Source organism: Musa acuminata, chromosome BXJ1-7 (assembly GCF_036884655.1).
Source record: "Musa acuminata AAA Group cultivar baxijiao chromosome BXJ1-7, Cavendish_Baxijiao_AAA, whole genome shotgun sequence".
Classification (NCBI taxonomy): Eukaryota; Viridiplantae; Streptophyta; class Magnoliopsida; order Zingiberales; family Musaceae; genus Musa; species Musa acuminata.
Window position 1 is genome coordinate 6,857,801 of NC_088333.1, and position 51,954 is coordinate 6,909,754.

The window sequence follows — 51,954 nt, forward strand, 5'->3', positions numbered from 1 at the left end:
TCATGCAAAAAGGTTCTTTTTACAATGGATCAAATAACTCGATTTTGCATGGAAGATTGTGGTGCATTAGTACACAAATGTCAATATGTAGAAAATGTTACATCCTACAACCACCGATGGGTTCTATTCATCTGTTGTGTTAAATAGGTTCTATTATGTCTAATGTAGTTTAAGATGGATTTGATAGAAAAATAGGTTTCAAGTATCAGATTCATATATGACAAAGTTAATAGATATCTTATATGTTGTTAAATGATAATGGTAGCGAATAAGAATATTTTTTTGTATATTTGGGTTTAATATCTGACCACTTCAATCATATTACAATATCTTTCGATTGAGTTGGGTTTCTTTCCTAATCTAAATAGTTATTCAATCAGGTTTGAGTTCGAGTTCGAGTTTGAGTTTAGGTTTCGATGAATCTACTAGACGCTTTCTCTTAAATATAAGTGTTGCGTTCCCTAATATGTATCCAAACACATTATAGATAAAGTGGATCTTACAAAACAACATGCTAAGGCTTTGTTGAGCTTTCACCTTCTTAGAGGTATATATCATGACTCTAGATCATGCAAAAATCTTACAAAATGGTCATATCCATGTATGTATCAACACCACCACCATGAGCTCATTTGCCTAGGAGGAGGTTGAAAATGAACAAGGCAATTCCATAGGATCAGTGGTACTGGCTGATATTTAAGTTATGTAGCACACTTTATAGACATGGATAGCTAAGTAGCACCAATAATTGCGCCTCCAAGTACACAAAGGATGTGTTAAATGTGCTTTTATCCATTTGGTGCAATCTTATGGTAGGAAGTTGATGAACAGTGGTAGGTGTCCAAGGTTTGCCTCTTTGTGGATCACCAGTGAAGCATGACAAAGTGGTGCAACAGTAGCTTCAAAGCATGAATTGTGCATGGTTTGCACATAGGAAGGAAATTGGCAAGGACACACTTCATTGATGATTTCCTCCATGTCTCCTTCCCAAGAGACATCCCTAGCTAAAGAAAGAAATGAATAGGATTCCCACTCTTGCTTCTCAATTCATATATTCATGCACACTTAGATCACACAACATATATATTATACATGTGATATTTATCGATACTACAGTTCTCGGTGGCGTGGTAAATGTCCTGTATCATTCTGGTATAAGATGGTACTATATATTTTTTCAATCTGTTTTTATGATTTTTCTAAAACTCGATACTTACTAATATGACGATGTTTTGTAGATCGATATGTGCCGATATTGATATTGGTTCAAGTCTTGATCCATATTAAATTATGAACTTTGATATATATATTGAATTGGATCACTAGACCTGTATAACGAGTTCAAACGATCATAGACATCAAGTTTATTTTTCTGTGCATGGTTAATTTTGTATTGGAGAATCTAACAAATATTCACTTGTTGCAAATATTTTTTTCTAATCTTTGGCAACTTGATCGATTATTCCCGAATGACCAACTTGTGACTACGTTTCCAGGCATTAGGTACTGATTAGATGTCACCTCGCAAGCTACGCATAGACTTGAAGAGGGAGAAACAAATCAGACAAGCTTTTACCTATCAATCTATCAAATCACAGGTCACAAGTCGGCATCCGACAAGGTTACAAGCATGCCTGTATCTTAAGAGTTGGTCTCTCAGTGCTCATATATGTTTAAGGAGTTGATGCCTAGGGCTATTGCTGCAACTTCTCCTGTGGCCAACAACACTTTGCTCACTCCAAGGTGTCCTCTATGCTCTATTCAAGGCCATCAATGTCGCAACTTAGTTGCCCTTTAACTAGCACTGCCATGATGAGATGCTAAGCAATGCCACATCCTAATCAAAGGCAAAAGAAAGTAGATTGTTCCTTGTAACCAGTCGATTGTGATTGTGCTCGGTCATTGCTCTCCCCCACTTGCATGAAAAGTGCATCTAGAAAGTCAATTATATGATCTTGAATTCTGATTCTACTTTGTGATGTTGCATGTATGGTATTCATAATAGCAGCACAGTGGAAGTGGGAGTGATCATAGAACATTATAAAACCCAGCCATCACATTATGGTCACTTGATTAGTAAATCATGGAATTAACATCATTAGAGGTGTGAGGACGAATATACTTAAAACTCTAAAAGAATAAAAGGATACGAGGGACTAATATGTAGAAAACCCTACGAATAATGGTAGTTTGAATGGATCATCAGTCACTTTGCATGTTATGTGCAAATGAAATGGTTCTTTATAGGTTATATCAACTCTGATCATTAGAAGTTTTAATGTTATTTCTTCTCGCTTTAATTGTCCTAACCGAAACCGTAGCCAGTTGCTCCTCCAACTCAATATTATCATTATGGCTCCACATAAGTGTGTGTAGGGCATTGATCTTACAAACAATAAGGACAATTGCTCCTGTAAATGAAGTGGTGGCCTGAGGGCCATAAAACTGCTCGACATGGATTCTGAAAGAACAAGAAAGTATGAGCAATGAGGATTGATTCAAACCATTATGGATGTCTCTGCTCCCTCCTCTTTTGCATGTTGATCCCTGTCCATGTTTCAAGCAAGCAAGCAAGCCAACTGCATCAGACAGAAGCCATGAGGAGACTGCTTTGTCACTGATTACCTCACTGGGTTCTCATCGATCTTTTTGCTCAGCAATCCAAGAGTTCTTGATACTTGGCATCTTTCACCATCGGATATGTTAATGTCACACCGCAAGTATGACCATTGCTCTTATCGGTTCAGCCTTAGGTTTGGTGCTCCTTGGAGAAAAGAACTTGCCTAAATCTCTATACCACAAACCGGTGTAGCTTTCCTTGGCATGTAGCATATCTAGGCCAAATCTTCCTATGCTGAAGGAAGCTTCTCAGGAATATAGCCGGTGAAGATTTGCACTCGAGGGACTATTGGGAGACAAAGAGGGGCCATTCTATTATCTATTACTAACCTTCTTCTAAAACCTAATCTGAGTGCAGCATGTTGCCAAAGTGATAATTGTCAGCTAAGAAGGTCGAACTCAAAATTAACCTTAAACTTATGTTAAGTTTGTAATGACTTATTCCTACATGTTTAAGTTGTAAGAAGATGGTATCCTAACTATCGATGTTGTAATGACTTATGTTAAGATGGTATCTTCATAAACATTAGCGTAAATACAGTATTTTTTTTCCTTTTAGAAATATAAAACCAAAAGCAAACAAAATGCTTTCTTTTTTTAAGATAATTGAAGAAAAATAACTCTCAAGTAGTCCCTTTTTGTTGTTATTAAAAGGAAATTGTTGATTGAGGAATTCCTGAGGTGATGTGATCTCTCACAGTCTGATCCGATATGACTCGCAAATATCGACAACTTTTGTAGGTCGATTCATTCGATCTAAATACATGTCTTCAACAAGATGTACCACATGAGGAAAACCCTAGCTAGCTGGGATACTGGACCCACAGCTAGGTCACATGATGTGTGGTGATGATTCTCTCATCAGGAAAACAGGAAAATATGATGAGAGATTTGGTCACCAGTCACCTCAGCATTCGATGCCTACTCATCGCAGATCTGATAGCTCACACAAGCCTCAGGAGTGACATGGATGCTGTACTGGATTCCCAGCATGTGAGTATCCTTTGAGAGAACAGGCAAAGCTTTAGAGTGGCTCTCCTGCAGAGAATCTAGCAAAAAATCTTGTTTGAAGACATTAGAAGTTGACTTCTGGCTCTGCCAATCCAGTTGATGAGACACCATATATGTCAACCCACAGATGAGTTTCTTTTTGTTTTTGGCAGTAGAACACTAATAAATATGTTGAATGAATGAATCCAACGTGGATGAATGCATCAAACTGAATTGGTTCCAATATGGAAAGACATCCTATGTGTAAAAAGTGATTTGACGGGCAAGATTAATCATGATTAATACGATATCAAATAACTTAGTTGATAAAGATCTTAATTATTGATAATAAGATCGAAGATAAAATTAAATTTACGTAACTTATTATTTATAATAAAATTAATATTTTTTATTATGATGATCAAAACTAGACTAGAACACTTTATTTGATAAAGAAAAGAGAGATGTTTGCTTTAGCAAATTGAGAAAAAGGGAATGAGGTCACACATTAAAAGAATAAATTAGAAAGATGCAAAGTTACGAGTTTGAATTTAAGAAAATTAAATGCAATTGCCCGACCCAATCCAACCCTAACTCGAATCATATGATATATGGATTCGAAATGGGTGTTAGATTCTAATCACTCCGAAAATTCGATGCGAATTTGGATTTAATTCATAATGCTGACTTGAATATAACTGTAATATATTTCTAAACTTAGATTAGGTAAAAAATATAGTATCATGTAAATTCATATAAAAGACTATGGATATCCAGCAGAATATGCTACGTGCATGATGATATTTTTTATAGTAGTTTGATTAACATTGAATTTATTATTATTATTATTATTATTGTTATGTGAGTATTTTATTTTTTTAAAAGCTTACTATTTAGAACCTTTTTACTATTGACAATTACCTTATTATTAATAACCTTTTTTAAAAAAATAAATAAATAATATTTTATTATTTATAGCCTCACTAATTTTAATTTTATATTTTTTTTCCTTCCCAACAATTGTTGCTTGTGCACCTGTTGTTATTGTTGGTCTCCCAGCCCATATTCCTTATCGATAATCACTGTCACTTAACTCTTGTTTCTTATCATCGATCATTACCTCTCAACTCATACTTCGATATCACTCACTATCACTCGACCCCACTCATTGCTCCTTCAACATAGTCCTCAAAGGAGGAAGAAGATGATGAGTACGGGGAGGAAAATATTTTTTTTATTTTTATAAAAATAATTTTTTTTTTTTTAAAAAAATATAAATAGTAAAGAGAGGGTTGTACATAATAATATCCTTTTTATCCTAACAAATCTTAATTGAAAATTTCTATTTTTTTTCTTTTTTTGACCTTAGATCCAATGTACAACATATAGAATCTGCATTATTTCAGTATCGATTGTTAATTTATTGGATATAAACACCACCCTGAAGAGAAACTTGATGAGAAAGAAATTTCTTGAAAATTAATCATTATAATATTCTATAAATATTTTTTTAAGGTTTGATGCATATATTAATTTTTTAAAAAAATCTAGGAGCGCTTAGAATTTTAATTTTCCAATAAATCCAACGAAATTTTAAAAAAAATCTCATGTTCCGATTTGGAGTAATTCGATAGAGGATTTATGTTAGTAGTCCATTATTCTTGATTATATATTTATTTATTATTGATCATCTTAATTATTCTTCTGAACCGAACATTGACTTGTTGACCAATGATTTAAGGAACAGAGAGGGCGGGGGAAGTCAACAAAGACCAAGTCAACTTCCCATTTGCCCATGTGCTTCCTACCTCTTCTCTTTTTGGTTACTTCTTTTTACAGCCCCCTCTCTCTGTTCTTGTGCTCACACCACAAAGGAGGCGGCATCATCCGATCTCTGGGTTTCGTCCTCCGTATCTTTGACAATGACCAACATGCGTCCCCAAACCTATCGCCAAGATCTCCTCTGCACCCTTCTCAGGCTGCTGCTTTCGCACACCCATCCCACTCCTTCCTCCTCCCCTCCCTCGTTATAAATACTCCCCACCTCCCTCTCTTCTCTTCTCGACACTCTAATCAATGGCTCTGCCAAACATCAGCCACCTGCCACCATCCTTCATCGTGGCTGTCTCCCTCGTGACCAGCCTCATCTCCATAGTCGGCCAGCTCAGGCCATGGCCGCCCACCCTTCCTCAGGGCCTCCTCACCCTCGACATCGCTGGTGAGGTCCTTCTCGACCCCGACGCCACCGCCGGATTCTCCACCGACTTCGGCTGCCTCTTTCGGGCCGCCCCTGCCGCCGTTCTCCGCCCCTCGGCCCCCGACGACATCGCCGCCCTCGTCCGGTTCTCCTACTCCTCCCCTCAGCCTTTCGCCATCGCCGCCCGGGGCCACGGCCACTCCATCAGGGGCCAGGCCCTTGCACCCGGCGGCGTGGTCGTCGACATGGCGTCCTTGGGCCACGGCCGCGCTGACCGGATCAGCGTGTCGTTCGATAATGCGCCGCTGGTCTGGTACGTCGACGCCGGAGGCGAGCAGCTCTGGATCGACGTCTTGCATGAGACGCTCAAGCATGGCCTCGCCCCCCGCTCGTGGACTGATTACCTCTATCTGACGGTAGGTGGCACTCTGTCGAACGCCGGCGTGAGCGGCCAGGCCTTCCGTCACGGTCCGCAGATTTCCAACGTCTACGAGTTGGATGTCATCACCGGTAAGTAAGACGATTCTCATCTTTATTAGGAGGAGAACACCAGCAACCAGCGGTCTTGGATCACTGTTACAATTAATCGTACTCGATGTTTGCTTCTTGAACAGGGAAAGGTGAGATGATAACCTGCTCACATGAGAACAAGTCGGACCTATTCTATGGGGTCTTAGGAGGACTCGGCCAATTCGGCATCATTACCCGAGCTCGAATCGCCTTAGAGCCAGCGCCGCAGCGGGTCCGGTGGGTGCGGCTCATCTACACTCACTTCGTCTCCTTCTCCAGGGACCAGGAGCTTCTGATCTCCATGATGGACCAAGGCTTCGACTACGTCGAGGGATCGCTGCTGATGGACCACACCCTAATCACCAACTGGAGGTCTTCCTTCTTCTCCAAGACGGACTCGGAGAAGATAAGAGGGCTGGCGGCCGAGTTCGGCGCCATCTACTGCTTGGAAGGAGCTGTATACTACCACGAGTTAGCCATGGCGTCTCGGGTGGATCAGGTAAAAGTACCGCTGCTGCTTTCCTATCTATCCCATGCAACCTGTTGGCTTGTACCCATCGTGATATCTTCCTAGGACCCACGTGGCTCTCCCTACTGAGATCCCCCGACCTTGTTCCTCTCTCCCACAGTACCAAGGACTATGACCCATTCAGAGCTGTAACCCATCTCAGCCCTCATGCTTGTGTTCTCAAACATGGGTGTCCCTGTTGGATGTTGCTGCATGCACCCCTCGCTCAGCTCTCTCTCTCTCTCTCTCTCTCTCTTGTGTTGCACAATTGCAGCCCTCACTGACCCATTATTATTGCGGTAGTTAACCAAACTGCCACAAGGTCGTGACATGTTTCCACGCCTGTGGGCATAGCTTTTGACCTTGGCACAGGGGTAGTTTGTCATCTCTATCACTGACACTGCTCGCTCCTTGACAGAAGCTCCATCTGCTGCTCCAACGGCTGAGCTTTGTCCCCGGTTTCGCCTTCACCAACGACGTCTCCTACGTCGGCTTCCTGGACCGAGTTCACGATGGGGAGGTGAAGCTACGCTCCATGGGGCTTTGGGAGGTTCCTCACCCATGGCTCAACATATTCGTGCCCAAGTCCAGAATACAAGACTTCGAGGTTGGGGTCTTTAAGGGCATCCTCATGCCCAATAATTCCACGGGACCAGTGCTGATATACCCCATGATCAAGAACAAGTATGCGGAGTTCATGTCTTCTTCTTCCCTTACTCAACGGGTGGTTATTTATTGTGTGTACTAACGGGGAAGATGCATGTATGTTGTGCAGGTGGCACGATGAGATGTCGGCTGTGACCCCCGATGAAGAAGTCTTCTACTCCATCGGCCTGCTGCGATCGGCCATTACCGATGATTGGCAAGATTTGGACAACCAGAACGATGATATATTGGGGTTCTGCCATCGAGAAGGAATCCAGTTCAAGCAATACATGCCTCATTACGCATCACAGCGAGATTGGAAGAACCACTTTGGCCGCAAATGGGATACGTTTGTAGAGATGAAGAGGAGATACGACCCCAAGGCGCTGTTATCACCAGGACAACGTATATTTACGTCCTCCCTCACAGATCACGTCTAGGAGTAACCATGTCTTGTGTTTACATTGTAATCAAAGCTTCATGACAGTACTTGACTGCCATGGCCGCCCTTCGTTGTTAGCATGCCTTGGTCTTGATCATAAAGCAGGAAAGTGATAGGATTGGTGGGTTTCGAACAGCATTGGGTCTGCTCTGAAGAAATGGAAGGACCTCGTTTCACACAGACTGTTATGATGTCCTTCCTGTGCGGGTTGGACCACTACTGTTGGCATCACCATAGATTGTGCCAAAGATCCAAGCAGATCTTGGGCGAAGAGACCAGAGATTTGCGAACGCATCAATGGATTCTCCCGGGTTCAGACATGCCAAAACTGATGAACGTACGGTTCTCAGTTCGAATGGGGACAACATAAAGTATTTCTCCCACCCCTTTATTAATGCCAAATTGATCTTCAAACTATGCTTCCAAACAGGGTTTCCATTAATTCTCCTTTTTGCTAATTGAGCTGTAGCCGATTGCCACTTGCGTGCTTGACTCATCAAAACACTTTGAGCCTTAACCCAAGAGCACTGTCCTTTACTTGTGCTTCTCACATGGTGTGAGGACGGAATACCTATCCATATCGAAAGATATTGATTTAAAGTGATCTAATGGAAATTTTGTATAGTTTTGGAATCCTAAGACTGCACTACTTCCAATAAAATTCGCATACCATATAATATAACTTTGGTTCGAGAGTCCAATGATGAGAGATACATATTATTATTCTATATAATTAGAAAATATTTATGTATAAGGGAGATTAAAATTTAAAAAATTTAAAAAAAATAAAAAATATATATATATTGAGTTTCATCCACAATTAATATATGTATTATTCACCTTGATAAAAATATATCTTTTTATCAGCTTGAGCGTAAAGTGACTCTCGTCCTCATGATGTTGTAAAAGCCAACAAGACTTTGTACATAACATTATAAGCTAATTCCGAGTTAATAACAATCTAATTAATCAAAAGCAGTCAAACATTATCTAATTAAAGCGGATCTGAACACAGAAGCTTTGTTCCAAATTATAAGCTACCCCTGCATGTCAGGAGGGCCTAACAACCACAAGATCTATGAGAGATTCTCATCACTTATTAGTGGTCGGTGTAACGACGACCTTTTTCATACAGCATGGATGCGAGACTAACGTGTCTCATTTTGACATGTCAATTATTGAATCATCTGTCATGACTTAAATCACAATACATTCATCGATTTTGTATTCATGCTGACTCGAGAACACAATAATTATAGTACATGAAAATCGATGTATGTATTCCGAAATGAATCCTTGTTGATTGTTTTTATTTGATATATAAATTGATGATTATATTTATAAAGGCATTGAACAATTAATCATTTTTATTTTTATTTTTTTATGTGGATTTATATAACATTTTGATGCGCAATTGAAGGGCGAGGAAGGGAGTAATTTACTTATTTAGTACGCCCAGATGTGATATTTCGATAAGACCGGAAAAATATGAGGAAGGAACACGCAATTGTTAGGTTAGATCGATTAGGTGGCCAACCAAATCAAGGTACAAAGATTGGGTCCAGTGAGTCCCAATTAACGTGCCAAATGTGCTTGTTGCAAACACTCGAAGATAATGCCAGAATCCAAATTCCTCCAAGTTCAAGATCGAGTATCCAAGCTTTCACATCAATCCATCGCTCCACGTCATCTTCAAAGCCCGACTCCAGCTCGACAACGTTGCCTCCCTCCTGTTCTCTTGAGACTTGGCCTCAGCAGCCACAATCCCATCAAGATTTGGTCAGCACCAAATCCATCCAAAATCTCAGGGAATCTAACCAAGATGTAACTGTCGACCCAACATATTGTCGTAGATTTAGACGATTACCATGCCAATCTCTACGCGCACCGGTACAATGGATAAACACTGATATAAATTTGCACTCAAAATTGCATAACCCGATCACATTTCTCTTTCGAAATCTTTGCGGCATTTCGCCTCTCTTCATCACGATGATCTGGGATATGGATTTGCCGAACAGCTGTTGGCGAGATGGGATCATACATATGGGTACAAGTCAATCTAAAGATATCCATCTAAATTCCAAATCATGTCAACGAAATTTGGAGCAGCTGATAAGATTCCACGGCTGCAATGTGCTACCGAAACTCGAGGAATGGTGCATGATCTACGTCATGAAAGGACTCGTATCTTCGTGCTGACCCACAAAAGATTAGGGAGCCATGGAGGACACGAAGTGATATGTGGGGATTCTCCTTGTTGTTCCCGGAGACTTGAAGAAACTACTGTTTCGGGGAGGGGGAGGGTTGACTGCATCAGATGCTTTCTGCGGGGTTCCAACGACGTGAGTGATTATTTATTAGCTAAACATATAAATAATAATAATAATTAGATGATTTTAACGACTGATCAATACTTTAAACGTTAGAAATAATCGCATAAACCCTTATGTCTAATTAATATATATGAAAAATTGTCAGATGATATACATATGTATAATGTGAATGGAATTATGGGTTTGTGGAAGCGTGCACGACAATATAGCTTTCATTGACAAAGTCACTTCTGACACAAATTTTAACTTTTAGTGATAAAAATTATCATCGAAGTTGCGAGTATATGTTGGAAAAAGATTCATATATGATGAGATAGAGATGGATTAGAAATTAATTTTAAGGATTAAAGAATCTCATTATCTATGTTGGACTTGGTATTATGAAGTCCAGACAGGACTCCGCTGACGCGATGAGCGACCCACCAGGGGTCCACCGGTGTGTTCCCCGTTGGGGCCCTCCACGTCCTGCGTGAAAGTTACGGCGCTCCGCTGTGACGCAAAGCACGACTTAGAGACACGAGGATCACTAGTCAGCTAGCCGCCCCCACCATCTCGGGTTCCACGTCATGTGAAGCACGTCTCGGACGGGACGCAGCTCGCCATCTGTCTACAAAAATTAGTCAATCTGATGGTTGAGATTAATCCCGCTGGGCGGCAGGCCCCACATATTACTCCTCCAAACATCGGTCGACACGTCGCATAGATAGTAAACAGTTTCGTGTTCTTGGTATATGACGTGATACCGTGCGTAACACGAGGCGGACGATAATTTCAAACCGGGCCCACCGTGCATCTGCTCGATCTGATAATGTGAAGTCAGATTTGGCCAGCTTTAACGGCAGAATGGATCGAGATTGGAATACATGCACGAACGAGATCAAATTACATCATAGGTGAAGAGTCCTGTTATCTTTCCGGTTGCGTCGTGATGTGCATGGTGGTATGGGAGGGTTGGTGTGGGCTCCAATCCCCTTCTCAAAGGATCTTTGGTATATCTAAGTTGTTCCCCAGTTGTCTCATTCATATTGCTCCTATGATGTTCCACAAGAAGACAGCTTGCGTCATTTCCCATTCCAGATTGGTGTCAGCGATTCCACGTACGTTTCGCCCTCACCATCATGCATGCAAATCAAAACTATGCTATCGGTACGTCCACTTGCCATGTCTCTATACGTATACGTTTATTTTTACCTGGACAGATGCTGTACTAACAGCTCAGTCTAGTTTTTGGTCGTTTGTGATGGTCCAGGGGCACGTAGTCAACACGGACACGCCATGTTCATTGTTATGAGATGGAACAAGAGCAGGGAGGAAAGGTGGCATGCTTTTCATGGTCTCGTTGGAGATTGCAGGACAAGCCCAGACAAACTGTAAAGAGTTCATTCCGATGAATCTACCCAGCTATTCAATTTGAGACTGATGTATGCAAATTATCCTCTCATGTGGACATCCCATACGTACGCATTCCCCATGCATGAAGACAAGCAAATCTTTCGGCTGGGCCATTTCACTGGGATGACGATCTTTATCTTAGATTTTGTTGACCAAATCGGCACGTGAAATCAAGAATTTTTGTGCAGGATCTGAGATATTACTTGTCTACATACACCGCTCTCCCCCTTCCTTCCCTTCTTCTCTTGTTATAAATAAGCCTGGGGTATCGCAGGCCTAATCACTTCACCTCCACCACTCAAGTCGCTGAGCAAATGGCTTCGCGAAGATTTAGTCACATTACTACAGTATTCCTCTTAACTATCTATCGTGCCATAAGCCTTGTTTCTGTGGATTTGCCGGACACCCTTCCACTTGGCCTCCTCGACCTTGATAACGTCGATAAGATCCATTTAGATCCCAACACCACCACACAATTCTCCATCGACTATGGCCAGCTCAGTCAAGCGGCCCCGGCTGCCGTGTACTGTCCTTCGTCCCCCGATGACATCGCGGCCCTCGTCCGGTTCGCCTACACCTCCCCCCGGTACTTCACCATCGCCGCCCGAGGCCGCGGCCACTCCGTACGAGGCCAGGCCTTCGCCCCCGGCGGCGTGGTGGTCGACATGGCATCCTTAGGCCGTGGCCGCGCCGACCGGATCAATGTGTCATCGGATGACGCGCCCGCGCGCTGGTACGTCGACGCCGGGGGCGAGCAACTCTGGATCGACGTCCTGCATGAAACCCTCAAGCACGGTCTTACTCCCCGCTCGTGGACTGATTACCTTCACCTCACGGTCGGCGGCACGCTCTCGAACGCCGGCATAAGTGGCCAGGCCTTCCGCCACGGCCCGCAGATCTCCAACGTCTACGAATTGGATGTCATCACCGGTACCACGTCCATCTTTCCGGAACATCCTAAGCATATACAAGCTTAATTACTGTAACAGTTCTGCTGAGCGTATGGTTCTCTAACAGGGAAAGGTGACATGATAACGTGCTCTCATGAAGAGAACTCGGACCTATTCTATGGGGTCTTAGGAGGACTCGGCCAATTCGGCATCATCACCAGAGCTCGGATCTCCTTAGAGCCCGCACCACAGCGGGTCCGATGGCTGCACCTCGTCTACACCAACTTCGACATGTTCACGAGGGACCAAGAGATGTTGATCTCAAAGTTGGAGAAGGGATTCGACTATGTCGAGGGACGACTACTGAAGGGGAAGGATGTTAGCAGTTCTTCTTTCATCTCAGAAGAAGACTCGGAGAAGATTAAATTGCTCGTGGATGAGTTCGGTGCCATTTACCTCTTGGAAGGAGCTGTTTACTATGAGCAAGCCACTGCATCCATGGTTTATCAGGTAAACACCTAGAAGAATCTACATATATCATGGAATCTAATCTCCGTCAGATGTTATAAACTGATTATTACACGAAATTTTAGTACATAACTTTTGGAAGGATATCTTGTTGGCTTTGTTGCCGTCGTATGTCCTTCCAGGAGTCACTGTTCAGATACTAAGATCGCCATAATTCTTCTCTCATACAGAGTGATAAAGACTGAATGATTCCTTGATGCATGCACGCACGCAAGCAGTCTCATGCTTGTGCTTGTCTTGTTTCTAGTATCAACACAGTGTCGATTTGCTGTCAGGAGGTTGAATCGCTGCTCAAACAGCTGAGCTTTGTGCCTGGCTTCGCCTTCACGAAAGACGTTTCCTACATCGGCTTCCTCGACAGAGTTCACGAAGAGGACACAAAACAAAGCTCCACGGAGCATGAGGACGTTCTCCATCCATGGTTCAACTTGTTCCTTCCCAAGTCCAGAATACGAGACTTCGAAAGTGCGGTCTTCAAGGGAATCCTTAAGAATAACAATCCCGTGGGACTAGTGTTGATCTATCCTTTTAACAAGAACAAGTACGTGGAACTCTCTTCTACCTTGGCCAAAAAGACGAAGGATGACATCTTTCATGCATGCATGACTGTGTTGCAGGTGGGACGATAAGATGTCGGCGGCGATCCCGGACGAAGAAGAGGTTTTCTACACGATAGGCCTGCTGCCATCTGGGACGAGGGAAAACTGGGAGTACCTTGACAAGCAACACCATGAAATACTAAGCTTCTGCCATCAGGAAGGGATCGAGTTCAAGCAGTATTTGCCTCAGTACGTCACAGAGACGGATTGGAGGAAGCACTTCGGCCGTAAGTGGCATGTGTTCGTTCAATTGAAGAGGCAATATGACCCAAAAGCACTGCTGTCGCCAGGTCAACGTATATTTACCACCCCGTTGTAGATTGTGTCGTGCAGTAACTCACTGCTCGCATGCATGCATGCGGTGGCAAGCTACGTAGCACAGGTTTCATCATGTAAACAGCTATCTCGTATGTATGATAAGAAAACTAGCTATATATAAGAAGAATCATCGTGTCAGTGAACAATGAAACACAGCTTATAATATTGCAGTTGGTCGAGTAAAACGAAGTATTGGTTGGCGTCGATGGAGTGAAACAATGGTCAACATAGTGAATCCAACAGGAGATCTACTTCAATAATTGGATGGTTTTTTTGATGCATGGATTAATAATATCACACGTAAAATTGAGTACATCACGGTTTCTTTTCAACAAAAGATTCATGAAGATCTTGGAGAAACAGCGACAAGATTTGCTGATACATCAGTGGATTTTCTCCTTCTGTCGTGACAGTAATAGGTGCTATTGTCTATTATCTCATATTGTTCTCCTTCTTAATGTGCAAATCATGGTCAATTTTTACTATGCATGGTTTCACATACTATTTAGCTTTGATACTTTTAGTTGACATGTATTAGCTGTGGACATAAACCGGAAATAACTTCCATCCAACTAAGTGATAGAGATTGCAGAGAAAGGAACGAGGTATTATGGTTCCTACATAATTAAGATTAGACCAGCTAAATTCTTCTATAACAATAATAAATACTAATTAAGATGATGATGAGGACAATAATAATAATAATCAATATTAAAGACCTTAATTCTTCAAGTATTGTTTTTGGCTTCCTTGACATGTTCCATAAGTTGGCTTAAGTATCGGATACTTCCATGTTAACTAAAACTTTCTTGTACATGCACCACCGGTTAGTGATACTGTATCGAGATTCCTAATATAGTTGACATTCGTATTCTTTGTATGATAGTTTGTATGATATATAACATATGACATAGGACTTATATATATATATATATATATATATATATATATATATATATATATATATATGTTAGTATTTCTAAGAAGTGTGTTCGTATTCTTTATCCCTTATAATAATTTTCTATTTTCGAAACTTGTGATATAGTTAAGGTTTTTTTAGCGGTTTTGGTTATGGACATCTTAAGTCCTTATAATTTACTTATATTTAAAATAACTTGTATATTTTTAAAAATATAAGCCCTCCTGTTAAGTCTGAGTTAACATATATATAAAAGTACGTGGTATGCTGACTCACAATAAATTATTAATATAATAATATATATTATTTAAGTTTAAAAAAGAGTTAAGGTTCATTTTAACTCTTGTAGAATCTATGACTAGTAATACACCTAAGAGGATGAAGAGGGACTAGGAGATCACTATGTGCCTAGTATCGGACCGGTTGATGCACATCCACCTGAGGTATGACCAGAAGCTTCTGAGCTCATCGTCAACGTGGGAGAGGTTACATTCATACAATGACTTGTTAAGCAGTAACAGCTTGGTGCTGCTACTAGTGATCGCTTCCACAATGATGCCTCCTCCCACCATTAATGGAGGTCCCAATTTTTTAAAAAACTTAAATTACATGTCTCATTATATTAATGGTTTATTACGAGTCAACTTGTTATGTAAGCAAACTCTAATGTCCGTTAACTCATACTTGATTAGAGAGGTTTATTTATTATATTTTTTTAAAAATATATATGTTATTTTAGATACGAGTAAACTAAAGTCAATCGCATGAGTGATGACACATGTGACTTAACATACAATCTTTTTGCTTATTATTATTATTTGATATTTTATCACTTTATATTACATGTTGCATGAATATATTGTGATGTTCATGGATTTGTGCAATATGAATCGGATCATGATGAGATCACAATAATGAGACAGATTCACCTTTAAACATATATCCTAAATAATCTCAGGTATAGATTACTCGAAAGGAACATCGAGATAACCGGACATATTGGTGTGTCGTATATCCATCTATATGACGGATGCAATTTGTCTCATAGCTGCTCATGTGGGGATACTAGGGGTATAGTGCAGGTGCTCATTGGAGAATAAGTTCACCGATTGATCCGCTTACGGAATATTGGATGGTTGATGATGCCTTATTGTTAGATAACAATTTTGTCGTCTCAATGGTATACATGGTTCTTGGGCTTGAGACACCAAGAATGTCTTATATGAGTACTCCACTATTTGATACTAGACTTATAGGTCTAGATGTTTTATATCTAGCACAACCAATCATTGGGAGTGGTAGCCAACCTTACGAGGGCTATTGAGTGTTGATAGAAGATAATTCACTCTCGGTGTCATGAGAAGAATATCTCAGGTGTTCTTACTTAGGAAAATCCCTAGCTAGGGTCATTCGGTTTGAGAGAGAAAGAGTTCTCTGAGAGAATTCGATTAGAACGAGACTCAAGAACAAAATGTATATGAGTGATACTACCATGCTCGATATATAACATTTGGGGTATTATATAGATGAAGGACTAGAAATACACGGTACCTGAGGACATATATGTCTAAAGGATTGGATTCCCTTGTATTGTCTAGGGACTATGGTATAGTGACCTAGTACATCTGCAATCGATGAGGCGAGTGAATTATTATGGAGATAATAATTCGTTGAACCATAAGGAGTTTTGATATGTATGACTCACGACTAGCTCGATATTGGGCCTAGAGGGTTATACACATATGGTAGGTATTGCGATGAGTAAATGTTCGGATATAATATATTCGTTGGAGCCCTTATCTTATTAGATATATAATAAGCCCATAAATTATTGGATCTTATATATGAGATTTAATAAAAGCTAATAAAATATTGTTGGGTAGAGACTCACTATTTTAAGAGGCTTGTATAGTTGGATAAAGATCCGGTACCTAATATGACAGGATATATTAGGGTTAAGTTAATAGGGAGTCTTTATGAATATGATGGAAACAAAGACCCATATACTGGAGGTTCTTTTTTACTACCTCCTCCTCTCTCCCTCTCCTCCTCATACTATAACCCCTATTTGGGGTGTGTGGACAGTAATAAGGGGCAACCCCAATAGCAACACTAAGTCGTTGCTGCCTAGCACGACATTGCATGCACACAACCTCTCCCATTCCGACAATGAGCTTAGAAGCTTTCGATCTTGCCTCAAGTATATGTGCATCAACTAGTCCGATGCTAGGCATGTAGTGGTCTCCTGGTCCCTCTTCCTCCTCTTAGGCATTTTTGTCCCTATTGCTTTCCACTTCGTCCTCTCTTGCGCACTCACACGTCGCACCTATGACGTGGTGGCTTAGCTCTCCCTTACCTCAACCTTCGGCCTCTCCTACCTCTACCTCTTCGTGAGAGAAGTAGCTTACAAGGTATGGTTGTACTCATCATGATTGAAGTGGGTCTCCTTCACGGTGTCGAGCAACATCGTGGTGGGTGATATAGTGGCATGTGCCCTAGAGCTAGCGAGTGATATCTAGTAGATCTAGCTCACTAGCTTTATGGTGCATGCCATAATGTCACCCACCACAACACTGCCCTCTACCGCGAATGACACTCACTCCGATCCCGATGAGTATCACTATTCCTTGTAAGACACCTCTCTCGCAAAGCATGACATCACAAAGTCGGAGAGCAAGCGAAAGGAGCGGTGAGCTTGCTAGTCATAGATGTTATATTCATTCTCCTACATGTCCGCAAACTAAGTCAGTAATGTCTACACCATATGAGATATGGAAATGGAAGAAGTTCAATTTTAATATTATTAAGATTTGAGGCTGTCTTGCCCACATTAAAAAACACAACCCCGATAAGTTGGAATCGAGGATGGAGCAGTGTAAGTTCGTCAGATACCCCAAGGAAACTTGTGAGTGTTATTTCTATCATCCCGAGGATCAAAAGGTCTTTGTAGCCAAGAGAGCAGTGTTCATTGAGAATGAACACATTCTTGGTGAAGACAGTAGGAGCACGATAGAGTTGACCATAGTCGGAGAACCTAGCTCAAGCATCACTCTACAACCCGAGTATGTTCAAGTACATAACACACAAGTTCTGACTTTATATTGGTCTGACAAAGTATCACATCATTCTGAGAGATATGCGGGATATATTAGAGGAGATGATATTGATGATATTGATCCTCAACATCCAGTAGATATGACTGATGAATGGTGGAATACTTAATTTTTATTACATTTTAATTTGTTATAATCTTATGGATTATATAGATGACACCATCACTTACCCTTCACAAATGATTAGAGATTATAATGTTGAAGGTGAATCCTAAGCACGCCTTTTAGGTCCGTTAAGATCATCCACTTAGAATACTATCATTCTCTCTCTCTCTCCTTATATCATTCTCTACATAGCCTCCATAAAATACTCTTATTAGTAGATCCGATCTTGTAACAATATATGCTAAACAATCTCTTGGTTATTTTATATAACTTTGAGAAACTCTCTTCAAGCTTTCTAATGGTACACACTCTATTTCTAACTATACGTAGGCCAACAAAACTTAAGTAGATGCATTCATTGTAGCTGATGCACTTTTTTGATTATAAAGAGATTATTTTTCATGTATTAAATGATCATTGTTCGGATTACAAGTAGATCTCGATTACGATTTATGCTTGCGATTGTCTTATAATTTTATGATAAATTTTTAGACCATGAAACATATCTTATTCGAGAGTTACTATATTTTGAAGTTGCTTCTATTAACCACCAATTTTACTAATAATACTAATTTTAACAATAAACGAAAGATACACAATTAGTAAGATAATCGTGCAAACAATCATTCCGAAGGCAACATGCAACAATACCATGATAAAAGTGTCAATAAATCTAGACAATAATTTAACAACAAAGTCATTTATCAAATATGTGAAATGCAAGATCATGTTGTTAAGAAATATCATCACTTATAAATTGTTATTCCATAATGTTTTAACCTCCATACACACCTTATTCTATATATCTTGCTATACCACATGATTTTCATTACTATCATCACGTGCTCTCTTTGTTGCTTAATCCTTTCAATATTTATCAAATTGACTTATTGATTTTGATGCTTCTTATCATGTCATGTATGACTTAAATAATTTATCTATTTATTTGGATTATGATGGTTTAGATGATATCATAATTAGAAATTATAAATGTGTTAAAGTAACTCATATTGGTTCTATAAATCTTCTCTCTTTCTCAAAATCTTTATTTTATGATGTTCTTAGTGCTAGAAAAACCTAAGCTTTATTTTTAAATTATATTATTTTAAAATATTTTATTAAATTCTTACACTCTTTGTTTATTATAAAAAAATTCATCACAAGGATACATATCTAAATAGAGATTGAATTTATAAGTTGTCAACTATTGCATCTCAAACCAAATTCATGTTTGCTTTAGCCTCCCAGCTCCATTTTGACATAATGATTCGGGACATCTATCTTTTAAGGTTCTAAATTATATTATTTATTTTTATAATTTACCTTCATCATTATTATCTTGTCATCCTTGTTGATATAATTTATGTAAATATAATAAAATACACAAGTTTTAATTTTCTACATCCTCACTCACAAGTAATTCACCTCTTAAATTTATATATTCTGATATTTGAGGTCCTTCACTAATATAATTTTATAATGGATTTAACTATCATTTTATTTTTTATCATTTCATAAAGTATATATTGTTATTTCTCATGAAGAAAATATATAAAATACTTATGATTTTTTTTAAGTTCAAGCTTATTATCGAAAAGTTTTTTTTAATGATCTATTATTTCATTTTATTTAGATAGTGACGATGAATTTCAAAGCCTTTGTCTAATGAAATCTCTCATTTTCTTACGCCTTCGTATATTCATAAACATAATAGAACCATTAAACATAATAGGACTTTGGAATGTTGTTATTAGCACATCGTCCAAACTGATCTTATACTCTTTACTCAAGCGTTATTACTTCTTTGATTATGATCTCATATATATATATATATATATATATATATATATATATATATATATATATCATATAAATTTATCTTATTAATTATATACCCACTTCAATTCTCGACATAGTTTCACCATTTGAAAAATTATTTAGATTTATTTCTAACAATAGTAAATTATATATTTTTGAGTGTCTAAGTTATTTATAGTTAAAACTTTATATTCATAACAAACTAGAAGCCCAATCAAAACTATATGTTTTTCTTAGATATTCTACTAATTAAAGTGTTTTTAAATGTTTTGATTCATCAACCAAAAGAATTTTTATTTCTCATTATTTTTATAAATTTTATTTTTCTTTATAAATTACTTGGCTCTCTTTTACCTAGATTAACTTCTAATAACTTTGTTATCCGATTGTTTTATGAGAATCACGCATTAAGAGAATTTATAGTAAAATTTGATTTCAATATCTTTTATTTTAATTTTTTTTTTGTCTAACATACCCTATACTAATTCAATTACTATATCTAAAAATAAAACCTTGAAACCAAATAAACCGTTTTATTTGTATAAAATAATCAAAAAATTTATTTGTTTGGATAGAAACGACTGAATTAAAATTAAAATTTTAATTTTGAGTTTCGATAAGAAATGTCTGAATTAAAATTATTTATTTTTAAATATTCATTAATTAATGACAAAAAAAAAGAAAAGGATTAAAGGTGGGCTGGAAAAGGAAGCCAGCCAGCCTTGCTTAAAGCCAGGCTGCATCCACCAATTAAAACTGTCAAAAATAATAATTCGAGGAAAATAAGAGGGCGGATTCCGACCGACCGAGCCGCTTATTTCAGACAAGCTTCCCTTCATCAGGCGCGAGACCGTCAAACCCAAAAATTGCGATACTCTTCGACCTACCTATTTAATGATTGGCTCTCAGGGCGAACAAGTGGGCCCCTTCCCGTTTGCAATCCAATAATAACACGTTGACGACACAGTGGGTATCGAAGGTATCGCGTCGACGAATCGCTGGCTCATTTATTTTAATCGATGAATTTTGTGGGTACTTATCAATTGTCACTTACAAATGCACCCGTTCGTGATTGGAATTCTCTTGGACCCCGACGAGATCTAATCAAATGGAACTTGAAGGTGGGTCGGGTAAATTCGATTCTTTGGTGAAGTATTCGCTCAATTGATTAAATTTTATCATTAAGCCTATAAATATCTGCCGCATCGCTTCGGCTCATCCCTCTAATTCTATTTACCCCCATAACCCCCGAACTAGGGTTTTCCCTTGCCTTGTCATCTTGGGAAAGAAGAGGAAGAAGGAGAAGCGGCGGCGGCAGAGGAGAGCGAGGATGAGCAAGGACAAGCAACAGGACAGCGTCAATCTTGCCGATCTCGGTGCCGGTCGTCCCCTCCCCCGAAACCCTCTTTCTTCTGTTCTCTCTCTCTCTCTCTCTCTCTCTCTGCGTTGTCTCGTATTTCTGTAAGATTCTTACGCCGGAGCCTGATCGATGTGTAGCTCTTAGCGAGGAGGATAGAGCCGGTCTCGTCAATGCTCTGAAGGTGCGATCATGGGCCTTCCTTATAGTAGATAAGATTTTTGTTTGACGTGTTCTCATGGGTGCTCTCTTGGGCCGCAGAACAAGCTCCAGAGTCTTGCGGGGAAGCATACGGATGTCTTGGAAACGCTCAGACCGGCGGTCAGGAAGCGCGTCGACGTGTTGAGGGAGATCCAGGTTTGTCTTGTTATTCGACACTCAAGTTCTCATAGTCGCTTTGTGGATCTTGGTGTGCTATGATACTTTATTGTGTTTTACGTTATTCTGTTGGCGGAATCTTATTTGGGCACTTGGTTGGCGCTTGTTGAGTATTACGATTCCCTGTATCTTCTGTATTCTAATTTCGAGTAGATATTTGACTGTCAGTTGTATGTTGAAAATTTGAATTCACTAAATTAAACTATAACATGTTTAAGAAGGCGGACATGATCGATCGTGCGAATCTGATCTGCTCTGCTCTGTGTTTGCTGGTTCGGATCATTTTAGTACGCCAATGCTAGTCATTGAGAGGGAAGATTCTCATTCTATTTAAGGTCCTATAGTCTAATTTTGTAGTTTATAAAATTTTAATGGATTTTAAGTTTTTAACCACCATGTTTACTTGTGGATGACTATTCTATTTGTTATTTCAAGTTGTTCAATCTGCTAACCTGTTCTACAATTTGTTGTCAGTTGTGAGAAGTTAGTCAGCATTTATCTCTCCATAGAGGAACGATTTTCATAAAATATAACTGTGTTATTTAGTAATTTATCTTGATCTGCAATGTACTGAAGCCTTCTATATCTATTTGTTATGAAGTGTGAGATAATGCACAAACAAAAAGATTTCTTCACGGAGTTGTATATTGAGACACATTTCTTCTTTGAGAAATCATCTTTTTCCTTCAATAGGTTAAGGGAATATTTCTGTTCTTTTTTTGCTTTGCATACATTACATGAATAAGGAGGGACAAGCAATTCCGTGGTTGTAACAGATATTGAGTACAATAATTGTACAACCACATACACTATGTCATTCTTTTTTTTGTCTTCACTCCATCTCAGTGTCCCCCTTCTTCTTCCCCTCTGGCTCATCGCATCTTTTCATTCTTCTTTTTTGGTTTGTTAAATCAGGTAGGATTGATCAAAATCAGCAATTTCAGATAAATCTGGTTTTTTTTCGCTAATTTCATCGATTTCTGACTACAAACCTATTATATTTCTGACCATAAGTCCTACAAATCATAATATTATCTGTCTTAGGTGACATCAAAATGGGCATGATGTATCATATCAGAAATGCTTTTCGCGTGTATGCTTCTTATTTCCACCGCAGTCATGTTGACTCCATTCCTCATTTACCATAGGTGTAAAGATCATCACCTCTGTACATGTCTGATCAGACTATATATTCTACCTTCTCCAGATTTCTTGCGAATTAGGAGTATTTGATCCATATCATGGTACTTCTTGTGTGTCAATATAAAATTATCTTAATATAGTGTTGCTCCCTTTAAACATCAAAATTATGGATATACATACATGCATGAATGCTGATTTTTCTTGTCATTTATAGATTGTTTTTAGACTTTCACAAATATGAAATTGTATTAACATCTATGTTTTTTATTTTCTAGAGCCAACATGACGAACTTGAGGCAAAATTTTTTGAGGAGAGGGCTGCACTTGAAGCTAAATACCAGAAGTTTTATGAGCCATTGTATGTGAAGGTATATGATTAGTAACTGATGATTTTTCAGTGAACTCTGGATATAAGCTTCCATGGGGAAGCTTAATGCTTATGTTTTTTCACTCTTGTTTGGCCTTTTGCTTCTTTTACTGAGCTTACAAATTATGACTATTCTTATAACATCCTTTCCACTTGGAATGAACAGAGGTATGAGATTGTAAATGGTGTAGTCGAAGTTGAAGGTGTTAAAGACGAACCCGCAGAAGAAACCCCTTCTGAGGATACTAGTGATGGTATTTTTAGACACCTTCGATGCTTTAATGTTTTTTTTTTCCTCCAGTAAGTGTGTACTATTTTTGAATGCTTATTATGTTTCTTCTCGCCTCAGAAAAAGGTGTGCCTGGCTTTTGGCTCACTGCTATGAAAACAAATGAAGTGTTAGCTGAGGAGGTAACAGAGTCTAAAATAGTTCCCTTTTTTCTTTTCTCTTAATTTTAGCAATGTCAGGTACATTAGTTTTTGTTTTGTACAGATTCAAGAGCGTGATGAGGAAGCTCTGAAGTATCTAAAGGATATAAAGTGGTGCAGAATTGATGATCCCAAGGGTTTTAAACTTGAATTTTTCTTCGATCCTAACCCTTATTTTAAGAACACTGTTCTGACAAAAACATATCACATGATCGATGAAGATGAACCAATCTTAGAGAAAGCTATCGGGTAAAATTTCTTTTAATTAGCATTGACTTAGTACTGGATTTTCTCAAATTGTTGGCTTTTCTTTGTAGGACGGAGATCGAGTGGTTTCCAGGGAAGTGCTTGACTCAAAAGATACTTAAAAAGAAGCCAAAGAAGGGTTCAAAAAATGCTAAGCCTATAACAAAAACTGAAGATTGTGAGAGTTTTTTTAACTTTTTTAATCCACCAGAAGTACCTGATGATGATGCAGATATCGATGAAGAGACTGTAAGATTTTATCCCTTAAAAAAATTGTTGGAGAAAATTTTAATTAAGTAAAAGCACATCTAACCTCATTGTCATTCTTTTGACAGGCTGAGCAATTACAGAGTCAGATGGAAGTCGATTACGATATTGGGTAAGGCTTATCTGTTTAGTTTAGCTGTTTAGTGGTTCTTCGCGCTGTGAATAAAATAGATAAATCTCTTTGATGAGTGTGTCCATAATTCTTGAAGGCAGAAGTTACCAGTGTTATTCAAGAACATCTTGAGCAGTAGGCAGTTGTTGTGTTGCTTGGCCTGGACCAGTTATTATAAATTGTCATTCTACATTCTCTTGTCAAGTTCCTGGTTGGTGGCATACTGAGCCAGTAAAATTGTTGATCTGCAGGTCCACAATCAAAGACAAGATAATTCCTCATGCAGTTTCGTGGTTCACGGGGGAGGCTGTTCAAGATGATGATGAACTGGAAATAGAGGAGGAGGATGATGAAGAAGAGGATGATGATGAAGAAGAGGAAGAGGACGAGGATGATGACGATGATGAGGACGAGGATGAGGATGAAGAAGAACAAACAAAGACAAAGAAAAAGGTGAATGTCCAATATGTTTTAGAATTTGTTTACTGTTTGAAAGCTTGTACCGTGGGAGTACCCGATGGTGATTTCTGTTTTTTGTTTTTTCTGTTTTGCTGCAAACAGTCGACTACAGGGCACAAGGTGCGGTATTTGTCCCCTCTTTTATACCAATCGTAGCCTTCATTTGAGTTTCTCTGGTCACTTCTTCGCTAAAGCTAAATGATTATTTGTGAAAATGCAGAAGAGCGGAGGGGAGCAAGCTGACCGGCCAGCGGAGTGCAAACAACAGTAACACATTCAATATTGGATGAATTATTTTTGTTGGATGTAGCTGTGGCATTTCTGCATGGAGGTTTTGGAATGATCTGGTTTTCGTATGCTGCTGTCAGTTTTTATCTTGGAAACCCTTGGTATGTTCCAGAGTGTAGTCATGGGGGGCCTGGTCTTGCATTGAGTTTTTCGGAATGATCTGTTCTTATACCTTGCTGTCAGTTTTATCTGGAAAAACCCTTTGGGATTCGTTATGGGGGAATCAAGTTTTGTGCTTTACAAGGTTTTTCTTTTGTTGCATTATGTCTAGATTATTTCTTCTATTTAGTTGTCTACTGGACAGATGTGTATTTATGTCGTTAATTATGCTGAGGAAAATTATGCTTTGGTAGAGCAGCACAGATGGAAGTAGTAGGCATCCTTTTGTCTCTGCCCGCCTCATGATTCTTTTTTTCTTTCTACCTTGTATCCATCGTAGCTCATGAGAATAAATATGACGTTTTTGGCACGCCTATATGGCTTATATATTATGTGAAGATTATTGTCACGTAAAAATCATATTAGATTATGAGTTTAATTAATGGAGTAGATTAATTGGGTGCATGAAATCGAATTTTGGTGAAGAAACTTAATGGGGCAGTTATTCCGTTAGTTTCCCAGTCGTTTGTCATCTTTTGTTTTTTTAATAATGAACGAACGTAAATTTAAATTGATATATTTTGAAATGTCTTAAGATTAAGGTAAAAATTGAAGATTTATCATAGTTTATTTTGAAATATATAGAAACATCTGATTAATCGTATTTGACATTCCAACTTGATCATCTGGTTAATTGTCTTTTTGACATCCCAACTTTATGATTCGTGCATTTTCTTGAATCGTATTTTCCGACGTTGGAGGGAGAAGAGGCGAGGTAGCGACGGCTCGCAGAGAGAGAGAGAGAGAGAGATGTAGTCGAATGGAGGCACTGCGAGGTGATTTGTATGGGGGCGCGTTGCTTAGGCAAACATGGCTTTGAAGTCTGGGAAGAGGACTATTGGATAGAGATCGATTAAACTATTTCCTCATCATGAGTGTTACTGTTTAGGATGACGAAGAAGGAAAACACGGTGAGTGCCTTAGGCATGTGCTCCTCTCAGACAACGAGAGATCGATGTTCTCCAAGTCAAAAAGTCTGCCCTTTGCGTGGTCATCGTCGCCATGTCCTCCTTCATGTGGTCCTATTACCAAGACCTTTTCACTCTCGCCTCCTCCTCCTTTGAGCAACCTCTCATCTCTCTCTCTCTCTCTCGCCTTCGTGCCATCTATGACGAGCACGAATCGTCCTCCATTTTTTTATCTTCCTCCTTCAACGGTAGATCGTTAAGGTATTCATTGACGTCTGTGATTTATTTGCATTGTGAGTTGTGTCGTGGGTGATTTCACTCTAAAATGTTTTGATAATTTAATCGTATCATGACATGACATGAATTTTCATAGAGAGAGAGAGAGTAAATAATAGATTCATAACTGTTCTCTGAATTACTGTTGGAGTTGGAACTTTCTCCTAATACTCCAAATGCACTGTATCATGTATGTATGTATGTGCCACGAGACGATTAGTGGTAGTGCCTCGACCATATGTCATGTTCAATATTTTCTAGGTTTTATCCCCTTAAAATATATGAATTCCAAATAGGAGATTTTGGAGTGTCATGCTAGTGAAATAATCAAATTCTCTCTTAACATATCAGAGAGAAGCCAAAATTAACCAAAAAAAAGTATAAATAGTAAAAAAAAAAAAAAACCTAAGGATATTCAAGGATCTGTAGCGACCATAATTCATTCCAAGTGAATAGAAAAATACTATGACAGTATGTTGGAAAGCAATCGTACAACTGTTAGGATCCTAGTAAATAAATGTGGTATTGGCTAACACTGAATTCAACGAGATGCAAAAGTAATAGAGTAATAAATGGATAATAGCTTTAGGAGAATAATAGAAATTAAAATTGATTCCGGTAAGATCCCCACGATGATACTTGGTAGTTATCTCGGAGTCAACATGACACCTCGAGGTCATCATGGTGCACGCGCATGGTACGAATTCAAAGGGACGCAGCAAGCTCCGCGATGATATGTGGTCGTGCTCGTGCCACCCGAGGTCGTACAAAATGATGTCACGTGACATCGAACCGTACAGGTCGACCTGTTCTATCTGGAAAATACATACCGATCGTTTAAAGCATTATGGGTCATTAACAACCTAAGTATGATCGACCCATGTGACAGATATAAATATCGAACTCACCGAGTTGAATCGAAAGTTCCCCTCCCGACATTGACCTTTTGTGCAGGAGGGCAATGCCGAAGCGAAAATCCAAATCCCACCTCGAGTCGACCATGGAAACGTCGACCCTGACCCGACCTTATCCTTCATCCGCATCTTGAATATCCACATGGACCCCATCGCATGATCGGGATCGGACCAAACCACATCGACTCTAAGGAAACGATGTGAAGACACCAACAAATGATGTGCTCCACCCTCCTCCATCGTAGCCAACACCAACACCAGCATCCCCCGTCCCTCTAAATGTAACTGATGTTGTTAAGTGAGTTGAATGTGCCTGACATGGCGTAAAACATAGAATTGCGCTTCTCTCGTTTTCAAGAAAGCTACAAGAAGTGGTAGCAAGGGATAATACATAAGCCGATACGCACCCCTTCCTTTTCCACTCCTTCGCATGGTGGGTTAGACATGCCAAAGTGGGATACATTATTCTATGCTCGCTGCAACTAGTGGAGGTTGTGTAATGTATTTAACTTACATTGCAGATGCAACCTTGTAACTTGAGTTATGCCTTGTGGGAACACAATAATAATAATAATAATAGTAATAGTAACCGGTGATGATGAGTTTCCACTTGGGAAATGAAGCTGCTTTGGAGTTCCTTTTCTTTTCCTAATGGTCTTCGTAAAGAGTTTTGTTTCACTTAGTTTTGTTTCACTTCTACACGCACCGGATGAATTGTAGGTTGGTTCTCCAATTATATTTCCTTTTATTTAATATTAATATTATGAAAAAATATTTTTGACATTCAAGTTAACTCGACGTGGTTCAGACTCGTGTGCATACGATTATCTAAGGTATATTTCAGATGGAAATACTAAACTCTCGAGAAGATCATTTGAGATGTCAGATACACAAAGATCGAGGTCGAAAAAGATTTTCTGAATCGACCTCTCTAATATCCAAATTAATAACTCAAAGTAAATGAGTACAGTCATAAATAGTAAAAAAAGTGACTCCATAATTTTTATACCTAATAGTTAAAGAATAATAAATTTTATTGAATATTTTTTTAGGACAGTTTTTAACCGTCTTTAATAATCTCAATTTGACACCACACTGATATCATGTGGATGACTTATTGTTACTGTCACATGTGGAGTATCAGAGTTCCGGATCAAGGTATTTATTAGAGTATCTGAGAATTATAGTCAAAATTATTTCCATGTTGGTAATATTGTTTCAAAGTTTGCTTGTCGAATTTGTACACCTGCCGAGATCTCAGCATCTGGTAATTATGTTTGGAGTTTTTTTTTCTCTACAATGCACTAATATTTTGCCTAATAATAAACTATTTGATGATTGAAATCGGCCTAATAATATTCAAAATTGAGTTTCAATTAGTGGTTTTGATTTCGGGTATCGGAACCTATCGGTTTATGCTCAGTTATATGAGTATATTGTATATAAATATAATTTAGTGTATGTAATAGTTGCGACTTACGATTTTGTTGTCGTTATTGTTTCTTACCCTAGTTTTGGTATCAGCAGTAGGACAAATCTAAACAGACTCTTGAAGGAATCATATGCTACCACTTGATCAGATATCAGAGTTAGGCTGCCTTCTCCTCAAGAAAAATGAGAGTTTTACCTGCAGACACTATCTGCCACAAAAACATGATCAAATGAACAGCTAAGAGCACAGAGAAGACATGGATGAAGCCAAAGCCAAGAAAACCCCACCACTCAGTAACTTGTCAATGTCCAGATCGGCCACCCAAAACCATTTCTCCTCTTCCGTGCTTGTGTTGTTCTTTGTGATCGTCGTTTCTGAGTTGGCAATGCATTGCATCAAACACCATCAAGCATCATCTTTTTCGTTTGCCAACACCCAAAACACTTGCCCATTTGTTTCGACATGTTCATCTCTGATGGATTAATCCTTTTGCACCGGCTGCAGCTCCAGACGTGAGTAGAAAGTTTTGGATCCTCAGCTTTTCGTCTCGCTCGGGAACAAAGCGTGAGGCACATCGGCCGTGAAGTTAGTATGTTGTTTAGTACGGACTGCAACTTGGTTTGGACATTATAGTTTGTCTTCTAGGGTTTCCCTGCGACAGGCAATATAATACATGCTCCATGGTTAGCTTAGTTTAGTGGCCATACCCTCATCGTAACGAGCATTAGATTATATGTAGAACACCACTCACCACTAACATAAGGATTAAAGACATCTTACAATGCGCAAATGCTTAATGGACAGTGTTAAGTAGTAATCAACTCCGGATTAGGCCAACTAAGAGAACTCGAACAACACAAGAGAATGCAGTGCTCAACTCCGGATTAGGCCACAAGAGAGAGCCATCAACAATGTAGCCGCGTCTCTTTCATCCTGTGGGAACACCTCGTGGAGTGCAGCTGAGTTGGTGCCACGAAAGAGCAGCTTCCTCTTCTTAAACGGGACGCGACTGTCATGCATGTCTTGCTTCTTCTCTCTGTGTGTCCCGCTTGAGGCATCGGAGGGGATCACCCCACTGTTCATGGCAGCAGCTTCCATTGCCCGTCTCGCCTTCCGCTGTCGTATTCCACAAGCATTACAGAGGGACTGCAGAGCAAAGTAGAGGATGAAGCAAGGCTACCGTCGATGCATGGATCAGACATCATCAACAGTCGTATACCTTGGGGCCGTGAGGGCCGCTTCTCCACAGAGGAGTCTTCGTTGTGCTACAGTTAGAGCAGACTCTGACTTGCTCAGCTTGTATTTGGTCTCCTCTTGGTTTTCCACCTTCAGAACTCATCATCATCTTCTTCATGATCCTCATCTCATCCTCTTCTTCAGTAGTACATACCCAGTGATAGTTTGACTCACCGATCATCAACGAGTGATCCTTGGGCTACCACAGACAGAAGATGCGAAGATCATAAGCTATTGCACCGTAACCAGTGTCTCAAAGAAAGCTACACCATGACATGAACTCGATTCGATGCACAAGTAGTGCGTTACCTCTTGTTGCGGTAACTGTTTTGGGAGGGAGTCGTGTCCACCATCCGCTCCATGATCATGAGGGTCGTTGAAGAAAATGGGACATGAGAATGAAGAGGTCTCGTTTGCAGCTACTACTGTGAAGAGAGGGTGACTGGTTCGATCTTGATCTCCCTCCGACAGAGGGATATCAGCAGCGTGGTTCAAGACGAATGGAGACATGGGAAGACAGAGAGAAGAGAGGAGAGGAGAGGAGGAGTAGGGTACCAAGGAGAAGACACTGGGCCAGAAGGCCTTTTATTGATGAAGAAGATGTTGATCAATCAAATGATGGAACAGTAAATTTTCCCGAGGGAGTAGCTTACTGGCATTCACGTGACCATGCCACATAGAGAGAGAATGATGCTCGATATAGACACATATGATAGAGAAATGAAGGATACATTGCAACCAAATACTAGAGTACTCCAAGACACCATGAACACAACTTGTGGAACCAATAAGATGAGATGAACACTCACCAGCAACTGATCGAGGACACAGAGGAGGTGATGGGCACGTAATTAATGCGAGAGTTGGCTAAGGGTTAGTACTTTGGGATTCACCTCTCACGTTCACAGAGCAGAAAGAGTGACCACATCTCATCTTGTCCATTTACTCCCACTGTTGTTCTTGGTCCTGTGAGAAGTGGTAATCATTGAAGGACACATCTCTTCATTGACATCGTATGCTTCCAATTGGCATAAACCAAAAGAAAGATCTAAATGAAGCTATGGTACTAGAAACTTCACTGTTGGAATGGGCATTTTTTTTTGACTCATCTTGTGGCCTCGAAGTCACCATATCTCCAAACAATCAGACAAGAGGTACACTGTTCCGTCTGAGTTGTCAACCTGGAGGCATCTCCTGAATCAAGTTGAGATGTAAAAAGCCTATGCGAAGCTCATACCCAAATCGACTGATGAGTATGTCTATGCTTCAAGTTCGTTAAGCATCTTATCCTCATCATAATGCAGCTTTGGTTGGACAGACGGTATCATTGTAATTTTTTTTGACTGAGTTCGGATAAGTATATATCCTGCCTGCTTTAGAGAGAGAGAGAGAGAGAGAGAGAGAGAGAGAGAGAGAGAATTCACTGACAGGACGTGGAAGGCGTAGAGCACAACCAAGAAAGTGTAGCTTTCGAGAGGGCATCTACAGTGGTCATGGTTTGAAGCTACAAGACACTGTAGACAGCATGCTACATGGACCTGTTCTCTCTCTAAAGAATCCCCAGACGATTTGGCCTTTCTTTATATGAGACTCTCCAAAGGATTCAGTTGATTGGCATCCGAAGGGCCTCTGAGTGCGCGAATGATCATTCTTGGACTTCTCTAATGGCTCTTGGTGATGAGGATTATACTTCATTTAGTTTTTCGTATCCCAGAAAATGGAGAGAGAGAGAGAGAGAGGACAAGGGAATTTAGTTGGTTGATGTATACACATACATGGTGGATACCATACCTAGGAACCAGAATGTCGGCAACAGCGTGAAGAGAGAGTACAAAGAGACAACCTGTTCTATCACAATGATGACAACTTGTTTTGGTACATACCTCCCCCCCTTCTCAATCAGATCGAGTAGGGTTCAGATCTCTCACTCTCTTTCTTACGTGCGCACACGTACGGACGTCCTCACCAATTATTGTGGGTGGATCGTTCATATTCAAAATCACATTGGAGAATCATTTCGATGCTAGATAGGATTGCATGGCATGGGTAAGATTCGTTTTTCTTTTTCCTCTCAACTTTCTGATAATAATACGTTAGTATCAAATTAATCCGACCTAGTCTATTTTTCAAATATTACGGTGACAGGATCGTGGTAAGGGAAGAGAAAAGGGCCATATAATCCAATTGGGATCCCCACATAAGCTAATATTTTTTCAAACATTAACTAACGTGAAACATTATACAGTTAAAGAATTGGAAAAAACGGATACAACGATACACAAAGGTAAGGATGAACACGAGAAACTAACATTTTATTGAGACTGTAAACAGGGGAGGGGGTCTGCGACTTGTGCATCCCTTCAATTTTTTTTGTTTTTCCTCTCTTTCTTGTACCTTTTTTTTTTCCACAACAACAATAGTTACAACTTTGAGCTGATGTGTACAGTTTCAATCAGTTTCAGATTCGACTTGTGAATCCAAAACAAAATGACGGAATTATGTGCTACAGTGATATAAGCACCACATCAATATACGAGTTTGAACTAATACCAATCTTAACTCTTTAAGCTGCACTTCGCACAGCTTCAGGACTGGATCACATGCCTCTAGCCAAAACCTTTTTGTTGACAGATCTCTTGGGAAACTCTAATTTGAACTGATCTAGAGAACACATTTATCTGTTACGATAAGGGTATATTTTGCAACAAGGAGTTGTGCCTTTCGCTGTTCCAGCCCGAACACATTCTTAATTTACATGGCTCGCGATGTCTTCAGCCGGTAGCTACACATGTTATCGGGCAACATGTAAAGCCATCAATTTGCAACCACCAACTTTTGCAGCTGCCTAAGAGGTAACAAAAGCTGTGCAAAAGACGGACGTTTATTCGGCTCACTGCATGATCAACCAACAGTGTTAGAGCAATATTTATTAACTATGTATTTCAACCAGCGAATTAATTTTGAAACCAACATCTATTGTTTCCAATAGTATAGGCACAAAGAATGATCTAAAAATGTTAATTTCTATACAATTGCCACTCTAGTTAAAGTGGCATCACCTTAAAAAGTCAGTTCAAATATAGACATAATCCAAAGTTGCAGACACCAGGAAATTATAATTTGGTATCACTAGACCCACTTAGGGCTGCCAAATGGATCAGATGCAACTCTAACCTCCTCATTCACAACCCGATCATTAACTCAAGTTGGGTTGAGTCAGGGCTGATCCAAAATGCAACCCCAGCCTTTTCTTCATCACTTAACCAAGTCCAACCCGATCTATTGTATACTTGAACATCATTTTTTCTAGCTACATAGGCCCCAAACAACTCAACTCAACCCATGACTGACCCGACCTAAGGAAGCTGATTGTGGTCGAAAACCCTAAACCTGGCTTCTGGTTGTGTGTTAACCATTAACCAGCCTGAGTAACATTCTAGGGCCAAAGTTCTTCAAAAATAGATCATTTTTACTAATTAACATTCCTTTTTCCACTGATCTAACAACTTTGCAATTTGGAAAAAGTAAATTTGCTAATTCACAAATGCAAACGGCAGCGGTACAAGAGGTTAGTAGAAGCTGCCATGCTGCTATCAATGTGAGCCAGAGTGCTTACCTTTCCCAACAATCAGTTATTATTTGTGCAACCACTGGATCAACCTCTTTAGGTATGTCAAGACGTCTGTTCTGGAACCCCACAGCTCCAACTACTTGCATTGAGTTCATCCCACCCCATGGCTTGCGCAAAGTAGCTAATTCCCACAATATGACACCAAAGCTGTAAACATCACATCTGAGACACATAGAAGCTTCTTATTACCAAGAGTCCAAAAAATTTAAACATAGAAACTTCTCCAGAGTCAAAAAAATTTATCCAAATGTCAAACTTACTTCTCGTTTGATGGTTCATTTCGTAAGACCTCCGGTGCCATCCACTCTGGCTGCAGGAGTGAATAATCAGATGGTACATCATAACAAAAAATTGACAACATACTGATTCTAAGAAAAACATGATGTTTTTCCACACAGAATCTTTTATTAAAATTAAAATTTAAACAACAAAAAGATAATGATAGGCCATGTGAAACTGCACAAGCTTAAAAATGAAGTTGAAAAAAAAAAAATCAAAGACCTAAGAATATAAATCATTGGAGTGATTAAAATCAAAAGTACTTGAATACGAGCTGATAAAAGCATAGCAATTTTTTAATATACAATGATAATAAGAACCAACACTTTTATGAAATTATTGCAAAATACAAATACCAGAGAGTACTTGATGTCAGAGGCTGAAATGATGTAAAAGGATCATGAAAATAACATTTGAGAATTTGATTACAAGTATCAAGCCTGGACAATGATGTGAGAACAAAGACAAGTTGCTCAATAATATCACTAAACCATTGGCAATTTATGAGCATCCTCTACAGTCACAGACAGAAAAATGAACATGAGGAAGGGCTGAAAACCAGTAAATGTTGGATGAATCACTTTTGAATCATGCCATAGAACATGTTTAGTTTTTACTATGTAAACTAAATATCTTCTGGACTTTTACCTTCGGTAGTCCTTTATTAGAACAAGTGGGTCAGATTCAGATCATATCTACCTAGAATACCAATCCAATGATCTTATGGATTTAGACAATGAATCCATACCCAATAACTTGAGAGTGATTTATAAACATCAACAGATGTAATCCTAAATCCAGATCTGATCCAATAAGGTAAATGAATCTGAAGATACCTAAGCAACAATTTAGGTCAGGTTTTAGGTTATCGGTCCACGTTAACATTCCTACTTGAAATCAAAAGTACATAACTTGTACAAAAGCCTTAAATTCAGTATTAATGATCTAAGGGGAAATTGGCGAAAGTAAATTATTTTTGGTGAAGTTAACAAATTGGTAAAATATATGACCAAAAAAATGCTTAATGCAATGGAATAAGAAATGTACTGTTCCAGATGTTGACTTCGATGACAAGAAGGTGTGATGCTTCAGCCTTGACAAGCCAAAATCACAGACCTGAGACAATCAAATGCAAAGTATATTTTTCAGATACAAGTGTAGAACAAAATCAATGGACACCATATCATTTGCATCATTTATAAAACACAAAACAGCATTATTGAAATCACAACCATCTAGTACATCCATCATTGTTTGCTTTTAACTGTATGTAGCTAGGAGTCTAAGAGCATACTTGTTTAGATATTCTGATAGCAAAAAGCGACACCAACAATTAGCATATATAGTATGAATCACAATGTAAGAACCAAAAAGGTCAACAGAGGTTTATACTATTAACTTGTTTGGAAAACAACTACCGTTTCAAAGTGGAGAATTAACTGCATCATTTTGTTACAAATATTAGTTTGCTTTCTCGATAGAAGTACCAGAATTACACCATCCAAAATAGATTTTCTCGAATCATTCTTTAATAACAGCAACTAAGTGATTAACATGCTAAATTCCTGTTTCAAGCACTGATTAATAGTTCTACTGATTCTTGGATTATATATCTACACATGAACATCTTAGAAATTCCATTTGATATTCAAACTTATGCAACTGGTCCTTAAGCAATATAACAGTCTGCCAAATTAAACAAGAATTCTATAAAACTCACCATAGCGATTGGAGTTAGACAGGTAACCACTTAAACAAAATGGTCAGAGTTTGACATCTTAGTCATCATGATGAACCTACCACCATAAGCAACTATGATTTTGATGCATAACAACTGGATCAAACCTACTGACCTAGTCAAAGCAGAATTTCCTATAGAAATTGAATATGTAGCATATTATACATTAGATAAGTCAGACGGCATGATCAGCCAAGAAGATCATTGACGAGCTTACAGTAAAGTATTATACTTAGGTCATTCAGAATAAAAGAGATCCCAGACACCATTCTCCATTGCAACTTGGACACATGATTCTCACCAAACCCCACCAAAAGATCTGAAAATTCAGAGTTAGAAAAACAGGTAATGATAATTCTTGGAGACATGTATGTAACAAGAGTCCGCATCATGTGATGAAAAGTGAAATAGAAACATTTGCTGTCAGCTCTCCATCTGGAAAATGAACTTTTGTACTATAAAAAATAATTTGTGCTTCTCCTTAAAAGCAACTAGGAACATATTGTGTAGCTCAACAAAACAATCATCACACATTCCACAAGCAACAATGTTCATTAGCATTCGGCTATTCAGTACAGGAATAACACAAGATGTCCATATTAGCAATCTGTCAAACTTCACAAAAAGTATTGTAATAATTAAATCTGAGAGAGTACCTTGACCACCCAACTCTTATCAACAAGAAGATTTGGAGACTTCAGATCCCGATGCACAATAGTTGGATGACTAGCGTGCAAGTAGTTCATCCCTTTGGCCTGTCAATACGATCCAGGTTGAACTGAAGGTGGATAAAGCATGCATAACCAGATAAAGATCACAAATAAATGAACTAGTACCACATCCAATGCCATCTTTAGTCGTCGTTTTTCATCAAGTTGAACATTAGGGCGATGCAACAATCTATATAAACTTCCCCTGTGAAAAGAAGAAAGTATTTTGCAATAATTTAAAGTACGATGTTAGATTCAATGTGGTTATATGACTAATGGACATAGTATCAAAAAAACCTTTTTTTCTTTCTTCTGCTTTGTGAAACGGACAAAGTAAACTGAGCAATCAAGTGTTTATCATGTGGACTTCTGCCAGAATTGTTGCTACTTTAGTAAAAATGTCAACATGCTACTAGCTTCTCATTTAAATTACACTATGATGCGCCTTACAAGTGATCGAAAACTTGGCATAAATTGTTGGTAGTAGGTCACTAAATAAATGCAAGATCAACCCTTATTGCTATGAAGTCAACATATGTCATGATCCCAAGACCAATATATGAAAACCAGTTGGACCATACTGGTAAGCAAGGATTGCAATCTCATACCAGTGTACTACACTAGTCCCTAGCCAGACTGGTACGTAACGACCATTACACAACATGGGACACTGGTGTGTGCTGAGAAGGACAAGAGGTGGCAGTGGAGGAAGAGGAAGGAGGAGGAGGAAGGAAAAATAGGAAGAAGGAAGAAGATGAGGTAATGAAGGAAGAATAGGAAGGAGAGGAGGTAGTGGAGGAAGAGAAGAAAAGGAGCAAGACTAATGACAGTAGTGAATAGTGATGACAGTGGGCAATGGGGAGGTAGGCGGCGGCTAACTATGCGCATCGAGGCTCTCGTGATTAGGGATGGAAGGCATGCAATTATTTTCTACATGGCCGGATCAGACCGCCATAAATGGGTCAGGTGCACATATTGATTCACACCTGGACTGATACTTACGACTGATATGCATCGGTCCAAGTGAAAAGAAATTCCATGCTGGTAAGCAAGGTTTGTCATCTTAAACTGACCAGGCATATTGATTCTTATCTGCAACAATACGTACTGAAGACTCGAATATGAAGAATATAAAGGAGTAGAAGGAAGAAATGGTGATGGAGAAAGAGGAAGGAGGAAAAGAAATGAAGAAAAGAAAGGAAGAAAAGGAGGCAATGGACGAAGAGGAGGAAGAAGAAGGAAAATTGAAGAGGATGAAAGAAGAGGAGGCGATGGTGGAAGAGGAGAGAGAAGAGGAAGGAGGAGAAAGAGGAAGGAAGAAGAGAAAGCTTACCCTAAATTGGAAGCGCACAACCGGCGGTGGGTGGCAACAGTAGGCTTTGCAAGTATGGTGAATGATCATGAGCCCTAAACCAGCAGTGTTAAATAGGTTTTATTTTAATGTCAGAATAGACCACCCAAAAAGGGTGCAGTCCACATTCTGATTCACGGACCGACAGGTACCACTAGTTTCATACTGGTCTGAGCGAAATGGCAGTCTATTCTGGTAAGTCACATTTCTTTTATTCTCTCAATTCATTCTTGGTTATATTGGGCTAGTAGTACCATACTGGCGGGGGTCACTAAAGAAGAGGTCAGGGAAGACATCCTAACATCAATCAAAACCGTTGGATGTCAGGTTTCTATTTTACATAAGTTCTCTGTTCTGTTTCCTTTAGTTTCCGAGCATTCTGAAGTTTCATGTCGTGCCGTGAGACATAACATGTCAGCCATTGACTAAAACAGGGAGTTTTGGCAAAAATACCTGAATGGCATGCTGGAGTACTGGACCAATAACATGATGACTATTTGTCCAGTACCTTGCAAAAATGGCCTTTACAATTTGTCAAAAAATAATAATAATAAGCTTGACCCGAGTTAATTGTTGTAGACCACAAATTCATATCAATCCAACTTGCATTCTTTGTCTATCGGATTAATTGGTTGATATTTGATATAATACCAAAACGGTCATATTGGATCTTTCTAGTAAGCAAAAGCATGCCTAAGTGATATACCTCAGGTACACCAAGATAGAATACTTCTAGTTGGCCAATGTGAAAATTCTGAAGAGGAGGATTCTGGGCTAAGCCCCCAACTAACATGAGAAATGTTGGACCGGTACATAGTACTAGATCAAAGTACTATAAAAAGGTTAGAATTGAACATTTTCAGTCACATGATATGACCAACTATGTATACATACATGTGTGTATACATGTATATACGTATATACATACATATATACGTATATACATATATATATACGTACATACATATATATATATATATACATACGTACATACATATATATATATATATATATATATATATATATATATATATATATATATATATATATATATATATATATATATATATATTACATAGGACAAGTAGAAAAAGTATGTTGAACAAACCTTGGAAGAAACTCTGTTAGTATTGACAAATTTGGAGGACGGGTCACTGCTCCCATGAAAAGAACAACATTGGGATGTCGTAGCCTTGACATGATTTTGACCTACACCCATAAACTCATTACAAATTAATTTGAAGTTAAAAAACAATAGCAAACTCCAGGTTTCATTATTAAAAATGTAAGAATGCAACATGTTGAATTCATCTAAAGCTTACTTCATATCTAAATTGCTCCAGAGCATCACCAGAGAGATCCTGATCCAAAAATTTCTTCACGGCAACTTCCTGGAAAGATGACCATGTTGCATCAAAAAGATCAAGAATGGAAATAGACAATTCTCAAGCAATCATCCAACTAGACAAATAAATCAAGCAACCATCAATTAATTCCACCACCATCCTTCAATCTCCAAGATCTTCAAAAGCTCCAAGTTGTATTTTATTGAAGTCTAGAAGTTTACAGGTTCATTGATAAAATAAGAACAAAAAATTGACAATCTAGTATTACATTTAACTAGCATTATCATAAAATTGGTTTAAAAAGGTTCATCAAAATGCTAAAACAAAATAATTTGCAGTCAATTCCCTAAAAGAATTCAATAGAATTCCTTTTTAAAATTAACTAGAATTGACTATTAAGTTCTTTTAATTTAATGAAAGACAGCTTCCACATAAAATAAGTTTACAGTTTAAATGGAAGGAGACAAGGGTATTTGACCTCCCATAAATTATGGTGTCCAAAAATGGAATTGCATCTCCAATCCTTCTCAGGTGGACTTGCAAATCCTTCCTCACTACCAGAGTAAATTCACCATTAACCATTTTTATTTCTTGTTAAAATCTTAATTATTGCAAAATCTGATTAGAAACTTGAAAATCCATAGAATAAATATTTAGACTGCCTTATAGGGTCTGCCGTACCGAGCCGTACCGCTCGGTACGGGCGGTACATACCGGTCCGACGGGTTTTCGGTACGTGGACCGACTGTTACCGGTCTGAGGTACTGTAGCACTGCTACAGTGCTGCAGTACTCGGTACACCTGGGTGTACCGCTCGATATACCGTACCGTACCGGTACCGAGCCCAGATCGAAATACCGGTACGGTACGATATTGCGAACCTTGAATATAAGTACTTTATGCATCTACAACCACACTAAAAACTTAATAACTCATGATGAACATTCCTACCGGTCAAGGAAAAAAATTTATTTATTTGTTATGATAAAATGTAAGCATCATCACTTCAATGCATTTATCTATCTGCTTTAACAAGATAAGGATATAGCAGATTTTGTCCAGAAAACAATAGAATTACGAAAATAAATTACAAGATTATAGCTTACAGTGCCGTTCCAGTCTGCACGATAGACTTCCCCATACGAACCTGCAACATAAGAAGTTCTACTATGATAAGAATTTCTAATAAGAAGTGTCAATAAATAACTACTGGCCGATGGATGTAGTTTATGTTTGACTTCTAGGACTATGCATTGAGAAACCGAGCTTAAATATTGTTTCCAGATTAGACTTCCCGTGGAATAGTCCCTCAAAGAAATGAAGGCATGAGTTTCATATTTTAAAAACTCAGCAGAAAACTAGAAAGTGGAAAAAAAGGTAACAGTCACAAATGAAAAACAAAAGGAGAAAAACAATAGATTAAAAAGCAGAAAGGAGGAGAAAGGAAATGCTGACAAGAGCCAAAAGCATGAACCAAATGCTAGTTAAGCCCCTGAAAACATTATTGTGGAAAATGCAGACCGAAACTCTTTGAAACAATAGCAGAACTGTGCAAATCTTGGAAAGCTTCCTATGATCACTAATAATGGTTCATGCAAGTCAATCATAAAGGTGACTGTGCAATAAAAATTCATCTTCTCAAGTTAATTTTGAAAATGTCAATTAAGCTCATACAAGAACTAGACAACCATTTGGCAAGTTGGAAAACCAAACTGATTAATGTTGTAACTGACATCTTAAAGAAGTGGCAAAGTGGATACTCTGAGCTACAAGCTTGCAGGCTGAATATGCAAAATTTTCTTTCAGAAAGAACAATATAAGAAAGATTTAAAGAAAAAGCATCATAAAAAGTTTGTGAAACTTTAAAAATTGAAGTTTCAGTGGATTTATCATCCAAAAACAGATAAAGTTTATTAGATTAACAAATTGAAGAACCTGCTTCATTTAAAATACCTACCTAGACCAATTCTCTCTCCAATCCGAAGATCTTCCCACGGTATCTCCCATTCGGCAACTGCATCTAGTATTTTACTTGTTTGTTCATTGTCAGAAGTACATAAGCCATGCAGATTAGTTTGATAGAGTTTTCCAGAAGAATCTATTGCACTCTCTTGAAAATCTTCAGAAGGAATATCCCCATGTCCATCAAAATCAAAGGTTCTTCCTGAATTTTCCTGAGAAATATGTGCAACTGATGATCCAAGAATACTTGCACAACCTTTATGGCTGGACTCAGCTTCACATGGCATAGAATATGCATTCAATTGTTTCATGCATGAAGATCTTGACATGACTGCACTATCAAAAACTGGACCAATGAATTTACCAAAGGAATCATCAATACTTCCATCCACCTGAGCATCAGGTAAGACTAACCACTCATTTGTTTTTTCTATAGGTGAACACATGCTTTCATCAATATTTTGTATTGAATCTTCACCAAGATGTTGATTCTTTTTTCCATTATCAGCATTCATTGGACATTCTGCTTCCATTGAGGGTGAAACAGAAGGATCAAATTTTGAAGTCAAACAGATCACAGGTAACTCTGGCTCAATTCTTCCTTCTTTTGCCTCCTTGCAATCGCTTTGGCTATGGCCCTGTTCTATTGAATTTGGTGGACTTAAATCAAAAAACAAATCTAGCGGAGGTGACGCACCACTTTCTAACAAAACTGCACGCAATTTCTGAGCAAACTCAGGGTTCTTTGCTGCAGTGACAACATATTTGGAAACATCATTAACTTTCATCTGTTGAGAAGAGGAAATAACTTCTTTAGGTTTTATTGTGTCCGCTTGTGGCCTAATAGGCAGAGGGCAGAGCTTTCCATGTTCACCTTCACATCTTACAATTTCATTGTTCTCAACATTATTTACATCAATATCTTCTGTTTCAGCAACCAAGCTTGAACTTTCTTCTAGCTGCAGTCCAAGTTGTCCTGACAATAAGCTGTTATCAGAACTTCCTTCTAATAAATCAGTTTTCCTCTCAATCTGGCAACTAGCTTTATCAAGAGCTATGCATAAATCCTTAACAGTCTGTTCAATCGTCTCCGAGCCCAGCAAAAAGTTTCCAGAACTTTCAAGATGAATGCCGGGATTCTCAGTAGGAATTAATGTGCCCGGTGCTCCCATAAGATCCACTATGTATTCACTGTTACATATGAAAAGATGTATTAATTTTATTTCAAATTATATACTTACGTAACTCTTTTTTTAAATGTCCACAATCTGATTGTATGGATTCAACAATTATTGTGGATTACAAAAATAACGACTACAAAAACTTTGCAGCTTGCTGAGAACAAAATCAATTTTTTCATACAAGAAACAACACAAGCTCAAAACGGAAAGGGAGATGTTAGAAATTCACATCTTCAGACTAATTATTACAGGAAGAGTTACAACATGATTAATGAAGGTAAAATAAATCATCATCATCGAAGTATCCAAGACTGCACCCATCAAAATGGGGTCTGCTGTGATAAGATCCGAGGTACCATTGAAGGTGCTAACAAGTATCGGTGGAAAAGCCAAATCATGCGTAAGAAGTACATACAGTGAAGCCACACTAATGAAAGAAAGCATTCCACAAGCTTAAATTTTTGCGTAACATCCAGAAACCAAAATCTCATAATGATTAAGCACCACAGTATTTTGTCACATAGACGAAACCAATGGAATTCATCTATGGAATTAAACTCCACAGTATTTTGTTTCAAACAACCAAGATCCACATTAACAGGTAAAGCACTTGGTCGGACAACCAAATCCAAAGTACTACAGAGATATAATGATTTTAAATCCAACAATAAAAACTCTTTAACTCATCCTCCAATGTCATTAGACTAGAATTTTTGCCAAGTTTTGCTTTCCTCAAAAAGTGATTATCATAGTTTTAGTCTAAGAGTCATAGGATTAGTGATCAAAAAAATCATCATAGCAATGAAGGCTTCTAAACCAATTCATCACAATTGCATGTTAAAACCATGAAAAGTGATAGTCACTTGAATCTTAGACAGAAATACAACTATGGAAGGTGATGTTGTAAAGGAGAGAAAAATGGAAGCAGAAAACTGATTTCATGACCCATCGAGAACACAAGTTCTCTTAATAACTTGATTTGATGGAGAACAGAAATTATTTTAATAACATCATATATTATTTGAAAAATAAAAAAAAAAACTCAAATTAAATTTTAGTTTAATTTTTTTCATGTAGCACAACTTTATTTTGACAACAAGAAGATGTAGAGTCTTCCTTACCTCCTGCATATCTGTCGACTTTGAAGTTTTTAAAGAACCTGTTGATTTTTATTTTGGATATAGTGAAGACTTAATATTCTTTTTTAATACAACTGCAATACGCAAACATTCTTATTTTCTAATCTACATTATCAACAATAAGTTGCAGATCCGACTTACTATCTTGCCTAACCAATATGCTTATAAAGTCCTATGTAGACATGTCAAAGCCACCATTAATGGGTCTTTCCTTGACCACCCTTAACTTAGACCAAGAGTCTAAATCTTGGCCAGGTAATAAAATTTGTCCTTGGGCAATCAGTTCAGTACAAGTACAATGGGCTATACTATGTGTCGACACATGACATGAGTACAGGTCCAATGAGAGGAGACATAGAAGGAGGTGGAAGAGGAAGGGTAGGAGGAGAAAGAGACAACAAAGAGGCAGAGAAAGAGGAACCAAAGGAGGAGGAGGAGGAGGAGGAGGAGGAACCAAAAGAAGAAAGAGAAATAGGAGACAGCAACACAACAAAAGAAGGAACAACAGCAGTCACGACAAGGAGGCCAAAAATAGATGAATGCCAGGGCGGTGTGATGGATTAGTTGGCCTAGTAACTTTAGGAGTTAGTGTGAAAAATTGAAGAGTCATTTGCTCTGTCTAGGTGCTAACCTTGGGACTCTACTCCTGTATTAAGTGAACTTTTTTTCTTTTTAGCTGTAATAAATTGTCTTAAAGTTGTTAAGATCTCCTAGAAGTCACATTTTGGGAATCTGGAAGGCATACAAGTTCCCTATAAGGTTACTCTTAGGAATCATTACATATATTGATTGTACTAAGGCTTCTAAATCCCTATAAATATTGAGGCTTGTCAATAGATCAAACACTTCAAATCTGAATGAAAAAAACTTGCATTCTCTCTACTCTTCTAATCTCTTACTTTCCTCTCTAATCTCACTCCTTTCTTGCTTTCTTTCTATCTATTTCTCTCTTTCTGTTCTACATCTTGGTGGCAGCAGGTGCAGAAGCTGAAAAGCAAAAGAAAGAGAGACGAGGGAACTACTGAAAGTTGCAAGCTTTCAACAATCAACAGTTGTTTTCAGCCACTAATATTTAAAAATTAAAAAAATTATCTATTTCAATTCAGATCAGAACAAAATAAACCACTGCAAATGTAGATCCCTTGTCATACTGGTAAATACTTAGTCATACTGAGTGATAAACCAGGTATAAAACCTTGAATTAAAGTACTAGTATTTATTCAACAAAAACTTTTCTCCTTACTTTCTTTCTCGGGTAGCCACCCGTATCCATCTCAACGCTACCGAACATCCATCACAACGCTACCGAACATCCATCACAACATCCTCATCTCAAAAATACATTTTAGATGTGCTAATTTCAAATTGTCCAGTGTTCTGGATTGGAAAGCATGGGCTCTGCAACCATCTTATAAAACATTCTTCTATATAAAGGGGAACACGATGCTTGTATTGTACTCTCAGTTTCTATCCACTTTAGTCATCATGCATTGTCTTACGTGAGCAATATCTTCTTCAGTCTTCCTTATTCAATAATATATACAAGATAATAACAACTTTTGCTTTTTGCATATTTGTCGATGCATATTGCAACTCACAACCAAGTTCCGAAACCAGAAGAAAGAATGATTCTGTTAGGTAGCTTATAGTCAATAGAGAATTTTGCTAGATTTGACATGAAGGTGGATCCCTTTTCTATCTAGCTACTCATAATGAAAAATCCATGACTATTCACTATGCTCTCTGAAAAAAGTAGCTTGTAATTGTCTAATGAGTCTATTTTTCTAATATTCTTCATTTAAGGACAGTACAAGCAGGTTCCCTCCAAATTACATTCGAAAGATTCATTCACATAGCTATTCTAGCTACCAAACCAAGCACCAAACAAGGTTTTTATTTTATGTAAAATTTTCTCTCTCCAACACACAATGCCAGAACCAAATACAAATGCCTTACAAAAACATAGCTATGTCCTTCTCATGTTAACATTCCAATGATAATGTGACATAATCTCCATAGCTTTTAGTTGATAATTATCTTCTGGTTAACAGTCTGAATCACTTTTATGAGGGATCTAACTCAACAAAACCATAGATTTTAAATACTAAAAAAATGCTATTGTGTCATGGTTGCTTGGAGGTTCAGTGCCAGAGACAAGATGAAGAAAATAATTAAATACTGTTACTAGATGGAAGCAATGGTTGTTTCACCTTGGTTATCTTTTTCTTACATGGAAATATAGATTCCAAGTAAAAAAACCACGCAATTTCTAGATTATTTAATTAAAATATTTAATTGAAAACTAGGCTACCCTAGCTCCATTAGAACACCAAAATGGTGAAGTTAAACAACACTAAGCAGCAGCAACAACGAGTACAATATAAGCCATAATTTCTGACTAAACTAGACTATGGTAGGAAGCAAACAACAATAATATCCAAAAACAAAAACAAAAAATATCAAGTTCAGTGAGTCTAGCTATTGGTAGGAAGCAAACAACAATAATATCCATATTTACAATTATATAAGCATCAATTGTTATATTCATAGAAATAATATCAAAAATTAACATTTCATGATAAAAAAAAGGTTTTATATTAATAAAAATTTTGTGCTTAAATACTAGCATTGAGGTGATATATCTCAATATCAGAGTTTGTTTCAGGAATACGTATTAAAATATAAGTTGATGAGCAAGCGAAAACACCAACATAAGATAAGATTCATTAAATGCATTTAACGGAGATAAATAGCAAGCATAAATGCAGAATGAGGAAAAACAAGATAAAGAAATCCACCTATCATAATCAACTTTAATAAAGTTCACAGCTCCTTCATCTGTACCAGTATAGTAACTGCCTTTTACAAGTTTACATGGCAGGTTTATCCGATCAGCTAGAACCTGAAAAAGATTAAAAAAAATATATATTCAACTCCATTTGTTCAACTGTAATTGAAATCAAACAAGGAAACAAGGAAGTAGTCTACCTAAGTTATTTCTATTGTTGAAGATTATACCGATGATCCTATTCCAAAAGTTAAAATGTAAGTAACAAAAGCTCAATGAACAAATTCAAAAGTAATCTCACAAATTGGAGAATTAGTCAATTTTGTGATTTGTTTTCACGATATTTAACCAATACACCATAATTGTAACAAATGTCTCCTTCCATTCTGGGTCAACCCCATGACAGTTACATGCATTCCTGGGGACAAAACTCAAAAGATAATTGTTGATTTAATACCCATCAAAGATAAAATACTATTAAAAAAAGATAAAATACTATTCCATCTTTTACATGACAATAATAGAACGAATAATGAAAACTATCATAAAAATATGACAAAATAACCTAAATCTCATATGAATTATCAAACCCCTAGCGTCACAAAGAAAGCTTCTAGATGTCCACCAACCTAACACAAGAACATGCTGTTTGTGAGTGTTGTTGGGGGGTGTCATGGGGGGGCCGGGGGTGTGTGTGGGGTGGGAGGATGAACTCACAGAGTGGGTGTCTGGGCTGTGTGAATGATGATGAACTAATGGAGTCTCTGCTTATGGATCATTAAAAGACCTTGCAATGAAAAGAAATAGTTGTACATCCATGTAAATCAGTCATTCAAAGTGAAGAACAATGCAATATGAGTGATACAGTTAAAAGTTACCATATTGTGCTGATATAGGTGAGATGGAAGTATGAAACAACACAAAGTACTTCATGTGCTTGATGTTCTAAAAATAAATTTAGTTGATCTGTCTAAACCAAAAATGTAGTAAAAGTGTAAAACAACCTTAAAAAGTAAGGCCCTGTGGCGAGATAATCCAATCCCTAGTGAGCCAAGAGGAAGAACAATAGTGTTCAAAGAATTCCGCAATTCACAGCTCTTAAGAGTCCACCTTCTTAGCATATCAATAGCATCATCAACAGGACCACCCATATTACAAACAACAAGATCTGCAATCTTCTGGATCAACCCGCTGGCAAGCAAGCCATGCTCTTCTACTTTGCTTTCCAAAGCAATAGCGATGGCCCTCCTCTCGAGCTGTTGAAGTGCATGGTCAACTGTCTGATTCACTAGAATCACTTCATAATCAATTTCATCAGACACCGATATTGCTTGGAGATCTACCAGAGAGGGTATTTTTTCTCCTACACCGGCATTTGAGATAATACCATATACATCATAAAAACCATCCATCAATTTCTCATCATAGTTCACAACATTGTAACTCTGCAACAGAACATACATGATCAAGAATTATCCATTAAATACGTTATGAAACATAACATGAGAAAAATGAGAAAAAGATCCAGAACTCTTAAAGTTAAAATGAACAGCCAAAAAACTTCTTGAACATATAGCAGGGCATCACCAACAAAGGGCATCAAATAGAAGAAAAAAAAGGGAACATGACATGCATCAAACGATAAAAACAATATTAAGCTTCATATCCTAAAATAGCGAAACATATGCTTTCAGATAGGTGCTCCAAAACTTGGTTTACCAGCTTCCTAATTTTTCAAAAAAAATTGAGGAATAAATCCATGTCATATTAAGAGAACCAATATCAATTTTAAGCACCTCGAAGTCATATAGATAAAGCTTTAGAAGCACATGTTCTGAATTGAAGGTTAGCCCTGTGTGGAGACCTCCTTCAAAATACTTACTACGGTCAACAAACTTGCTCAAAAAAAATCTCAGAGATAACTTTTGAACTATGCATTAGTCATATTCCTAGATTGTACTGCCTTTATAATGGCTTCACAACATCTTTTAATATCGGGAGTAAGAATTTACATTTTAAACCTTATAAAAAATGTCTTCAATCATCAATTCGTGGTTCTCTCTGTAACATCTGACTAGTTAACTAGTGGAAAAGGGCAATTTAAACCATTAAAAACAAAAGATCAATGCCAGATCAAGAACCCTAAAAAGGAGAACCCTATGAAGAATCGACTCACCCAATACCGGAGCGAGAGGAATTCCATTGAACGCTCATCCGCATCACTGACACCAATAGTGGCAGATGTGGCAGCTCCAACCCCTGGCGAGCACCCCAAGCTCATCCGCTTGGCTGCCTTGATTTGCACGGAATCAGGATCCTCTAGCCCGTCGGGATCCGAAGCACTGATCGCCAGCGCCAGCTGCACATGATATTCCTCCTCGAACAAACTGAAGTCCGATCCCGCCACAGCCGCCCCATCGCACCGCGATCCCCCGTCCCTGGGCTCCTCCGCCGCCGCCGCCGCCGCCACCGTGTCTTGAGCCCTCCCTCTCGAACTCGACGACGAAGAGGCGACCAACGAGGACTGGGCGGAGGAGGCGGGCGGCCGAGAGGGGTTCCTCGTCGGGTCACCACCAAGCCGCTGATGATGATGGTGGGGGTGGTCGTTGCCTCCTCCACCACCTCCGCCGCCGCCTCCGATGTGGAGCTTTCGTAGGAGATGCTTCATCCTCGACATTGACCATGAGACTCGAACCCCTCTTCTCTCTCTCTCTCTCTCTTCCACTCTCTTCCACTCTCTCGATATATTTATTCCTTTGGATTATATTAATTAATAATTAATTAATTAATTAGCGAACTCTTATCTGGATCTAATCGCACCATAGCGATTTATCTACGATTAACCCTCGTCAAACTCGGTCATAATACCCCTCGAATATACCTGATTTTAAATGGAAAAAGAAGTGGAGCCCATGCGAGACTGACCTCTGGCCACAGCTTTCTCAAACCACACGACGAGTGGGTCGGGAGAACGTACGAAAAAAGAAAGCACGCGATTACGCTGCACGACACATGGTCGCTAGTGGAACAAAAGAAATCATTCCTTCCGCCTCTTTTGTTACCCACAGCGCATTCCAGCCCGTTATTGGAGGAGTCATGACTGGACCAAATAGGACCCAGTTTCATCCCCGAATACCAAGAAAGGTATAAGTTTGTCTGACGTGAAAGAGTAGCAGACGCGGGCAGGGCAGATTCGCTGGAGATGAGTTGACGGCCCCCACTAAAAGGAAGGAGTTGTTCACACAGGGGAGAATGCATCCATCGGATGCAACTCTCGAGGGGATAATGACAAAGACTTGGACTTCGGGGCATCTCTCAAATTACGCCTCACTTGTAACGCGTACTTGCCCTGTGATTGGAGGCAGAAACGGGCCCACACAAATCAATCATGTGTTCCCAGGCTTTCCCAACCAATATAAAATCTGGGGAAATCTGACGCATGGAAATCTGTCATTATATAAATGATAACTAACTCATCGAAATTAACGCTAAACTTTGTATCGAGTCGATTAATATCTTATTTGCGTTTGAATTGTTAAGAGAAGAATTCTCGTTTGAAGTTGGCTCGATGTGATCTCAAATCAACCGAGCCCGAGTCAAACATGAACTCGAGTTTGACCTGTTCACGACGTCAGACTCGGTGGAGTTGTCTGATCGGAATAGAGGAGAGTGATGTGCATGTGAGGATTGGACGATCGTGATGAAATGGGGAGTTGTTCCTCGATCATCATCACGACTAAATCAACGGATGGTGGAGAATACCACTTCACTTGAAGGTTGACGGCTTTAATTTTGACCATTCAGCTTATAGGCAATTTCTGGTCTTGATTATATTGTTTTTTAATGTATTTTAGTGGATATATAAAATATTGTAATTGATATAATAAATTTTATTCCTAGAGGATAAATCAATCCATTGCACGATAAATTTTAATGTATTGCGAGTCGTGGTGACCGTTGTGAGCGGAGCAAAACATCAGTTATCTCATTACCCTAGAACCCCTCGGGTGGCACAAGGCTGGATGAAGGCTTTCATATAGCAGGAACGGTGCTGCCTCTCGCTTCGCTTGCTCGCACAGTCAAAAATGACATGTTTTGACTTGTTTTTGGATCGTTTTTATCTGTTTTTGGATTATTCTTGTGTGTCACGATGATTGTCACCATATGAATCGATCCACAGGTGGATTTTTTTTCTCGTAAATTCATATAAATTTATGATGTTTCTTCGAATCGAGATGATGTAAGTAGATTTAGTTTATATTAATTATATTACAATTACATATTTTATGTAAAATCAAATAAAATATAGTTTATTATAAGCGTGACATCATAAAATTTCTTCCAACCGCCTCAATCTTTCAATATAGCGTACAAATATAATATACGTAATGATTTCATTTAAATCTATATGATTTTATAATTTTTAAAGTCAAATTTGATATATTTTTAAGTTGATTATGTAATCAAGTATAAATTGGTTCATTATATGAGTCGTTGTTTTTTAATATAAAAATAATAGTTATATAAGTTTTTCTATTTTAGATAATTTTAATTTGAATTCGAATAGATAAAAACTATGTAACAATTTTTAATGGATAATTAACATATTTTTTATTTTTTTAATCTTAAGGGTGCCTCAAGTAAATTTTAAAAAGAGAAGCACCACTAGTAAAAATGTATCATGAGTGACTGTTTTATGTAATTTATATAAATAAATAAATAATATTTTAAATAGTTAAAAATATATATTTTTATTGATAACCCCTTTTTGTTATTTACAACTTCATTTGGAGTTTAGTATTAAAACTTTTTTCTTATTATTTACGATCCTTTTTTATTCATAATCATTGAAAAATAAATAAAATAACATTTATTATTCATAATCTTTCTTTTTTATTTTTATTTTATTATTTTTCCTCATTTGGATAGTTTACAAATATATAAAACATAACATCTTCTCGGTTAATATAATTGACCTAAAAGATAATATCTTTTAAACTATTATATAATGTAAATAATCTTAAAAATATTAAATTATTATAAGAAATATTAAAAAATTTATCTTCTCTTTTTTTATGTTCAATTTATCTGGTTTCATCATATCTTTCTTTAATCATTTTACATCGTCTTTGATGATTAAAAGAACTGAGTAGGAGAATGATGAGAAGAAAATAAAAAGGATCATAAATATGGAGTGAAAAGATGGAATTAAATTATAAATTAAGGACATATATCTATTTATAAAGGGATAATTTTAAAATATTAAAAGTTCTTAACATAGGATTTTAAATAACAAAAATAGGGTTAGAAATAATAGTCTCCATTCATTTTAACAACTTTTAATATTTCTAAGATACTCTTCCAGCTTATTAAAAGTATTTTCAATAAACTATTCCAACTCCATACAATTAAATACTTACAATGAAGATTTCTATTGATAACCTCTCTTTGTTATTTATAACTTCATTTAGAGCTCTCCTCTTACCATTCACAAGACTATAAATAGTACTTTTTATTTATTCTAATAACTTTTAATATTCCTAAGATACTAATTACATAAATGCTATCAATTTATTATTTAATTTTAAGAAACTCTTCTCACTCCATACAATTATTTTTTCTTTCATTATTGGTGATGTAAAATAATAAATAATAATAATCAAATGAGATGATCTAAAGATCGAAGATGAAGTAAATTTTTTTATTTTAATGTTTGTTATATTGATTTAATATTCAATCTCCAAGATGACATATTCTACACTAATAGAAAGGTTATGAGAAATAATGATATAATTGATAATTAAATGATTATATTTAGTAAAATTATATCTTATTATTTTTTAATTGATTGTATGAAATAAGGGATTGCCAATAGATAACAAGGTTTGTCATACCGAATTGTACCGTCCGGTACGGGCGGTATGTACCG

The 51,954-nt window shown here is 37.9% G+C and overlaps 5 protein-coding genes across 9 annotated transcripts; 3 read left to right on the forward strand and 2 right to left on the reverse strand.

Annotated features, from left to right (window-relative positions):
• Positions 1-5,529: 5,529 nt before the first annotated feature.
• On the forward strand, positions 5,530-8,091 carry LOC135678511 (cytokinin dehydrogenase 6-like). Its single transcript, XM_065191414.1, has 4 exons — positions 5,530-6,316; positions 6,421-6,815; positions 7,243-7,508; positions 7,600-8,091. The coding sequence occupies exons 1-4, from the start codon at positions 5,686-5,688 to the stop codon at positions 7,907-7,909; spliced, it is 1,602 nt and encodes a 533-aa protein (XP_065047486.1). The 5' UTR covers positions 5,530-5,685; the 3' UTR covers positions 7,910-8,091.
• A 3,823-nt stretch (positions 8,092-11,914) lies between these two features.
• On the forward strand, positions 11,915-14,166 carry LOC135679884 (cytokinin dehydrogenase 7-like). The gene is made up of 4 exons (XM_065193871.1): positions 11,915-12,569; positions 12,657-13,039; positions 13,333-13,598; positions 13,675-14,166. Exons 1-4 carry the CDS (start codon positions 11,954-11,956, stop codon positions 13,973-13,975), a joined length of 1,566 nt encoding a protein of 521 aa, XP_065049943.1. The 5' UTR covers positions 11,915-11,953; the 3' UTR covers positions 13,976-14,166.
• A 6,984-nt stretch (positions 14,167-21,150) lies between these two features.
• On the forward strand, positions 21,151-25,335 carry LOC103991213 (nucleosome assembly protein 1;2). 3 transcript variants are annotated; one of them, XM_009410574.3, is made up of 12 exons: positions 21,152-21,311; positions 21,427-21,470; positions 21,548-21,643; positions 23,083-23,175; positions 23,341-23,428; positions 23,524-23,585; positions 23,668-23,852; positions 23,921-24,098; positions 24,185-24,228; positions 24,480-24,681; positions 24,790-24,807; positions 24,908-25,335. In XM_009410574.3, the coding sequence occupies exons 1-12, from the start codon at positions 21,260-21,262 to the stop codon at positions 24,956-24,958; spliced, it is 1,113 nt and encodes a 370-aa protein (XP_009408849.2). In that variant the 5' UTR covers positions 21,152-21,259; the 3' UTR covers positions 24,959-25,335. The 3 variants fall into 3 exon arrangements, with proteins under 3 accessions (XP_018685001.2, XP_009408849.2, XP_009408850.2); XM_009410575.3 differs by having other exon boundaries at positions 21,162-21,305; XM_018829456.2 differs by lacking the exon at positions 24,790-24,807 and having other exon boundaries at positions 21,151-21,311.
• A 4,038-nt stretch (positions 25,336-29,373) lies between these two features.
• Positions 29,374-30,461, reverse strand: LOC135679885 (putative GATA transcription factor 22). The gene is made up of 3 exons (XM_065193872.1): positions 30,210-30,461; positions 29,884-30,099; positions 29,374-29,810 (listed from the first exon to the last, which is right to left on the reverse strand). The coding sequence occupies exons 1-3, from the start codon at positions 30,408-30,410 to the stop codon at positions 29,538-29,540; spliced, it is 690 nt and encodes a 229-aa protein (XP_065049944.1). The 5' UTR covers positions 30,411-30,461; the 3' UTR covers positions 29,374-29,537.
• A 1,730-nt stretch (positions 30,462-32,191) lies between these two features.
• LOC135678512 (probable serine/threonine-protein kinase SIS8) lies at positions 32,192-48,749 on the reverse strand. 3 transcript variants are annotated; one of them, XM_065191416.1, is made up of 13 exons: positions 48,202-48,747; positions 47,030-47,470; positions 46,036-46,139; positions 40,913-42,108; positions 40,062-40,102; positions 38,932-39,000; positions 38,718-38,818; positions 36,385-36,463; positions 36,205-36,303; positions 34,858-34,926; positions 33,792-33,841; positions 33,517-33,693; positions 32,192-32,793 (listed from the first exon to the last, which is right to left on the reverse strand). In XM_065191416.1, exons 1-13 carry the CDS (start codon positions 48,700-48,702, stop codon positions 32,715-32,717), a joined length of 3,006 nt encoding a protein of 1,001 aa, XP_065047488.1. In that variant the 5' UTR covers positions 48,703-48,747; the 3' UTR covers positions 32,192-32,714. The 3 variants fall into 3 exon arrangements, 1 of the variants encoding a protein (XP_065047488.1); XR_010514982.1 differs by lacking the exons at positions 32,192-32,793; positions 33,517-33,693 and adding an exon at positions 35,781-35,867 and having other exon boundaries at positions 48,202-48,749; XR_010514981.1 differs by lacking the exons at positions 32,192-32,793; positions 33,517-33,693 and adding an exon at positions 35,766-35,867 and having other exon boundaries at positions 48,202-48,749.
• Between the last annotated feature and the right edge of the window lie 3,205 nt (positions 48,750-51,954).

Bases quoted from the DNA above. Each gene is read 5' to 3' on its own strand.
- LOC135678511 (XM_065191414.1), top strand. From the start codon at position 5,686: ATGGCTCTGCCAAACATCAGCCACCTGCCACCATCCTTCATCGTGGCT. The intron at 6,317-6,420 runs GTAAGTAAGACG...CTTCTTGAACAG, and splicing joins CGAGTTGGATGTCATCACCG to GGAAAGGTGAGATGATAACC. The intron at 7,509-7,599 runs GTATGCGGAGTT...TATGTTGTGCAG, and splicing joins TACCCCATGATCAAGAACAA to GTGGCACGATGAGATGTCGG.
- LOC135679884 (XM_065193871.1), top strand. From the start codon at position 11,954: ATGGCTTCGCGAAGATTTAGTCACATTACTACAGTATTCCTCTTAACT. The intron at 12,570-12,656 runs GTACCACGTCCA...GTTCTCTAACAG, and splicing joins CGAATTGGATGTCATCACCG to GGAAAGGTGACATGATAACG. The intron at 13,040-13,332 runs GTAAACACCTAG...ATTTGCTGTCAG, and splicing joins CTGCATCCATGGTTTATCAG to GAGGTTGAATCGCTGCTCAA.
- LOC103991213 (XM_009410574.3), top strand. From the start codon at position 21,260: ATGAGCAAGGACAAGCAACAGGACAGCGTCAATCTTGCCGATCTCGGT. The intron at 23,176-23,340 runs GTATATGATTAG...TGGAATGAACAG, and splicing joins ATGAGCCATTGTATGTGAAG to AGGTATGAGATTGTAAATGG. The intron at 24,229-24,479 runs GTAAGGCTTATC...GTTGATCTGCAG, and splicing joins GAAGTCGATTACGATATTGG to GTCCACAATCAAAGACAAGA.
- LOC135679885 (XM_065193872.1), bottom strand. From the start codon at position 30,410: ATGTCTCCATTCGTCTTGAACCACGCTGCTGATATCCCTCTGTCGGAG. The intron at 30,100-30,209 runs GTAACGCACTAC...TGTCTGTGGTAG, and splicing joins AACAGTTACCGCAACAAGAG to CCCAAGGATCACTCGTTGAT. The intron at 29,811-29,883 runs GTATACGACTGT...TTTGCTCTGCAG, and splicing joins GCGGCCCTCACGGCCCCAAG to TCCCTCTGTAATGCTTGTGG.
- LOC135678512 (XM_065191416.1), bottom strand. From the start codon at position 48,702: ATGTCGAGGATGAAGCATCTCCTACGAAAGCTCCACATCGGAGGCGGC. The intron at 42,109-46,035 runs GTGGATTTCTTT...CATATGTAACAG, and splicing joins ATTAAAGTTGATTATGATAG to TGAATACATAGTGGATCTTA. The intron at 33,842-34,857 runs GTACATTTCTTA...TCACTCCTGCAG, and splicing joins CGAAGTCAACATCTGGAACA to CCAGAGTGGATGGCACCGGA.